Source organism: Natrix helvetica (genome assembly GCF_964273705.1).
Source record: "Natrix helvetica genome assembly, chromosome: 5".
Classification (NCBI taxonomy): Eukaryota; Metazoa; Chordata; class Lepidosauria; order Squamata; family Natricidae; genus Natrix; species Natrix helvetica.
The window spans coordinates 69057654-69129742 of record NC_138551.1 but is presented as its reverse complement, the minus strand read 5'-3'; the positions used below and the strand labels follow the sequence as shown (position 1 = coordinate 69129742).

General features: G+C 38.6%; 1 long non-coding RNA gene across 1 annotated transcript; it reads left to right on the top strand.

The window, feature by feature from the left end:
* The first annotated feature begins 20064 nt into the window (after window positions 1-20064).
* Window positions 20065-27541, top strand: LOC309393472. The gene is made up of 3 exons (XR_014175593.1): window positions 20065-20112; window positions 25532-25653; window positions 27266-27541. It is a non-coding gene; the product is annotated as an uncharacterized lncRNA (long non-coding RNA).
* The last annotated feature ends 44548 nt before the right edge of the window (window positions 27542-72089 follow it).

Sequence of the window (72089 nt, the reverse complement as noted above, 5' to 3'; positions counted from 1 at the left end):
TGCCTTTGTAGGTGTGGCCTGTGCATGACACATCCAGCCCGCAGGCCACCAGTTTGACAGGCCTGATGTAAAACAAAATAATAAAAATGGTTATTTTTCAATATTGAAAATACAAATATATTTATTTTTAAGTAAAAATTTCAACTTTAAACAAATCTTAGCAATATCATGCCCATTTATCACATACTTCACATTAGCTCCATAAGGCCTTAATACAGCCAGCCTGGCTATACAACAACCATAGATATGTTTGTCCCTGTCTCTTTTAAAGTTGTAATTTCGGTCTTGAACTCCTGTCTGCCATCCCAAGGCGTATTTCTTCTTCCACCACTTTGCCTCACTACGACTGATCAATCCACTTTACAAGGTGGATGAATTCTAAAATTCCCTCACTCAGAAGTCTATTGAATGATTTGCTGTAGGCTGCAATACAAACCCAAAGGTCCAGAGCTCCTTGTGGGTAGCCTTCAGCCATCAAAACCTGTCAAAGTCTTTTCTGTCAAAGACCATACATTCTGTTTTGGGATACAGTCATTGTGAAAACAAATATTACAAGCATTGGCTTAGAAACAGGAACTAAAAGCAGATTATCCCAGAGAAACAAGGACTGAAAGTACTAGGAAGGTTTGATTCAACCTGAGAAATTATATTAACATAAGTATATGAAAAATGAAATCTGTTCCCAATTAAGAATTAGCTTCATTCCTTTTGTCATGACAATCAATCTATCATATGCTAGCAAGATTTTTTTTTAAAAAATAGAAGAAGGTCATAAATTTAAGACATTCTAACTAGGTTCAATCAGATGTAAGTGTGTGGTGTCCTTGGTACTAGCTGATGATGTTACCTAGTCAGGTAATGAAATGTCTGCAAGAAGACAATCAAACTCAGAGAGCAGCAAGGATCCCAGAGTTCAACTTTGATTTAAATATTCTCCTCTATTGAGTTCAGCTTCTGGGTATGAGGTTATTATTGTAATTTATTATTATTTGTCTTTAAAATGATAAGCCTGCTCTCAATGTAGCACTTAAAAGTCACACAGATTTATTAGCTAAGTGTATTCAAATGTACATACAAATAAAGCAAAATTTTCCTTCATTTTTGTATAGTTGTGTGTGTAATTTTTAAACTTTATATGAGATCCATTCAAAGAAAAACATTTTAAAGATCATTTAGTTGAATCATTTTACATTAATAAATCAAATCCTACAAGCCAAATTACCTAAAAATAGCCACCACATGAGCTAAGGTTATGAATGTATGCAAATGAGATCGGTAAGAAGGAAACTTGGCTCCAGAAGGGCAACAACAGTCTTTTTTTGGGGCAGCAAAAGTCTGTATTAATCTTGGTTTTTATTCCCAAGTTACAGACTAACACACTGGTATAATAAAGGGCACTTATAATTGCTCAGTAATAATTGGCAATATAATTCTGACTTAAGAATGATGTTCAGTTCTGTGTACAAAATGAAAATCACGTTTGTTACTACTGTAGTTCAAAATGACAAAAGCAAGACAAACAAACAAAATACATTAGGAATTTCAAGATAATTAGCATGCATTTATCCAGATTCAAATGAACATCGAAGTCTGGATTAGTAGACCTGATAAATTTTAGGGGAGGCGTCAGTAAGGCTTGAACCTATAATCTTAAAAAATATGATAAAAAGCCTTTAGAACTGTCTGACAATTGTACTCTCAAGATAAAGAAAGTCTTATATTGAAGCTACTTGGATCCAGAAAGTGAATATTTTGTCATCAGAAGAAAGGGTTAGTAAGGAATTTGTTTTTCAACATTTGGCCTTCATTTAATGAATTTTAAGTCCTACTGTATTTCATCTTGTACCTGGTATACTACAAAGGATTGGTTGAATGAAATGGTAATGAGACAATCAAAATGGATGTGGGTAAACAGGTATTGGGAATTTGCACGGGGAAAATTAGTTGTACCTTTCTTTTTTGCCACAAAATTAAATCAATTGCCTGAGATAAATGTGATGACCATAAACATTTTAAAATTTTATTTCTATTACTGGCTTCATGGTATAGTTCATGTACACAGTATATGTGTTTTTCCCTCAAGAAAATATTATTGTCATTATAATTAAAGCCACTGATAAAATTCTGGAACTGGTTGGTGCATAATGCAAGTCTGCCAAATAATTTGGCACCATTTTCTTTCATTGGCAGCCTTGTCTAAAGAAACGCCCACTGGTTGATATAGGGCTGCTGAGAGCAGCTTCTGACTGCTCTGGAATTTGGCAGAATCCGAAGCTTTATAATGTCAATAGGCAGTATATTTGCATATACTCTACCGGACTGCTTTTTAGGCAATTATAGTGCTATTTCTATTTCCCATACGAAAATATAACACATAGAATTCAACAGAGTCTGGTGTTCAGCCTTAACTTTGAATTTTCTCACCATTGTACCTGTCACAACCTTAAACGTGTGTGTGTGTGTGTGTGTGTGGGAAGGATAGTTGTACTTCGTTGTAAATCTAATGACTGCTGATGAAGCAAGAATAAAAATTATAGTGCAATCAATGAGTATGTGAAAGAAAATGGATTTTACAAGTGCACACTTTTAAGCAAAGGAGCCAGTCTGATACATAAATAAAAGGAGCCCAAGAGATGACACCTCTGATATTAAACAATCTTGTCATGAAGCACATTATGGAGCACATTTAGAAACAGCTAAAGAGCATTTAGGTGACATTGTAAAGTTCTCGCGCAGTTCCCCATTCACACTGGTGGAATTAGTTCAGGCAAACTTCCTGCAGAATTGTGACCATTATCTGGGCCATCTTGAGGGTTGTCCCAATAGCTTCCTCTCTCATAGTTTCTTCAAAGGTGAGGGAGACGGAATTTAAATTCTAAGACACTGTTAGATCTTTCAAAAGTGATGACTTCATTGGCATCATTGAAACTGTTGACTCGAGGCTTAATCATTAGAGGCCGAGGAGGAAAAAAAAACAACCCTCTTCTTGCAGCATTATAAAACAAGTTGTTTGAGATGAAGGAACAGCATTTAAGTTAGAAAGCCAGGCACTGCTGTCAATGAAAATCTTTGGGGTCCTACTTCAACTGAAATAGAACAGCAGAAAGGTTTACCTTGCCGGATATCAATCCAAAACATGTGATATGCATAAAATGGAGATTTAAAAACAACATTTATCCCACCACAGAGCAAATCGCGAAACGTGTTTGCAAAATTACTTCCCCCCCCCCCTTTCTCTGCCTGGTTTTGTAGGATAGGCAATTTCTTAATCACTTTACATTAGCTTATTAGGTATTTGTGTGTTTATGCATGTATAAATGAACTCTGAAAACAGATCCCCATGTTGAGAAGCTTATATTTAAATTAATGCAAATAGGAAGAATTTAACATGAATAAAACTACTTATCAGAAGCAGAATTAATCCCCCCCACACACACACACACCATCAACGGGGAAACTATTTTGCCATTAGATCTAAATTCTCTAATTTCATAATTGTGGTACTTTCTTCCAAGGTTTATACGCTGAACGAAGGGGGAAATGCTAATCTGTCTCATGAATACGAATAGCGGAACATTTTGGAATAGGCTCTAATAATGATTATTAGTTGCTTTATGGGTTTTGTAGGGCAGGTATTAGCATGAGATTGGGATTAGTAAACCTTTAAATTAAAAAAAATATATGCAATTTTAAATAGCAGTCTCAAAATTAAACATAACACGAGTGGCAGTGAGGAGAGGGGGGAAAAGAGATCTTCTCCACCCCACCTCAATCCCAAATCCTTTGGGCTGGGATAAGCACAATGCTAAGACTGGCTAAAAGACGGTTCCACATGATCTAAGCCATTGTTAAAATGTACTATTATACTTAGCAAAGCAGTGTTAGCTGGCTTGCATTGACAAGGAACCCCCAGCCTCTTTGCTCCTTTCTACTTGAACAGCTCCTCTAAATCCAAGGTGGATGTATTCCATCCAGCGATTTCTTTCTTACTTACAAAAGAAACATTTAAGCAGAAACACATACATCATGCCCCAGCCATGCTGAATTCCTCTTTTTTTTCCCCTCTTCCCCTTTCTTTTTTCCAAGCCCAAGAAAAACCTATATTGTAAAAGAATGCGAGCATCTATGAAGTTCCCCTCCTGCTAACAGCTATCTGCCTGGCACAGGCCTGCTGGAGCTCAGCTGGGATTTCGCAAAGGATCCTGCTTTCATGGGCAAACATAGCTTCACCTGCCCTCCAAATCCCTCTTCCCTCCTTCTTTTCCAGCCCTCCCAGCTGAGCTATGTTAATCAGGTGGGGGACACAAGGTAACATTGAAGTAATTCAGCCAATTAGGCCCTGAATTGTTTGCATCCAACAGCATTTTGTATTTCTGCAAATGTGTGAAATGCAAAATGTGCCCTGCAGCAAGAAACGACAGCAGCCATGTATTGGCGGCATGTCAACAGATCCTCAGAATGGCTGACGGCTGATACTGATGCATACATATGTTTGGGAGAGTGTGGACTTTTTAATGTGTGCGCTTTTCTACTGAGAGAAGTCAGAGCTGGGGGTCTTGGTGGCAGATGGGCAAGGGTAACAGGGATTGGCTAATCCCAAATCTGCATTCTCTTCTTCACGTAGCAACTGGGGAAAGATGGAGCCAGCTGTCAAATGGAAGACTTTCATGGTCCCCTGCACACAACAGCTGCACAGGCCCTGCCTGCTTGGTTCTAAATTATTAAACATCTTTTTAGTTTGTTCCAGCTGCAGGCATCAGTGTGTTTATGCAGCCTTTGTGCATTTTACATATGATTCCTTCTCCCCTCCTCTCATCAAAATGCTGTTTGTAAAAGTCATTATCCCATCTGTGCCCCAGTTTGGCCAAACAGCCGAAGACAAATCCGATGCTATTCTCCTTCTAGGACAATTTGGGAACTGAAGATGATTGCAGTGACTTGAGACTTCAGGGGTTTGGTACTTTTTTCTTGCATTTTGCTTCTACCTGTAAGCAGTGGTGTTGTCTTGGCAGCTTAAGGGGAGAAATAAGCATCTTCAAAAGTAAGGCTTTATTCTCAGGAAAGGAAAGGAAAGGAAAGGAAAGGAAAGGAAAGGAAAGGAAAGGAAAGGAAAGGAAAGGAAAGGAAAGGAAAGGAAAGGAAAGGAAAGGGAAAAGATTTTTGTCTAAAATATTATTTTTCCTCATCCGTGGCAGGAGGTAGTAGAAAGACCTTTTAAATAATCTCTCACTCTCAACCAACTTCCCTTTGTATTTCAACAGCAGTAATATTCCTACTGTTTTCCATCTACACAAATATTCACAGAGCTAGATTTAAATCCTAGCCTGCTTAAGAAGTATAGTTCTGGGAGAAGGCAGGTGACTTTTAACTGCTGGAATATAGCTAAAATATAGTAGTGAGATGATAAAATGATAAAGACACCACTGGCAGTACACAGCATGACCAATGTATTAATGACATTGCAGAACAGAAGCCGCAACAATGACAATCCTGTAAAATTTATAATAACGATTTCCTGCAGGAAATAATTCTGGTTCCAGCTGGATTCCATTGGAAACAGGTCCTATTCTCTCTTGCAGACAAACCAAGTTTTCTGGGCTAAATGCTTTCTATAAGCATAATTTGCCTTCTCCCCCTTTCTTTTTTTAAAGAGCCCCCCCCCCCCAAGCAATGAATGGATCAATGCCTGTTATATTTGTCTTTTTTTCCCCCCTGCCACCTATGAATTGCCACTTCTCTGTTGGCTCTTCTTCAGGATTTTTCTTTGGCTGGAAAGGAAATGTAAGTTCTATGAGAAAGCGCTTGCCAGCACTTGGCTGGGTGGTTTGGCTTAACTAGATTGGACTTCTAATGCCCAGGAATTAAAATGAGTCCCTACTGTAAATAAGGCACATGGATGGTGAATTGGGGACCATGATTATGTAAAAACACCCTACAGATTATCTGGAACACTTCAGAAAAAAAATCTCAGTTTCTTAAGATGTCTGAGTCAAGGACCTGTGATATATACTATGTGTAGGTAAAAATACATTATAACTTTCATATGGCTGCCAAAATCCATATAAATCAATCTGACATTTGATTCAGCCACCAAAACCCACAGGGTTAATTATTGTTGATGAAGAAAATGCATGTAAGCCAACCTTTCTTGATATATTTATTAGCCCTAAATTTGTCCAGAGTGCTTAGAATCTGACCAGTTTATATCCAAATAAATGAGGTGATTATAATAATGAATAGAAAATATGAACATTTTAGCATGGTTCAATGAATATTTACTGGCATATCCAACAGCTTATATCCAAAATATTTTGAAGTGCTCCTAAAAGTCCGACTGACCCAAGCACGTTTTAAATGCCATTAATTAAATTATAGAACTGAGAGGAGGAAGTACTCACATATATCATTACCATCATTATGTTGTCACCAAATTTAAGGCATCCCTCCTGTTTTGGAGGTGTACTGGGAAGAAAAATTAGTTTTCTATTTTGGAAATGGGATGCTGTGGCTCAGTGGCTAAGACGCTGAGCTTGTCGATCAGAAGGTCAGCAGTTCGGCAGTTTGAATCCCTAACACCGCGTAATGCAGTGACCTCCCTTTACTTGTCCCAGCTTCTGCCAACCTAGCATGTAAAAATGCAAGTAGAAAAATAGGAACAGGGAAGGTAACAGCGTTCCATGCGCCTTTGGCACTTAGCCAGCCACAAGACCATGGAGACGTCTTTGGACAGCGCTGGATCTTCAGCTTTGAAATGGAGATGAGCACCACCTCTTAGAGTCGGGAATGACTACCACATATGTGTGAGGGAAACCTTTACCTTATTCTGGACATGGTCGTGTCTGTCTAGATTTGAAAAAGCAAACAAAAGATGCATCTTTTGGGTTTCTTTGGAAAATAACCATTTCCAATTTGCTATTTTAAACTTCCTGAATTATCCAAAATAATTCAATTTCAAATTCCAATTCTAAAACAGTTTAGAGAAATTTATTTATTTTTTAAAAAATAATCTCAGTATATTGAAATGGTGATAGTTCAAATTTTCAGTACTAGTATCCTAAATTCATACCCAGCTCCATGAATGCTTTAGGAAAGCTTCTTCAAGGCCAGAAGACAATTCAGTTCAGGGACCTGGTTGTGACATTCAGCCCAGTAGCTGCTAAAGAAGGCCAGATCCCTAAGATAAGAATTTCCTTTAAATGTTAACAATTTGACTGACAGGTACATCAGTAACAGAGGTTAAATGCTACCAGTTCAGACCGGTTTGCCCAAACTGGTTTTTAAAAAATGCTACTGGTTAGGGTGAACCAGTATTTCCTACGATCAGCTGTGACACACAATTTTTATTAGCTAGAATCATCGGATTTCCTGCTTTCCAGCTAATCTAAATCGTGTGGCAGAGCGGATTCCCCCCCTCCTCCTGTCTGTTCTACTTACCTTTGCAGGCACACTTGGTAGCAGGATCCATCCACCCAGCTGGACATCATCACGTCCCATTTTTTATGCTCTGCACATGCCAGATCCAGCCTAGGGGTGCTTAGATCTGGTGCTGCCCTGAAAACAGCAATGGCTGTTTCCCATGGTGCCTCTGCCAGCAAAAACGGAGCTCGGGAGCCTGTTTTCACTGGCACAGCTCTCGTGCCACCACAACACAGACATGAATGATGTTGAACTGGTCATGCCCATCCTTTCCACACCCACCCTGGCCTCCCAAGGTCAAACACAATCCCAATGTGACTCTCAATGAAATCGAGTTTGACATCCCTGCTGTAGAATATTACAGAGAGAACCAAACCTATTTATTTATGGTATATGATTAATTATGCTAAAAGAAGTCATGTGCTCCCATTATTGGCTTAAAGGATGGGAATTTCAGAACTGTTGATGTAAGCAGTTATCAAATTTACAAAAGTATTATTTCTAAAACTTTATTATCCTTCAAGATCTCTCTTCCCACTCTTGATAGTCCATGTGTAGTTAGACACTACTGAAGAACAGAATTTATCTTGTAAATATTAGTATGAATAACCTCTTTCCTCAACTGCCTGAGTTACATTATAACTATATACACTGGATACTGCTATTTTAAAACATTTCACTTTCAAATTCAAAGTTCTTACCGGTCTTGAAAATGAAGCTAGGTTTTTAAGAACAGCTAAAAAATTCTTAATCAGGTACAAAGTTCAAACATGCTAGAGAAATTTACACCACTATAACTCACAATAACTGGAAAGGCAGTGTACAGAGCAATTCTGTACATCACATCATAGCTAACACAAGCAGGGAAAAATGTGATTATCTGCTCCACCTATTTCTTCTGGAATAGTTCAACTTTAATTTTTTTAAAGATAAAAATGCAATAAAATAGTTGCTGAAGCAGATCAACCTTATACAGGATGCTCTACATACAGTTCACAAATAAAAGGAAAGCAATGTCCTTTTTTAAGGTGGTATTTGATGGAAAGGTGATTTTGGTTAGGATCCTCCATCAGGGATAACATGAGGAATCCCAAATCAACATTAAACTATCAGCATTAGCATAGGCAAATAAATGCAACACATCATTGTTACAATATATTTTCCAAGTTTGTTTGCTTATCAGATCAAATGAAGCTGGTGATTCATCTGTTGCCTATGGACATATGCAACATCTCAAGTACCCCCAAAATTCTTGCCTAAAATGCAGTGGCAAAATGGCCCTATTTTAGTGGCACAATTAGAAACTATTTGGGAGATTGGACAGTCCTGTATCCAAAATGATGCGAAAATTCCTGCCCTGAATCTATTATTCTACGTTGTCATGGGATTTTGTCTGTCTGTCTGTCTATCTGTCATCTATTACCTATTTCGGGAGTGTCAAACTCATGTCATCACGGCGTCATCATGTGATGTATCACGGGGTTTTTCCTTTCACTAAATTTGGTGTTGACATAGTCAGCGCATGACACATCCAGCCCGCGGGCCACGAGTTTGACAGCCCTGATATATTTCATTTCTAAAACTACCCAATCACTTAAGTGGGGATGTGAGGCATTTGCTTTCCAAAGACTTTTGATTGAAATCATTGCTCTAAATGAATGTTAAAATACTCTAAATATTTCAATATCAAGATTGTCCCTGCCTCATGCTAGTGACTAGTGACATTCTGGCATTTGATAAACATCTCCCCGTGGCCTGGTGAAAATCCCAAACCATATCAACTTCGAAATAAAGTGGTGTATGTGTGGGTGGGTGGGTGCATTTCCTTTTTTTTTTCTTGAAGAGCTTTTTGGCAGGAAAAAAAAAAACCAAGAGTTGGCGCACTAGATTTGAAGATTTTGAGTAATCTGAATTATATGGGTTCAACTAGATGCCCTTCAGTAAACTTGCATAATATGTTATGAACATTTTGTTGCTTTCAAGATTGGAATTTCTAAAAAATATATAAATTTTAATAATAAAAACAAAAGCACCATTCTTTACATTTAGAGAAAGCTTACTAGAAATGAGTTTACTATAAACTTTCTATAATTAAATTGTTCTCAAAATGTCTGGGATTAAAATACATTTTATTTCTTCTCCGTAGAAGGAATAGAATTGGTTTTCAGTAAAGAACTATTCAAAACATTTTATTTAATCAGGAATATGTCATGTGCTTAGCATCTCACAGACTGAAATTCCAGCTCAATTTTAAATGCTCTAATGGTGTAGTAGCATTTCTTACACCTCTCTGAGGTTAACTGATGATAATAAAAGGGTTCTTTGATTGCCCCAGCCCTAGAGGTTGATGGGAAAGTAAGAATTTCATTAGCTAATCTCAACTAATTTTGATAAAAGAACTACTCTTTTTTTATGAGGTGCATAATGAGAGAGAAATACATCTCACCAAAAGACACCACAAGCTTTAAGTCTGCCCTAGCAGCCTCTGATGCTCTTGGTTTAAAAGCAGACTGCTGCTAGTCAAAGAAATGAAGAACCATACTCCGAATAGACAAATAACTCTTTGGTTTAATTTCTCCCCCCTTAATTATCCCCCTTTTAATGACCTGAGTTAATATGTGTGAAAAGGTACAAAAACAGCATGAGTTCAGTTTTAAAAAGGAGAGCTTCTTTAATCTCCTAAATAGAAGCAAGTCCCCTCTTTAGCTATCAGTAGCAGCAATTACCCTGTGCTTTATTCATTGTGGATTCCTTGCAGCCTGATGAGGTAGCCAAAGGACAAGAATCTGCATGTATTTCTGGAAGTTTGCAACTGTCCTATTATTTGGGAAAAAAATATTGTTACTTTATAGACTGATGAAAGAAGAGATTCAAGCATTATTAATTTGGAAATGATTCCTTCCAAATTTAGTGTTTGGGAATATCAAGGTATTTCTATCTTTATCTCTACTGAATGCTTCCTTAAAAATAGTGCAAAATGGGAAAAGAACAACTACTAAAATGACTACTATTATCTGTTTCATAATATGGTAAGAAAAACCTATAGGATCTAAAATTCTATGTTTCAGTCAATAATTATGTGAGGAATTCTGTTGGGGGAAATGCTTTGAAAGTTGCACTATAACTGAGACAAAATTATTTTATATAAAGGATCAAGATTTTTTATAGGATTTATCATATATATATATATATATATATATATATATATATATATATATATATATATATATATATATATATATATATATATATATATATATATATATATATATATATATATATATATTTCATGAGCACCTGCTAGGCAGGGTGTTAAACAGGTTATCTCATTTCCTTATGTGACTAAACTCCTGAATTCTTCTAGGCTGCCCTTGAAACACCTGCCAAGCTCTTGTAAAGCTCATATACTTTTACAATAAGCCATATTTCAGCAACATTATCATTCCTTTTCTGAGAGCAACACCATCAAGATCTATTATGTGATATACATAGCATAGATATAAAGAGTGGAGCTGGGGGATGTTCTACATTCCAGAAAAGTTCCTGTATTAAACAATACAACTAAGCATCATATATATATATATATATATATATATATATATATGTGTGTGTGTGTGTGTGTGTGTGTGTGTGTGTGTGTGTGTGTGTGTGTGTGTGTGTGTGTATTTGTGTTACATTTGTGTTACAACCCCTGGTATAACCCCTTAGTGGCTAAGACTCCTGCCTAAGATATATATATTGTGATAGTGGAGAGTTTCCGTAGAGGCACTGTAAATTTACTTATTCCCATGATTGCTCACAGAATAGGAACTTTGAATGCTAAACCTAAAACGTCCCATTTCTGGGCTTTTCTTTGGAAGATGCTGCCAATTTAACTGAGTTCTGCCAAATTGTTGATTTTGTAAAACAAACTAATTTCCACCAGACAAAGCTCTCAAAATACTTTTTCACTTCTGACTTCAGTCTGCTGGGAACGAAAACTCAGCAGTCAAGCATCTCTCTCTCTCTCCCTCCCTTCCTACCCTCTCCATCTCTCCCTCTGCCTCAGAGAGAAAGGGGGGAGAGGGAGAGAGAGGGAGGGAGGGACAGAGAGAGACAGACTCTTACTGTTTCTAATCACAGAAGACTTTTCAATCTGGATTAAGAAACACATTCTTATTGCACATTTTCTATCTCACCTTGTAGCTAAAGGCATGATTTAAATCCAGACGTGAAAAGCCAGCAAACTATTTCCTTGAGTCCACCTGGCCTCTTTAAAATATTGGTTGGTTCCTGCAGTTAACCAGCAGAAAATTGTCTACTACTGGATTCATCTTTACAGGAGATTCATCTTATTATGGCTTGTACACTACACTAATTATCACAATATCAAAGAGCTGAACATGAGTGCAATCTCTCAGTCACACATGCATACATACTCTCATACATAAATGTAAATAAATATGCCTATGAAAATAACAATGCAGTCTTACCTCTAAATCTTCTGCCATCTTGGGAGAGAGCAATATGAAGTAATCCGACAAACAAAAGATGACCTTATAGAAATCACTCTATGAAGCAGAAATGTGATATAAAAAATAAGTTATTTTCAAAACATTTATTCCCTATTTGAATTTTTTTTCCTTAGAGTGCCAGGGAGCATCGTTTTGAGGATATTGGAAAATTGCTCTGCTTTATTTAGAAAGCCAAATGGAAAAGAGCCATTATACCATGGGAACCTACAAGATGCAAGTATAGGGAAGGTATGAGTGTTGAGTATATCAGATGAGCTATTTTCTGTATATCACTAGCACCTGACATTATTCTTCCCAGACTTTTCAAAATTAGGGTGACACTGTTAACATAAGTCACTACTCCCCTTAGTAGGATTTGTAGCTAGAGATGGATCAAATGACTTTCTCATAATTCACATTTTTCTCAAGAAGATACAAATCCAAGTTGTTAACATTGGAAAAAATATATTGAAATAACAATGAATTAAGCTTACAGTAACCTGATGTGGCATGAAGGCTTTTAAACCATTTTGTTTTTATGGGCTTAAACTTCTTTTAAGGTAAAAGCCTTCCTGGGGGAGTAAGGAAAAATAGATATTCTTTTCAAAATGGGGCTGGAATTGTCTCTGGAAATGGTTCCAGAGGATGGCCACATGGCTAGGACAGCAAGGAAAATATATGAAGGAATTTCATATTCTTTTCTTGCAAGTACATTAGAAAGTGCATTAAATTCTACCTATCATGGTGCTAAATATAATTTTGATCCAGCATCAAAATAATCTGCTTGTGAAAAGGTTCAGAGAATTGATTTGATCTGAGAAATATAGTACCTCATTATGTTTTTCTTCACAGTCTAAATATTTCATCTTCATCAAGGCCCAAAATGTAGCAGTTTCAGGCTACTTTGAGGTGGTGAAAGAAGAAGAGTGGAAATGGGAATTATTTATATCCCAAAGTCCCATTCACATTTCCACTTTAAAATATCCACAGAGTGAATATGGTCGATGATCCAGACCTTCCTGTCACATTACCTGAGGGCCCCTAAAGCACTCCAGAAAGTTGGAAGACTGATCCACCATCAGCCATGCAAACATAGCCCATACTTTGATCTAAAAAGTCGAATCTTTTCTATTCATCCAATTCTGCAAGCAAATGCCAGTATTTTTAATGTATTCTACATTACATATTATGTTTCGATATATTGTCAAAAGCAGCCTGAATTCTAACAGCTTGAACAGCATGTTGTTATTTTTGTATCTTGAATTCTAATTGATTTTGGTGATTTACATCCATTCTCCACTCTCCTTTTTCCCATAAAATGCCACCTCTAGCAGTTTTAGGAGAAGAACTTTAACTTTAAAGGCGTTAAAGTAACAAAGAGTGAAATGGTAAGCCTTCGGACCATCCCATATTATTGTAACTTTGCTAAGAACTCTTTTCTCCATGATATGCAAAATATCTGGCATCTGCGTTAGAGCTCATTATACTTCCAAGAATTTGAGCCAAATTCAATTTACGTATCAGCTACTTTTGAGTTGGGGGGGGAGGGCATCACTATTCACTGTTGTAGCTCCACTGACAAGCACACCCATTGCATTCATAAGAACAGTCAGATTCAAAAAGTTCCAATTAAAAAAGTCCTGAGCCTGATGGCTTGGAATTCTGGAAGATGTAACTCAACAAATTTGGAAGGCACCAGGTTGGAAAAGACTGAACTAGAAAATTTCTCAGGTTGCAGAACCTAAAAGAAAGTCATATGCGAGACTGTACAGAAGTGCTGTCAGGGAATGGCAGAAAACATACTGGGTTAGACAAGCTATTACTCTGATTTGGATATATCTGATGTCTATCACACACACACATACACACACATTTAGAGCAGGAATTGAAATATAAAACCTCTTCTTTGTTACACTTTTGGAAGTTCATTTTTTATACTTCAGCTTTAGATATCTATCAGGTCTTCACAATATTAAATTTCAAAGTGTAAAATTAAAAATAAAATACAGGATGTATATTTGCTGTGAATGTTTGTTTTTTAAAATCCATTTCTCTCTGTGTCCATTCAAAAATCCTGAACTTAAGTGTCCTGGAATCATTAAGTAGAGAAGTATATTACAATAACACAATTATCAACAAAGCCTTTAACAAGCAGGCATGTGATTGTAAATAAAATTTATTTAGGTGCCACTCAAAATGTAAATAACAGATAAAGAATGCATTACAAGATGGTTTCTATTCAGTATCTATTTCCTTTGGAAAACAATGTGATTAGCACTAACTTGAAACTGAACATGAAAACATTGGAAGTATCTGATCCTGCTCTCAAGAGTTCTAAATAAGTTATCTTTCTTTCAAATTATAGCCAAAGTTTGAATAACTATGTTTGATGTTTATATGTGTTAATTTGTACACTGCTTATATTCATTCAGCAGTCTTCAGAAATATATCCCTTCTCTCAATACATACACAGATGCGTAAATGCATGGTTGCAGATATAAATGGGATAAATGTATGTCACAGATGTTTCCTTTTTTTAAGGAAGGAACTTAACTTTTTTAACAATAAAAAGTTAAATTCCAATACTATCGTATCATTTGTCTGATCCTATTGGATCCTTTCCCTAATAAGATTTTGGAAACCCTGGAACTGAAGCTGAAACTGGACAAGGATCTGTCTCTTGAAAGGTAGAATGTGATGCATTGTGTAATCCAGGTGTCACAGAATTACAGCATTTAGGATAAGGAAAGGTACACGTTTGTTCACACTTCTACTTGCTGCTGCAAGGAACTTTGCTGGTAGAATTGTGACATCACCGGAGTGAATGAGACCATCTGCCTCCCAATTTGGGATGGATTTTTAAGGTTTTAATGATTAAATTGATGCCTTAAGGCCTTTAAAAATCTCTAAACTGAAAAGCAGGCCTCTGTTTTGGTAGTGGATAGGGTTAAACCACACATTTTGTACCATAAAGCTTCCTTAACGTCCATTAAAATTGCACTAAGATGTAAATTTAGTAATAGAATAGATGCTGTATTGTCTACTTGGGATATATATTGACCAGTGAGCAATTATAAAAAAGAATGGCCATTTTTTCATCTGATTTAAAATTACCATTTCTGGGTTGGATATGTCTGGCAGGCAGTTCTTATGCTCCTTAATCTTCCAGTGGCTTTGGATAGCATTGATCGTTGTATTTTTGTGGATCAGCTCCAAGCATTGAGATGGGGGAGGGCACCATTTTATGGAGGTTCTCTTACTTTTTTCAGGGCCACTTCCAGTCAGTATTGCTTGAGAAGGTCATTCCCTAGAGCCCCTTATCTGACTAATGCCCCAGGAATCAATTTTCATTCCTCTTTCATTCAAAATCTATATAAAACTCCTAGGTAAAATTACCACTTTTGGATTTGGTATCATCAGTTCTCAGATAATAATGATGAATAAATAAATTGCAATTCTGTAGTCATTCCTGATCTTTGTTGCTCTGAAGCATGGACAAAGAACACTTTTGAGGAGTTGGAAAGAAAGAACACATATACCAGAGAATCAAATAAGGCAGTTAACTTCGCTAAAATCACAAGGAGCATATTAAAAATGCTCTACCAAGAATGGTATTCTACAGGGGAGAAGTAAGATGGTTGAGTAGACCAGGTATAGGTTGAAAGAAAAGCTGGTTGAGTAAACCAGTAAAAGAAAAGCATTATGGCTCTCTCCAATACATTAATGACAGTAGGGTATGACTTAGCCAGGAAGAACCTCAGACAATGAATACTGCTATGGACCATCAAATGAGCACATCCTAATTTACCTGATGCCTTTTCAATGCAGTCACTAGCCTTCTATATATTTTGACTGATCACCATACCAAAATTCCAAAGCGTTTGAATGTACTTACTTTGTAATATCCTGCAAACTACAATCACGGATGGAGATTCTGGAAAACTCCATGTTATCAAAGCCATTGCTTTCAAAGTCAGGAGCCATTGAAACTACAGCACACATGCTGCTTTACTGTCAACCCTACCCAAATCCACAACACAATGTATCACATTTTTATTATCTCAATACCCATGCTATACTGATTCTTTTTATTCTTCACTAGCTGATAACCCAGTGTTGTCTGGGTATTTATTTATAGGGGGGAAATGTCCGCACCAAATGTAATTTCTAATGTTGGATTTTCCCCCTTACTAGGGGGAGCCTCCTTGTGGAGTACTGTGAAGCCGTTACCACTGTGTTGTACAGTAGAATCCATAGTTTTGTTTTAGTAAGCATCAAGATTTGGTAGGACCTCACTAGGAACACAATCTGATTTGATTCAACTTATTCTAAGTTCACTAATAACAATAATGGCTTACCAATCCATAACTAAAGTTGTGATTGTCTTTTACTTAAGTCTTTATGTTAACAGTGTTCCAAGCAGTTATATGAATTAAGTTTTGCCTATGCTGACTATTTCTCTTTTCTTAAAAAATACCTTATTGCATTTTATGTGACCTAAGATTAGTCAGTGATAGGAATAAAGTATTCTGATGTTCACTTTGAGTAGATAAGATTTTTAATTTTTAACTTTTTAATTTTTTAATTAAGGTGACAAATTGGGGGAGGTTAATATCTAGAGAGAATATTTCAAGGATGTTCAAAATCATCGCTACTGTTTGTCATTACATTGGTTCCTCTATCAACAATACTGAACAAGTGAGGCCATGGCTATCAAACACAATGTTGAGCTTCCTGTGTTCACACTTCTTACATTCTATGTTCCCACTGCAATTCTATCTTTGCAGGTTCTCATTTCCTTTCAGTGTATGGCAACATCAGAAACAAGCTATCTATGAATACTTCAAAAGAATCTCAGTTCTTCTTTGGGTGTCATCCAACCTAGAGCTTCCATCATCGAACATCACTCTTTTTATTTTTTCCATCATTGGAGTTTTTTGTAAAACATAGGATGATTTATCAATGTCCATGAACTACAAATGGCCTTTGCCATTGTAACTGAAGCAATTACCTTAACCTCATTCTATATCATTGATGTTAAATATATGCTTACTTCCATAGAGGTGACTTTCACACTTTGAGTTACCCTGCTGGTAGTATACTCTGCCAGTTTGGTCTAATGATTAAGGCACCAGGAGACCCTGACTTCTAGCCCTGCCTTGCCCATGAAAAGCTCTCTTTGATCCAATCACTCTCTCTCAATCCAACTCACCCCACAGAGTTGTTGTTGGAGAAAATAGGAGGAAGAAAGAGTAGAGTATGTGTTTGTCAAAGGATGGAAGGAAGGAAGAAAGGAAGGCCTTCTTCACTCATCTATCCCAGGAATAGAGTGAACAGTGGTAGAGCAGAGAAGGAGGTGGGTGGGAGGGAGGGAAAGAATTTTACAAAATAAGTCCAGAAAAAATAGCAACACATAAAAACACAAATTATAGAAATTTAGGAAGAAGGACATTTTATGGGATACAGTACTTGTTATAACTCTGGGGAATCCATTTTCTATGCACCATCCAAATTTGTAATTTAACAAAATATATTAAATTTAATAAAATGAATAAAAGGTTCATCTTTGTTAGGAATGTAAGCTAACAGTTGGGTTAGCAATATATAAACCAGAATGGTAGTACTGTTGCTTTAAGTACTGCTGTAATGTGATTGGTTGCTGTTACCTTAAGCAGCCATAAGAGGGAGCCAGAATGACTATTAGCTCTCTGTTAAACGCTGATCGGTGTATTGTGAGGTACTGTGTTTTTGCTACTGTTAGCTGCTTTCTGTGCTAAAACTGCTTATTTGATACTGGACTATGTTCGAAGAATCATTCCTTAACTGAGAACATTGATAACTGATTGACTGAACTGTGTATGACTTGGACTGTAAATTGATCTCTGAATACCTCTATATTTCCACATAGTAAACTACTATATTTTATATTATTCGGTGTCCCTGTATGCTGTGTGTGTTCTTCCATACCATTCTCATTACGCTTCTCTGCACACTCCCTCTCCTAACGGGGAGCTTACTTACTTAACAATCCTCTTTGTAGTAATCTTAATATCTCAGAAAATAATTTGGTTTAGAGCCATTATGTCACTATGTACCTTGTTTTCCCGAAAATAAGACCTCCCCAGATAATAAGCCCAATCGGGCTTTTGAGCTCTTGCACTAAAATAAGCATCCCCTGAAAATAAGTCTTCCCAAAAATATTGCAACACAGCAGCAGCCATGAGGTGACCACTCTCACCATCTCCTGCACCTCAAAATAATAAGACCTCCCCAAAAATAATACCAAGCACTTATTTGGGGAGTCAAAAGAAAATAAGACCCTGTCTTATTTTGGGGAAAACACAGTAGGTTTTTGTAATTGTTTATATTTTCAGGGTTTTTTAATGTACTCAACAATATGCTGACTTTATTATAACATTTTGTCCATATTAAGGTCACAAAGAAACTTACAATAGTTGAACTGCATTTCTTACCTATTTTCTTCAAGATAAGATTTTGGAAGTGATAACTCATACCTTGAATTTATAAGAGGATGAATTTGCTTCACACATTATAAGTAATATTTAGTTGACATTGTGCTGTTCATGAATTAGATACCTAAATGTTGGAATTTGACATATATATATATGACCACAAACCAGAAACCCGACCACAAACCAGAAGCCAGACCACAGCTGCATTATTAGCCACTTTAAACCCCTCCAATCCATACATGAAGCAAACTGATGCCCACCAGGGAGATGTGGCACGACCACAAACGCGAAGCCAAACAACAGTAATGCAGCTCACCAGCTCAAATCCCTCTGCAACTCAGACTAACACAAGCACAACCAGGCCCCCACCCAAACAGAACACGCCCCCATCCAATCAGAGCACAGCCAAACTCCCATCCAATCAGAGCACAGCCAAGCCCCCTACCAATCAGAATACACCTCCACCCAATCAGAATGCAGCCAAGCTCCCACCCAATCAGCACAAACCCCTACTGGCAGTTAAAAAGAGGAACCGGCTGAGATCTCACATTGCTCCTGGAAGCACCAAGCTGGAAGCACCAAGCCAGAAGCACCAGCCTGAAGATGATGAATGAGACTTCATCGAAACATCGTGAAGATACTTCCAATTCTACGCGAGAGAAAACCCGAACAACCAAATATATATATATATATATATATATATATATATATATATATGTATGTATGTATGTATGTATGTATGTATGTATGTATGTATGTATATATGTATATATGTATATATGTATATATGTATATATGTATATATGTATATATGTATATATGTATATATGTATATATGTATATATGTATATATGTATATATGTATATATGTATATATGTATATATGATATATATGATATATATGATATATATATGTATGTATGTATGTATGTATGTATGTATGTATATATATATATATATATATATATATATATATATGTGAGTGTGTGTGTGTGTGTGTGTATGTATATGTGTATATATATATATATATATATATATATATATATATATATATATATATATATATATATATATATATATATATATATATATATGTATGTTGTATTTGTGCTGATAAATAAAAAAAGGCAACATTAAAAATAAAAATATGGTTTTCTGCCTGGATGGTCCTCTGTAATGAGCCGCAGGACAGAAATGGGCATACCAGGGGTTGTAATACACATACATACATACATACATACATACATCATATACATTTATGAAATATAAAAAAGCAGAGGGTAGTAGCACCTTTAGTAAACCTTTTATATAGAAAAGAAGTTATCTAATTTCAGAACTCTGGTGGCCATAGAGGATAAAATAGGATTATTAATAAAACACATTTATTACAGAAAGAAATAAAATGAATATCATCACTGAATAGCTTAATCCCCAACTGATTAAATGAAGACATTCAATATTTACCACATATTTTAGAGGCTGCTGTTTTTCCTTCCTCCTTCCCCATTTTTTTCCTGAAGTATTCATTACATGAAACTGCATTTTTTTACAAGCTTATTATTTTGTTCAGTGGAAATATAACATTTGTTTTCCATTAAGAGCAGAATATTTTTTCTAACCCCCCCCTCCCAAGAAAACCCAACAAGCTTTATTAGTGTTAGAAATTGAAACAGCTGTTCTTTCTCTAAGTAGGTTTACAGGTGACTTCATATTTTAGCTGGTAAGCACAGGTAAGATAAATGTATTGTTGAAAAAAATTCCTTCTGTTTTCTATGATTTAATTCTTAATAATTGGTTTAAAAGGGCAGAAATGTTGAGGATTTTTGAAGTATATTAAAAATAGACTTTTATTTTATGCAAGAATGTAAAATATAAAAAGTAAAAAAGCAATAAGAAGCAATAAATCAAGATGTTTTTAAAATATAGGTTTAGTTAATTTAACCTCCCTTTAACTGTGTATGTTTCAGTTTTGCAAGTTACTGTTCTTTATACCAGTTCCAAGTTGTTTCATTGTTTTAGATGTAACCCAGAATTCTAGGCTATAGTTCATTTAAAATTTTAATTTAACCAGCATATCGTAATGAATGTTGGTTTAATCATGTTTTATATTGAAAGTTTTTCTTTAAATAAATATTATTTAAGCTGAAAATAAGAACATGTGCTTTTTGAAGGAGTTTCGGAAAATGATTTGAGTTTATATGACAAACATTATTTCCTTCTGGTATTTGAGCTACTTGGACTGCATGCCCATATGACTATAGAAAGACTGCCATTTTAAATTTTTTTTTCTGGCAAGTCATCTAACTTTAGAAATTTGAGGAAAAAGTCAGAATTGTATAGACAAAGTTTTGCCCATTGTCTTTTTTCTTCCTTAGAGTTTTAGAAACTTCTGGGGTTTTCCACAGTTGGTGGTATCTGTATAGATGAAGATATAATTCCATTAGCAATGCCAGCTGTGTATTTTTAAAAATATTATACTTGTGAGCTGCCCTGTCAGTTCCAAAATCAAGAATAACATGGTGTTTTTTCCAAGATTTAGTTCTTTTTTGTTTCACCCCTTAAGGTTTTGTTTAACAAAACCTTGCCAGACTGAGGACTCTGCTATCTGTGTCTACAATATGTCCTGTGAACTGTTAGGGAGGGGCTGTCTTCACCTTCTTTCTTTCACAAGTAATATCTGGGCTGGGTTGTCTCTTACTCTTCCGGAATGCACTCTCTCCCTCCTGGAATCCTGGGAACCTCTTGCTACAGTCTATCACATGTCCAGAATCATTGGAAGAATTAAGAGACAAATAAATAGCATCATACAAATTTGAAATTAGTATTAGATTTAGTAGCAGATTAGAGAGTTGGAAGAGACTGAGCATGAAATTGCACAAGAAATGTGTGTTTATGCAAGAGTCATAAATAGATTATTTCCATAAGATATTATCACATGCTAAATGCAAAGTTATCAATTTTATTCTAATTTATTCTAAAGACTCTCTTATCTACTCTTTACTTTTCCATTACCCTACTCGTTGCCATTTTGAAAATGTCTCTCTTCATCTGTATTCCATGCAATTATTAAAAAGCTTTGTTCTTGTGGTATGGAATAGTGGTTGTTGTTGTTGGTGGTGGTGGTGCTGGTGAAGTAGCCTTGTCCCAAGTAGGATCCTTTAAAGCAGGGGTCTCCAACCTTGTCAGCTTTAAATTCTGAGAATTGAAGTCCACAAGTCTTAAAGTTGCCAAGGCTGGAGACCCAAGGCTTTAAACCATGGAAATTTTGAGGTTTTCGTAAACCTTAAACTATTTTTTTTTGTAACGATTAAATAAATAAGTAACTAACTAACTTACAACTGTAGGTCTTCTTTCTGGTTTCTTGAGTTGAAATAAATTGCTGTTTCATATTGTTGAAAACAATAAGGCATCACATTGTAAGAGTGCAGATGGAAGTTAGGTTGATTTCCTAGTACACCAATGGTAACTTTCAACTTCTCATTTATGTGAAGATTTTACTATATTCATTCATCCATTCTATTTCATTGTAGTTTTCTTCCAGGAGCACAAGCCTGGAATGCAAGTCTGTTTTTCATTATAGTTTCAAAACTTCCTCAAGAAAACTATTGTTGAGAAGCAATGATTACTCACCAAAAGGTGAATTGAATCTTACTCTCCCCAACCTTACTTACAATGCTTATGAACAGTTTGAGCTACAAAAATATATCTTCCCTGACAATGCAGTAGAAATGAAAATCATATTCTAGAAATGAAAATTGCCATAAAAAGTTACCATAATGGTCATCAAGCAACCTGGCCATTCTTCAATTAACTTCATTTAATTGAACCATCCAGATTGTGAGCTGTGGGAAAGGAAAAGTTAAGGTAGAATTCTAGACACTTGAGAGTAATTCATACTGAACCCAACAGAACATTTAGAGAATATAATATTTTCATGATGAATTCAGAAGAAATAAGAGTGAAAAAGAAAAAAAGTGAAAGGAATAAATTGTCTGTAGTTTTAATTATTTCAGCCAATGAATTAGGTCAGTCAGAAATATATTTTATTATGGTCTCCATATGATTCACTTTGCACAGTTGTGTACATTTTTCTGAAAATTCACCCTTTTCAGTTTTTTTTTCCTGCCAACCAAGGACATTTCAATTAGCTGCTCTCATTCCATCAAACTAAATTTAGCCCCAGCACATCAGTCTCTGACTTTGAAAGTTCTTTCTCTTTACATAATTCTCAACATCATTTAGTAAGACTTCTTAAAATGTGAAGGGGAAAAAGAAGTTTGCGTAAAAATGTTATAGCAACACAAGGTTGTAACTGTTTACATTTTGTTTGCCAGCATTGCTGCATTTAGCATTTCAAAACCTGAGTTGTTGGAGAAATAATTAAGTTGTTTGCATTATTCTCTTTATTTCAGAGCTCAGTGAACCCATTCTGATACAAGAGTCTTTATAATTAATTTAAATAAAGTGAATAGGAAGAGAGTGACTAACGCCTGCCAAATGGGAAGGCTGAAATCGTGGAATAATGTCAGGGCATGAAAACTACTCCTTGAGTAGCACAAAACTTTCCCACTGCCTCAAATGATCTGCTCCCTATGCTGAATAATCTTTCCCTATGACACATTTTAATGGCAATAATTTTGTAAATTGTCAATATATAATCATATCAACTCATGCCTGCTTTTCAATCAGCACCTCCTGAGTGAAGTAATTAAACAGCCTGGCTGACACTGAATCATCTCAGCAAATAAATGAAGTGAAAATCTCTTTTTCTCTCTCTTTCTTCTTGCCAAAAAAGCACTGGGTGAATCCTCTCTCTCTCTCTCTCTCCCTCCACCTTCTGGAGATCAGTTTAAGCTGCAACTTTCTGTTCCATATGCCTGCCCGTTTCCTTTAAAGAGGCTTCAGCCATTGAGAACACAATAATGAACGAGGTCATGGAGCACCAGTTGTGCATGAAAGATGCGAGAATTTACTGCAAATGAGACAAGAGCAGTAAATTCATTTTTATTCAAATTACTGTCATCATACATTACCACTTCTCCTGTAAACATTGTGCTTCAGACAGGGTGACAGCATATTATTATTTGTGAGATTATACTATTATTAAGCTATTAACATGTCACCTCCTGCTTGAAACAATGACTCAGCTTACTCCTGCATTAATAGGACAAGTTAGGGAGACAAGCTGAGGTGACTGAAAGGTTAGCTGTTAGAAGGCAGAGAGTGACAGCTGGCACTTAAAGGCTAACATTTATTCACAAGTACTTGCCTTCCTCGTTTGCTGCTATTACAGTTTATCAGGGTTTTAATTATTTTCACTTCCCTCCCTGGTTTTTCAGTTCTCTGCTTACACTCCCTGGTCACTAATTCTCTTGAGCATTTCCCAGACAAAAACCTTTCGAGAAATGCAGAGCCTACCAGGAAATCAATGGAGGAATGCCTCAGCAAAATGCTTCAAACCATCATCAATGGTTTCTGATAAAGGTTGCTTTATCACACACACAGAAGTTCCCTAATTGTGTATTGGTGTCTTAATAAAAGGAAGCATTGTTTCGACCATTCAGCTGTGGGAAATCAGAAGTCCAGGGGCCACATGGCTTTCTATTCAGAAGTCATCTTTGGATAGAAAGGCTTAAGTTGTCCTATAGGTATTATCACTAGATTCCCCAGAAGGTTGCTAATGGTTAACGTTTTATGGTTTATAAGCTTCAAAAGCATTACTCTCCAAAGATACTATAGAAAGCAAATCACTATGCATCATATGCTCTAATTTTACCTTGTTTAAGTGCTTGTGACAGTTCCTCCCACGATAACCCTGCTACTTAGGTTTGTTGTTTTTTTAAAGCAATTCAAGGAAGGAATTGATTGTTTTAAGTAACCAACTGCAGACAGTGTCAGTAAGGATAAACACAAGATCATTGCAGGATCCAAGCTTTAGGAATGCCCCATCAAAAATCACTGGGACACACACACACACCCCTCCCTTTCTTAAGAAACTATGTTTGGTGTCCATTGATAGTCAGATGTTTTTTTGCAAAATGGACACTGACTGATAGGAAGAATGATATAAAATCTGAACCTTTGACACAAGACAGTTAGATAACTTTAAATTGAGCTTAGAAATTAATGGAAAAGACTATGAATGGGTGTAAGTCAACATATTTAAACGATTTCATATTTAAAGTTCATCTATCTTCTAAGAATCTCAAAGCAGAATACAGAACGTATATCCCGTTTTTCTAATACATACACTTCATTGTTTCCCAATTTTTAATCTCACAACCTATCTGAGGTAGATGAATTATTGCAGAGAAATCGTAAACAGCTCCAAATCATCCATTGGGCTTTTTACCTGAAAAGAAAAATTGAAGTTTGCTTTTCTTCTTCCTTCCAGGATTTGGCAAAATGAAAGCAATATCTGTATTTTCTTTTTTTACATTTCTTAGACACATGGTACCTTTGAAAAGAGAATACTGTATTTTACTGTATTCCTCAGTTTGGATGTATAGAATCCTCTTGATGTCATTAAGAACCAGAAGGAAATCCTTTTCATTATAGCCTCATAAACTTTACCCAGTAACACCAAACTTGTTTCTCTAGGATGGTGAACTTCAACTCCTATATCTGTAGCAATTTGTCAAAACTAGGAGGAACTAATAAGTTTTAGAACCAGTAGCATCAGAAATGTTGTGATGAATAACACTTCAGGATTAATCCTGGAAGCATTGTATCTCTATAGTATCAATTAGCAGCAAATTAAATCTAATAATGGATTTATATTGGTTTGTTTTTTTAAAATCTGATTAGATTTTCCATTCACAAAGCTGGGATGGGCATGGACTGCACATCACACATCCAGCACATGGGCCGCCAGTTTGACACCCCTGAACTACAGGGACCAGTTTTGCTTGTGGCCCTGATTTTTTTTTAAAAAAATGGTTATGGATTCCCATTGGGTCTACAAAAACTTTGGTATCACTTTTGTTTATATTAATAGCCTATTAAATGTAGCCCAGGCAACTTTTTAAAATTCACAGATAAACTTCTTGCGAAATGTCTAATATTTGTAAGTCTGGTTGTATTTTTTTTTAAAAAAACTATATCCTAACTACTGCCTGAATAGTTACTTTTATTAAACTCTTTCTCCAGGATTAGTATGAATACAATTGCATTGCATTCTCTGAGGCAATGAAACTGGCGATGGGTCCTTTCTACTGATCTTCACTCAGGATAAAAAGGAGGTGAGTAGATTTGCTGCTAATTACTTCATGGTAAAAAAAATTACTAAATTTATCTATTCATTTTTCAATGGTTCTTTGTATTTTGATTGCTTGGCCTTTTGTGTCTTTTGTTTTGTTTTTAAACAGCTTTCTTTAAACTTAAGCATGTTTATAAAAAAACTTTTTATGTTTGTTTAGCAGTTGTCCTATAGAGAAAAAAATAATTGCATAAAATCAAGCAAATGCTAAGGCTTTTAATAGCTCTTCTCAAGATTAGTTAGGAAATGCCTTGAGAGGTAAAACAAATAGAGAGATATCAATGTGTCATTAATGATACCCTTTTTAAGTTTGCAAAGGACTTTAAAAAAAAAAGACTTCCTATTTTTAAGCGTAGAGCAGAATGAAAGCTACAATCTTACCTCGGCTCTTAGAAGTGTTATCTTAGTAATATTCTGGTCTTGAAGACTAACTCTTTGATGTCTTGAAAACTTGGATAATATGTGCTGTTCTTTGTCCTTAAACAGCTAAATACCTTAGAAATATGCAAATGTGAATAGCTAACAGGTCTCTATGTAAATCTTTGCAAAATTATAAATACAATTCTGAAGATGCTGGTACTACGGACATAATAAAAAGATGTCTGAGCCCTGATAGGAAGATTCCCCTTTTCTTTCTTTTTTCATTATTTCTTTCATCTGTCTTTATTTAGGAGCGAATAATAGGCACCCATTACCGAAGGGTTACATTACTTCTGGGAACTGACTCCTCTTGTAATCAACTAGAGATACTTCAAAATAGAGCCTAGTGATATATTTGTCCTTTCCTATGATTCCACAACTCATCTTGCCTCCAAAAAAGCACTGTTTAGTGATATATTCCAGCTGCTGGAAGCCCTATGGCTCCCTGCCATTGTCAGACAACTCCCTTTAATCTTCTCTTTGTCATTTATTTCCCTTATTTATAGATGACTTAAAAATAACATGTTGGTTGGGAGGGGTTCAAAATATAAGTTATGTCTGTCATTGGCGGCTGATAACCTGAGCGTATGAAACTGCCACCATTAGAAATCATAAGATCTGTCATTGTGAATAATTCTTATCACATGAAATGCAGAATATACTCAGCCATTGTAGGGTTGCAGCAATTGTAGGAGTGCAAAAATCGAGACGACTGCCAGTTAGCAGCAAACAGATACAGATTCTGCCATCTCTTTGCCACCAACTAGTGGTTGAATGGATTTCTGCAGTCCAAGTATGATACTTCTGGCAAACATAGTCCCAAGTATAGAGAGAAGAAAGCACAAAGAAAAAAGAGGGGAAATGTTGTTCTCTGGTTAGGAATTTAATTATATGTTAAGTGTTAATTAAATTTAAATCTGGCTGAAATTAAATCCAACCTGACACACACAAACACCCCATTACTTTTTGATGTGAGACTCTGGCATGCCATTCAAAAATTAAATAGGCAGCCCTTAACTCCCCTTGAAGTATCCTTCCCCTATTACACAACTTTTACTATATAACTATAGGCTATATTGTGATGCATTTCTTCTAATTATTTATAAAATGGATTATTTTCCTGATTATAAGTGATAAGAAGCAGTGTTTGTTTGTTTCTTTTTTTCTTTTTCTGGAACCACCAAAATACCAATGTTGTTTTTCAGAAATTTGGGGAGCCAGGGAGAGATGCTGAACAGAAGTCACCAAATGCACTTCATTGTGTTATGAATGCTGGCTCTCATGTGTTCACTGCTGATTAGACTACATTATTTCTATGATCCTATTGGGCTTCACACAAGGCATCAAGGCACTTGCCCTTATTTGAAACTAGCAGACACCAGGAGAATTTGCTGATTGCTAATGAGAAAGTGAAGGTTTTGTTGATATCATCTGGGACATTCTTGCTGTGGTCTGCTATTAAGATCTGGAGCTCTACATAATACACCATATTAAACAGGCAATGATTTTATTATATCACCAGTCTAATTCCTCATGTTTGTTTTATTTATTTAACAAGAATATGAACCCAAATATTTTGGTTTGAGTTGCATTATCAGTTTGTGATATTACATTTATTGCACAGTCCTTAAGCTATCTGAATGATACAAATATTATTTTAGGGTTGCCCTCAGTTATTACATGCTTATTGCCTATTAAAAGGGGCATAGAAAGTTGGTAAATATATCAGCTACAGCAATTTGGCTCTTGAGGAATGGGAGTTTTAAAAAACCCTATCTTGAGAGAAACAGATTTGGAGAACTTTTTTTTAAAGTTGTGCCTTATATACATTTTACATTGTTGATATACGTATTCGTCCCAGTACAGACTTGCAAATGGTTGAAAAATAGAGGAAGCAATTATCTTTCCAAAATCACATTCTTAGCTTGTTTATCTTGAACGCTTCTTGGGAAAATACCACTGCAGCCATGACATTTGAGATGTATCTTATGTATGTGAGTATGTATGGTCCTTCTTCCCTTTTCTTTTTTCATTTGCCAAAAAAAAAAGATCTCATTCAAACAACCACATCCATGGAGCTAGTCACCATAACTGAATAATCTTTAACGTTATTTAAGAATCAACCAAATCCACATTGTCTGGATGTAATGGCTTAGAATAGAATATTCTCATATATATTTCTAGTCCTTGGGTTTCAAATGACATTCTCAAACAATGTAGTTTACATTCCTTTCTTCCTCCCCTTCTTCTTTCTTTGCCACAGAGACATGTATGTATACATCTGACAAAGGCAACAACATATTAACATAGGTAATTTAACTTCAAAATTTCAAGGGCTGAACTTCCAGACCAAGAGGTTACTGCTGTCAAAATAGGACCTTTTTCTTCCTGTCACTCCTTTCAGAGATGAAGGGAGAGATTTCCCTTAGCCTACAGCATTTAGCGTGGAAACGTTCCACCACAACATTTTGAAACTATAGAAATCGTGAAGCCAGCCTGTGACCTTCCATTTCAGTGACAGTATAGGAGTCCCTGGAGCAGCAGAAGCATCCTCTGATATTTGGAAAAGTGTCATGTTTTCTTTACAGAGAAAACTGTCATATTGTTGTTGGCATAAAATACAACACTTCCTGGAGTTGTGATTTCCATGTTTGCTACAAAATGTCACCTGGGCAACTGACATGGGGGTGGGGAGGGGGACACGGGGTTGTTTTGTTCTATCTTTAAATCAACTCACTCTGGATACTTAAATAAAGTAGCCCTTGTTACCCTACAGTCACACTGGGGTGGGAAAGAGCAATTATAGTGGTTTGAAATTTCTCCCAGGGGTACATACATATTTGCAAAAGACTTTCTGGAACTTCACTGATATGAGTTAAGTACATCTCTTCTATCAGTTACAATCTATTGATGATTTGCCAATTATTCAGTAGTCAAATAAAATCCAGAACAGGTCTGTAACTGGTTACTCAGAAATGTCCCTAAAATACAAAATATTGTATAATGTATTTTACAACTTAATTGAGAGGACTCGGAAGAAAAGGAAGCTTTCAGTTTAAAATGTTAATTGAATTTAGCCTCTTTTGCTTAAGTCTTGTGACCTGCAATGTAAGGATTCATAAATGTCAGACTTGTGACTTTTCTAAGTTTCAGTCTTTCTAAATATGTCAGCAGCATTTAGGGTTAATATATTATAATGACACTCTCTCTTTATAAAGTGGAACTTCATTAAGTTCATGGCTGAATATTTTACAAGGATGGAAAAATGCATCCCTTTCGTTTTTGCTGACTTACAATTCCCAGCGGTCCCACTGAGTATGATCAATGGGAGATGCGTGGAATCATCTGGAAGGCTAGATGCTTCCCACAACGGTTTATAGTTTTCTATCATTTAACTCTAAGGTCAGATCATGCAGCAAAGGAGGAACCCCACATTATTTGACAGTCCCAGCATTAATACATAAGCGTCCTGGTTCCCATTACTACTAGATCCTACACCTTAACCTGATACAACTGGCCCTAAATATTACTTCCCATGGATCTTAAGCAATTGTCTACATTCTGCCCTTCCATTCTTACTATAATTTATTTCAAGAGCCATAGGACTCAGTGAGAGCACTAGCTAGAAACTATACTATGGATAACTTTTATTTTGGTTAGATACGATCAAAGAGGGCTGAGCTTAGCAATCAAAGAATGCAGTAAAGTGAGACGTAAGCACCTTAATGTAGATACAGATTGGTTATAACCATATGATTGTCTCTAATTTAGGAAATAATTTTCTTGTCATTGATGTGTATCAGACGAAACAGACAAAGTGCTCCTTCTACATTAGCTTGCAAATCCTAAATGAAATTATCAGGCAATGGTGCATATGTGAAGCTTTTTAAAACAAAAATAAAATGTAGAAAATGAGCATCAGTGGTTTTTCAAGAATGTATTTATATGCTAATTGCAATCTGTATCTCTACATAACTTAAGAATCGTGGCGTTTAAAAATACTAATATACGTATAATGCACTAAAGGATCTCCTTTTAAAAAAATAATCATAACACGCTAAAATGATGCTTAAAAGATATAAAAAAGAATTAGAAAGCAGTTTGAGTTTTCACTAGGATACCTTTTGAATGTTTTCACTTATAGATATCATATATAGCTAGTTAAGCCCATCGAATATGAATGACAAATTAGTTGTATGATTCGGATTTCAAAATTAAGTATATTCAAATATTCAAAACATTATAAGCAAGATTAGCTTTTTCAAGGAAATAGCTGCAAATGCTAACTTAAAATTTACGAGCAATACAAATTCATAACGTGAGTCAGTGAAGAAATTTCTTGTCAGTATTTTCCACTGAGGGCCTTCCCCCCCATATTTTGGCTATAACTGCACTTTTGGGGAAATGCAAATTTTAAAGGTTACAGAGGAGAAAAAAAGCACAGAAAAAATAACATTTTCTGCTGCTGCTATTACGGGTAAAGAGCAGTGCAACAACAAGAAACAAACCTTTATTAATAATGATAACCGTCCTTTCCAGCCAAAGCTCCCCTCAAATTTGCTCATTTCAAGCAGGAAAATTTCAGAACAGTTGACCTTTCCCATGTATAGATCTAGTTTTTATATACATTAGTAGCTTTTGGTCTTCAGCAAAATTCCATATTTCATTGTTTTATATTCTTCAGTTTTTATACAGACAAAATAGCTATCAGGCTAAAGGGACTGGGTGTCTGCTTTTGTCATCTAAAACTGCAGGAAGAACTCACATTTTTATTCATGTTTATGTACCTAGAGTATATTTATTTGCATGGTACAGAAAATACATTCAATTTTCTAAAATACCTATTGAGTGGCAATCAGCTGATCCAGTCATGGTTTTCTTATTTTTTTATTTTACGTTCTAATTTTAGCAACTCTCAGACTGCCTGTTTTTAAAAGTTACAAGTTAAATTATTGGAATTTTAATTGTGAGCACAATTTGGGCAGTCTATTTTTTTTCCTTGAAATCTACATTTCAAAGAATGAGTTGTTCTTTTGGTAAAATTTACTTAAATGATTTTTTTTCAGTTTTCTGACATCATTATGATAAATGGGGGGGGGGGGACAGTTTGTGTACCTAGACAGAAAAATAGTATATTTCCATATGTAAATCTATTCTTATATCTATAGTCAATAATGACAAGATCACATTGGAGAAAATTGGAATCTTATAAAAAGTCCAAATAAGATTAGAAAAAAAAATGTTATAGTGACGATCAAACTACGAGCATTTGGGAGAATTTATGAATATATTTATATATAGTCAAAAACCTGTCATACATACAAAATATATTTTAAAATCAATTTAAAAGGAAAAAGGAGCTAGTAGGTTTAGTTGTTATTTTTTATTTAAGTTTATATTTATTTTTAAATGCAATTATTTGCTTTCCATTTTTAAGGCTGCACGTTTTTTAACATACGGTTCTAAAATTCCAAAGGTTTCTGGTGCTTTTCAGCTGTCACCTTGATTTAAAATCATGAAACTGAGTGTATAAAATATAATAAACTTAACTTGGCCTAAGTGAAGGTTTTTATAATAGCTTCCAAAACAATGTTCAATGATTTTTTCCCCTCTGTATAAGGGTCTAGGAGATAACTGCTTTTTATAGTGAAACAGGAAAGAAACATATCTTTCTCCCCCCCCTCTCTTTCACTCTCACTCACTTTTTTAAAAATAAGACTATACCAGTTGCTCCATCACCTGAATTTCTTATCTGTATACTCAAGTTATGCTTTCAGTATGAGTTGGAAGAAGAAAATCTTTGTTTGGCTAACATGAATATGCAATCATTGTGTGCATAATGTAACCTTTAGCCCAAATTACAGTTGACCTGCTATTTAGTGCTGGCAGGGTTTTGTGTTTTTTGTTACACCAAAGTAAACTTTCCTCCAAGAGTTCACATTTAATCAATTTTTGTTTTCCAGCCTTTTGTAGATTGAGTCTTTTGTTAAGAAAGAACATCTTGTTTCCCCAAAAAATATCGCACCGGAGGAGATCACTGGCATCAGAGTGCCACCAAAAGGCAGAAGATGAAATTAGCAACTATGTTGTGACCTTTACAAAGACAGCTAAGGTTATGCACATAGCGTTTGCTTGTTTACTTTGTAAAATCAACAACGAGTTGTAAACTCAATGCTTGGTAAGCATCTTGATGCAACTGGAATAAAGAGAGAGAGAGAGAGAGAGAGAGAGAGAGAGAGAGAGAGAAAGAGAGAGAGAGAGAGAGAGAGAAGAAACATTTGCAATAACCAAAACAAAAAATTATTAAGCAGTGCTTTTGGCTTTTCATATTGTCCTTTACAAAGCCCGTTTCCTGCTTTGCTTTATATCTGTCATGATGCAACTTTAATAACGTTAGCCAAGACTGCTCAGAAAATCACAGCTGTAGCTAGAGGCAAGCCTCCTCTCCCCCACCCAAATGGGGTGCTTCTCGGAAGCCTCACCTAGTGAGCTGAGTATTGGCTTATGCGTGAGAATAAGCAAACGAATCGATCGCGGCAGTAGGTTGATGGGTCCTGGTCGTTTTGATGGATATGACTGTAAAAAAAAGTCCAGATTGGTTCACAGTGGACCTCATACCATGTCAGCTAAAACCAAAGAGACACAAAAGTGACAGCTGTGGAGAGTACACTGCAGGCAGTCAATGGTTCCTGTGATTTATTGTTCCATCTGCCTTGCCGCTGTGAGGACAAGTTCCCCCTGATTTGGTTAAAATGAAAAGGACCTTAGAGAGCACAATGTGTTTTTTTGAAAATGTGCAGTAACTATTTTTTTTTATTTTTTTGATTTATGGGCCTTTTCCCCACCATAATATTTGTGCCAATTGTTATCCAATAATGATAGTTGGAGGTGGGGGGGGGGGGTAGCTGCGATAGAAGGCTTCCTGACCATTAAATTCTTCCCCACCCTTTTAAAAAGGAGGAAAGGGTCAGATTTTCAGGAACTTGTGTTGAAATGTCACAAGGCAGAAATTAGGAGTTTTTGAATTATTTTTTTTAAACCAAACTTTTCTGTTGTTTTTGCAACAGTGTTCGGTTTCAGCTGAATGCCTGGGAGTTTGTTTGTTTGTTTTTCATGTGCAAATGAAATAAATGAAAGTGAAATAATATGACAAGGGCATGGCAACACTTGAAATGTGTTTTTTTTTTAAACATTGTGCTTCAGAACTGTCTGGTTCTTCTTACACCAAGTGTCCAAGCTTCCTGGCTGATGTTTTGGGTTCTTGTTCCTCTTTTAAATGTTAGTGCTTGGTCTGCAAGCAGAATGCATGTCTGAGGTTTACCTACAAGCCCTTTTACCACCGCTGACTTGAAAAGGAACATTTCCTTCTTGTGGCTGATGCATCTTATTATCCCATTAAAGAGAAACACTCCATGGCACTTCTGTCACCATAACATGAAAGCCTAATCAACACTTAAAGGTGTAACACAACACAAATATGTTCCCTCCTTGGGGAAACTAAAGTAGCAGTTGGAGAAACATTTGGACTCCCCCCCACACACCTTCTCCTGTGAGAATTGAAGTATGCCATTGCAAAGAAATATGGTTAATGTTTTAATACATTTATGGGGCATAAATAATAAATAAAGCATTATCCAGTGCTCTCGCTCTCTCTCAGAATAAAGTTTTAACAAATCTGAGCAAATTGAATGAATCTTGTGGAGTGATGTATTGATAATTTGCCGCATGAATCACATGTTAGGAGAAAAATGGGTTTAAAGGCCTTGGAGACTTTTCAAATTCCTGCATATGTTATAATTCACCACTTAAAAACGGCATGAACTAGTAATCCACACTAAGTTAAGGAAAGGCTCTTTACTCCTAAGTCTCATACATGTTTAATGCAGATCAGCAAAAATTCAGCAAATTTCCCATGAAAAGGCCTGTTGGGTTTGATGGGGCACAGAAAGTTGTGCTTGCTTTTTGCCGTCATGCAAGGTCCCTCAAGTCCTGACCTCTGTGGTGAGAGCTTCCTGGCTAAAGGTTTCTCTAGGCCTCCCAGGTCTAGCCTTGGTGTCAAAAGCTGGCCTGTCTCCTGTCTCAGGATGTTGGTTTTACCTCTCAAGTGTTTCCTGAATTTGTGAAAATTCTTTTTCTGGCCGGTTGTCTATAGTGTTTAAACGCTCAAAAAATATTTATCTTTTTGAGCGAGGGAGAAAGGGCAATCAGAGAGAGAGAGAGAGAGAGAGAGAGAGAGAGAGAGAGAGAGAGAGAGAGAGAGGAAGGGGGGGAGGAAATCACAGGGGCTACTGTTGAGCAAGCGATGGTCTCAAGAGGCCAGTTCTCCTTTTGGAACATGTTATTGTCAGGCAGGGGTCAACATCTTTTACCTCTTTTTTCCATTATTCAGAATAAGTATTGATGTTATGTTTTAGCTATTTAAAAGCCAGCTGCCTTGCTCATTTTGGAGGTTTTCCTCTGGTGCTATTGTATGTGGTAATAGCTGGCCTGCGTATCGTCTTTCACAAAATCTACCCTTTCAGGGTTTCAGTCTTCAAATGATATCAATCAAAATTTATGCAATTCAAAATCCATATGTATAAAGTCCCAGTTCACCTCATTTAATGATAATAGTAAACCACATGTTGTGTACATGTCTAAAACACTTTTCTGGCTCTTGACTGTATTAACCCTAGGGGCAAAATGTTTTCATACAGCTTGCCCAACTGAGCAGCATAATATATTGATTAATACTTGGCAACAACTGAATTCTTAAATAATAAAACTGTGAACATAGCAAATAAAATAAGAACAGCATCAATACTATTTGGGCCCATATATTAATATTAACTATGTTAAAAGAAAAGGGAACAACTGACATTTTGAAAGGACAAAAAAAAGGAGAAATCTAATACTAATATATTTTCATTTCATAATGAGATGACTTTATTAAACAATCAGCATCATTTAGTGACATGAATATTTTGAGCTTGCCCATGCTGAATAATCAAACAAGTATTAAAAGTTAGCTACCATCTTAAGTTAAAAATTAGGATTGGACAGCATCAATTAATTTGAATAAAATTGTTCATGCACATTAATAATAGAAATCAAAGTCAAGAGAGGATCAGAGGCCTGAAAGAATATTTGCCCTTGCAAAAGTATTTGATAGAATTCTGCATTTCCTGGTGGCGTCTACCAGTCACAAATAAGATTTGTTTTGTGGACAAGTCATTATGACATTTGGCAAGAGGAAGAGCTCTGGCAAGTCTAAAAACTGATCCCCTTATGCATTTTTTCTGCATTCCAGAAAGAGAACAATGAATTGTAATTGTTGCTTGTGGGGAGCAGGTTACAGTGAGAAATAATGCGGTGTCATCTGGAAGACAGCAGTAAGAGAACAGATTTATTGTAAAATTGTTGGTTTTCATTTAGAAAATGGTTTACTTAGGGCAGACTCTCTGTGACCATTTTAAAACATCAGATTAACATACATAACATTACTGCACGTCAGTTAGGCATTGGGCTGTTATGTTTATTTCTAAAAGGAGGACACACTGTTTTCTGGTTTCAGGAGCAACGTTCATTCTTTGCAAAAGATTCAAGCCTTTTGCATCAAATCATATGCTGGAGTATCTTTAATTGCTGGAACTGCCTCTGTGAAAGTACAAGGTAGATCCGGAAGGGCTGAATTTGCGTCTACCTTGAATGCCATTTGGATGAGTCACAGCAAAGCAGGCAAACTGTTGACAAATTAATACCTTTAGAAAATAAACGATGGTCATGTTGAACAGAGAGCAACTTTATCCTGATTAATTTGTCTTGGAGAAGTTCCAGCCCTTCTTGACGAAGTCCTGCAGTTTGTACAAATGTAATTTTCTAATATTTACACGAGGAAAGCTCAGCCGTTAAGCTTTGCCTCCAGTGTGAGTTTTGTGGTTAGGAGGGGAAAAAAAGACAATAAAAATACAGAGAGCTAATTGTAAGCACATTGGGGAAGGGGAGAACTGAGTCTCTTCCCCCCTCCCCAAGCCCTATAAAAATGTGTTATTATGTGGTACTCAAATGCAGTATGGTGCCAGCTTCCACCTGGCAAAGTTTTAAATAACACAACATCGAATGCTGCTTACTAAAAACTGTACCACTGCACTTTGAATCCAATATGCAGAATCAAGGTTTGTAGCATGCAATGCCGTACTCAAACAATATTTTTTTCCAAAAAATAAATAAATCCTGGCATCAATTTACATCCGTCTGTCGAATTGTGGAGTCTTCTTATTTTATGCCTTGCTTAAAAAAGAATATTAGATATTTGAACAGTTATGCAATTTAATAAAGTCTGAGTGGGAGAAAAAATTGCAATTATAGTCTATTGCTTTATTTTAAGAATATTAAAAAAACTTTACTTTTAATGAGATTCCCCCTTCCCCCTCCCCAGATATCAGTTTATACAATTTTCCAGATGCAAAATGAGCTTTTGGCTGTAAAATATTTTATCACATTGTCTTATACAATAAAGATTAGATGTTTTTGTGCTCTCTCAACTGCGCTGCAATTATATTTTAGTGTTTGCAAATCATAATATAATTTAAAAACCATATTTTATACCTCATCTAAAGTACTTTTATCGTTCTGGCTGAAAGCAACAACGACCCAACAACAACATCCAGTGAACTCTTCTTGGCCATCCTTAAAAATAAAAAGACATAGCTAAAAAAAAAAAGTGGAGCTTTTTTGACAATAATTCTCTGGGGCAACATCTTTGCAAAAATCGGTAGAATTTAATTCCCTCAACTTAGAAGCCCAGAGAGCTTGAATATAAAAATAGTAGCCTTGTCATTTCACATTCATTAAGTGAAACTCAAAAATTAATAATGTAAAATATGCTTTTTAATTAGTTGTACATTCTGCCCAATGTACTTAAATGGGATCAGTAGCTCCCCAATGGTTTTTTTCTTAATAAAGTATTAGCCTGTGATGCACAGGGGTTGACAGGTATGATAAACTGGGAAGTACTTTTCAAGGCAAATGAATGATGCCAAACTAGGACTCTCCTATTTAAATGTAATGAACACCAGGGAACAATATTACATGAAGAGAACTAAACAAGAATTTATTTGAGAATTGAGATTCCCCTCTGCCCATTTGTCTGTGTGTGTGTGTGTGTGTGTGTGTGTGTGTGTGGGCGGTGTTTTATGATGATTGCAGGCGTGATTTTATATTACCTTTTTGAAAGCTAAGCATCTGCTAATCAAAGTTTTTGAGAGTATTGAAAACTCGTTTGACAACTTTATCTATTTCTAAGAAGTTTCCAGAGTACCTGCTTCTATTTTTAAAAAATAAATATCCTGTGTTGAAAATCTCTCCCAAGTTGATTTCCTCTTAGCTGCCTCTGTTATGAGGTTGTTGCTATTATTTTTTTAAATTTCTAAATGTTACTCTAAAACCCAGCTGTAAAAGCAGAGTGTAATGGAATACATTTTTTAAAAAAAATGGAGAGTGAAGTAATAAAATAAGAATAACAGTGTGCGCATATCCTAAAACAAAAGGACAATTATAATCAACCTCCTCCTAACTTTCTTTCAGAGTGATGCTGCTGCTGTGAATTTTTATGCAAATTACAACAAGTCATTGTTTGTCGCTTCAACAGGATCCCTTAACTAGCTAAATGTCAGCAGTATTTACTTAAGAATGTCTCCAGTCTCTAAGTAACTGCAGTCCCAAGTGAAGCTCTTTAAAAAACATAATAGTAAACATGCATAGTTCAGTACAATCACTACACACTCCCACACATTCATACACCCTACAGTTCTGTAATGCCTCTGTTATTACTGCTGCAGGAATCTGCAAAGCTGACCCATCCTTAGATTGAAAGGAATTTCCGAAAATTCATGGAGAATCAACCCGAAAGGTACGGATGCATAAGATTCCTATCATGTTCTTTTTGTCTCGTCATCAGTATTAAGTGTGGAGCGTGACTTCATTCCAACTGCATCTTTGTTCTTTTGCTTCACGTATCTTTTTTTTTTCTCTCCCCAAGACATAACACCTTTATACACAAGCACTGTTACTACTATATGTTTTCACCCTGTTCATCTGGATAGCTTCTGTGGCTAGCCTGTTCCAAACCATAAAGTGTTTGTGACACTAATGTACTATGCTGCTTGCTAAATGTTTCCTCAAATGTATGTCTTTCAAGAGGCACTCTGGCTGATCAAACATTGGTACATGTGACAGAATCTCTTTCTGAATAGTGAGGGGTGAGTGGGGGCATCTTGAATTTCTGCACCCTTCTTAATCAGCTTCTAAATGGCTGCGAGTTTCAAATGCAGAAAAAAAAAGTGGAACATATCTGCCTCGGGTTTTCCTGTGTGCATTTTGACTGCTAAATAATAAAAAAGAGCCAAATTAAATACACACATACACATATAATTTTAAATCTAGGGGTAGCACAAGGAACCCCAAATTCCTTGTGAAAAGGGGAGTGAGGAAAGAAAAACATTGCACTGATTTTGGATTTCTTTAAAAAAAATCAGAGTTCTAATAAGGGGTGATAAAACCCTGCATCTTCCAAGCATTTGCTATTGAAAACAGCCATTCTGTTCTCCCTGTGATGATCTAAGGCTGTTTGTAGAACAACAAGTGTATAACGGGAGAAAGACAGATCCACAGAATTTGCACCCCTCCCCTTCTTTTTTCTGCTTTCATAATTTTGTAATATCTTTTGCAACTGAAGCCATTATTTCTTTGCTTTCAAATGAAATGCATATCTTTGATAGACACTCACCTAATTTAAGACCTTTGATAATATTTTTCCAATCACAACGAATGTGGCAATACTCCCTTGAGGAGTAGTTGATATGTCTATTTATGTGTTCATGAATCAAGGAACCGATATAATTGATGCCTCAAAATATAAGCTGTGCCATTTGTAAGGTTCCACTGAACTTATACTTCACCTGGGAATTCCCAAAAGTGCCAAGTTACCTGTACAAAACCAGCAGAAATTTAGTGTTATGGCTGAAATATTCATAGATAAGCTGTATATAAAGATCATGGATTAATATAGAGGTATAAGTCTGCAACTTTAAAACAACTTTTTTACAATGCAAATTATACCTCAAAAAACTTAGTGGCATATGGTTTTGATCAGAAACAACTAGCTTTTCTTTTGGAAAATTAATGGTAGTTCTGTTAATAACGTGCACTTATAATCAAGCTTTTGATAAATGGCTTCGATTTATATGATTGTTTATTCTAATATTATTTCCTGAAGAAATAATTAGTGTCATTGTATTTTCATTTCTTCCTATCTAATTACTAAGTCATGAAAATGAGGCATTAGCTTTTATGTTTGATACCCAGAAGTTCAGTTACCCAATTTTGATTTACATTTTCTAAACCAAACCAAACTTTTTTTTTACAAACCTGCTCTCAGGCAGGCATGGGTGCTTGGACCAATAAACTAAAAAAGGTAAAAATAATATCTTTTTAACCCTAAGTCTCATGGGTATATTCTCAGTGTTATAATTATTAAGACTCTGGAATCCTTGGTACTTCTAAGTTGTTTCAATACCATTTTTTTCTGGTGTTCTGCAGTGTGTTTATACTTGTCTGAACATCTAAAAAGCATCTCAAATATATTTTGATAATATCTTAATCAAGGAAATTTCAAGGAGAAAGCCATACCACCGTCACTGGCAGGGGAAACTATTATATATAAATAGGGAACATACCCTACATTCACTCACATTGATGATGTTACCTAGTCGGGTACTAAAACGCACAATCAAACCCAGAGAGCACTATGAACTGCAGCGTTCAATCCTGAGCTACAGATATTCTTTTCTATGCTTGTTAAGACTTTGCTACTGTTAAGTAGCAAAACTCATTTTGCTCCATACATTTTATAAGGATTCTACAATATTTGCAATTCCAGAACCATGTCCTCTTTGTAATTTAAATAGCTTTATCACTTCTAACCCATATAATATGATGGACAACCATAATAAATTGGCTCGCTTTGATTACTATCCATTACTATTCTTGTTAGTCTCCATGAATTGGAACCCAAACCTGTAATGTAGAAACTTTTCTATTTGTGGACTCTGTAAAAAAAAAAGATGCTGTGCATATGTGTCTTTTAGTTATGGGAGGGTAATACTAGGTCAGAGCTAGAGAGTTACGTTAAATAAGTTGTTTCCAAATTTATAAAGAAAAAGCTTCTTTCAATATATTTAACACAAAGGTTTCCTTATATAATAAATCAGATATTCTCATATTCTGATAGTAAACGTATTTATTAGAAATAAATACATTGTCGAGGGGACTTTCTTTACAACTAATTTATTTAGAATTAGAGAGTATAGTTTGCACTCAGATTAAGAACGAGATTTATAAAAAAATAAAATTACTTGTACTTAGTGGGAGAAAACCTTCTGATTTTTTTTTAAAAATACAAGAAATTTGGCATATGTAATTCTACTTGAATTGGTTGATCACATACTTCAGCAATGTTAAACTACATATATAATTAAGGTATAGAGTGGCTGTCGTTTATATCATTGCTTAAATGCCATTTGAAATCCTCATTTAATGCAAAATACGATCGCAGGCTCACACCCTAGAATAAGCAAAACAGCACACTTCACACTGAGAATGTGCTTATTGTTTTGGAAGGATCTGCTACATTTCCCTTGTACTTCGCCCCTTAATGGACAATCCACAAAATGGCATTTGTACCAGTGCCAGAGGGACTGCTTGCTTGCCAATTGGATGAAGTTAACATGCTGCAGTGGCCAGAGACAAAGAAATGAAGAAACCTGGGACAAATTCATAGGATTCAGAGTGGAGATAGGAGGGAGGGGGAATATGACCCATTCTAAACATGTTGCCATGTTAACACTAGCCAATCAATCACTCTTAAGTGCTATTCATCATTCAATCAAAAGAAGACAGAACATGTGTATTATTTAGAGAAGTCTGAAATCATTTGAGGTTACAGAAGGTCAGAGCAGCCATCTCTAAAATCATCATGAAGGGATAGGAAAATGTTCAGGAACTATACAACAAGATTTAATTTGTGAACCTAGCTTATTATAGGTATGCTGTAAATATTTGTGCAATGCTTTCGCTCAGGGCTAAAATAAATAAAGCAGTGCCTTTGTATAACAGCTCCTACATAAATAACAAGTGTCTGAATAAGTCAATAAGGTTGTAGGATATTGTGGTTAACAGAGTTATCTAAACTGATTGAGTTCTCTCAATGATATCTGAGAGGCTTTGTGACTTTTGCTGGACCATAGTTCCACCTTCTTTCCCTTTTGCTTTCTAATATTGAAGTTTTCTTAAAGAATGCATACAAATGAAGAATGCAAAACTATCGTATTATGTTCATATTGTCTTACTATATGGGATACACTTAATAGGATTTATAGCTGGGAAAAATAACTTGGCTCCTTTAAATCACCAATCATTTTTCCTCATGCTTAGGAGAGTTCCAAAATGTGTGGGAACAGCTTTCCTCTGAACTACTATGTCTTCCAATAGATGTTCTCCAAAATGGTTTGAAAATATAGCTTTGACTAAATCTGCCTTGGAATTGCAGGTATGTTTTCTGAAATGTTAGAAGAATGAACAGATAGAACTCTAACAATACAAAATAACTGTTTACAATGCAATACAATAGTAGAGTTGGAAGGGACCTTGGAGGTCTTCTAGTCCAACCCCCTGCCTAGTCAGGAAACCCTATACCGTTTCAGACAGATGGCTATCCAACATCCTCTTAAAGACTTCCAGTGTTGGGGCATTCACAACTTCTGGAGGCAAGCTGTTCCACTGATTAATTGTTTCTCTTACTTTTACTTCATTTTCAATTTGTTTGCTTCCGTTTGCAATAAAGAGAGTAGCTTCAAGGTTAAATTTCATTCTCTGTTTCCCTTATCTCAAATTTGCTTGTTATTTTTTTCAGTTGTCTGAATTTTGCATTGTTCTAACATTGTACTCATTTTTCTGTAGAAATAACAATCTCCCTCTTTACATGAGATTTTGACTGCATGCGCATTTAATTTTTCTTAAGATATTTATAACCTTCCATCCCATCAATGGATATCAGAGAAAACACAATCATTAAAGCATAGAAACAACAATAAAATACTTAAAAGCATAGCTGTATAGGAAGACCAAACTTGAATTAAAGTTGAGTTATAGGTAATATTATTCCAAGGTATTTTAAATTAGGTTGAACGTGAATTTTGGACACAACATAGGAACAAAATTGTAGTTATTAAAGGAATGACAGTAGAGGTATATGGATCTGATCAAATGAATTTCTCCTGTCTTCAGACATTTTGAAGCAGAAACAGCTACAATGCATGGCCTATATTGGAAATTAGATGTTGAATGGATTTTATTCTCCTTGTGTCAGTCATGTTCAGTATAATATTTATCTGGACAATAGGGGGCTACTGTTTTGCAATGGTTCTCATTATGATTTGAAGCTAAATAATGTAGCTGAATCTGGGCCTCTGAATTTGTGGGAATCATTGTTCCACCTGCAGCAGACAGAGCAACATGCTATAAAAACTATGCCACATCTTTAAAAAACATAAAGCTACATGGTTATTCACAATTTATCATGGAGGCCAAAGGCCCAGTGAAACAAAGCACTTGTCAGTGCTTTTTGAAATGTCAAAACCAAAGAGAACTGGAACAGCTCCTGGGGTCAATGTATTTATTACATGGGGACCTGACTTCTGGTTCACACCTGTCTTCCTTCAGGATGGAACCTTAAACAGACCTTCTGTATATGTCAAAACAAAATAAGCAGAATCATATTTAGTAAGGAAGTCTCACAGGTCTTTCTAACTCAGAACTTGCAAGTGAGATGGGTAGTTACATAAATTCAATGAACAAACGAAGTTTGAATTGGATTCAGAAACCTAGTGGCAGCTACCAGACTGAGTAAGAGTTTCTCGGTAGTAGATTTACTTTATCCATATTTGTGGGTTCTCAGCTAGAAATCTGGCTATTGCACTTTTGAACTATGCAGAGTGCAGTTGTTATGATAATCACAATGTCAGCTAAGATTATCAAGTCTTTCTGGGCGATATATAGCATACTAGCTGAAGCTGCGGAAATGAGTACTGTCCACAATCTTCAAATGCAGAGGAAAACTGAGCCCAGGAGAACATGGAATCACAGAACTGCTCCTTCAAATTTGACCCCATCTAGAATAACCACTAGAATCAATGTTTCCAGAGAGTCAAAAATGTCTGGATGACTAGAATCTCCATCTTACTGAGGTTTAGTCTGATTTGTTTTCCCCGTTTCAGTTCCTAAAGACTTCCCCAGCATTTGTGGCCTGGCCTGGCCTGGCAATGTATATCATCAGCATAATAATACCTGATCCAAACCAAATGGATCTCTCTCTCTCTCTCTCTCTCTCTCTCTCTCTCTCTCTCTCTCTCTCTCTCTCTCTCTCTCTCTCTCTCTCCCTCCCTCCCTCCCTCCCTCCCTCCCTCCCTCCCTCTCTCTCTCTCTCTCTCTCTCTCACACACACACACACAATTACACTAATTAGTATGGGTTCTAGTTATAAACTTACATAAAAGCAAAATTAAAAAATGCCATCGATTTTTACCTTTTCTTGCAAGCAGTGTGACAAGATAATATTCTTCCCCCATAGTTTTAATATCTGTACAAACATAAAATAAATTGGACTCATAAAGGGGAAAATTACAATCTGCCCAACCCAGACTAAGTAAAAGTGAGAAAAACTTACATTCTTATCATAGATGTTTCAATTATCAGTGCAACTATTTTTCTGCTAAGTAACCATAAGAAATAATTATCACTATAGATTTCCACATTACAAGCAAAATTGATACATATTCGAATAGCAGAATACTATGATGTTACAAGAATCCTTTGCACCAGAAACCGATGTAAGGTTTTATTTGTATAAAAGATTTTATTTCCTGCACATTATCAGCAAGATGTATATATAGATATAGATGTATCCTAAAACAGATATTTCCAAAACTGGACAGCAGATGGGGCTACGAAAATCATCAAATAAAAGGTAATGGGAAACAGCCTATTTCCATTTGAAAAAGCAATTTGTTTAAAAAAATAAATAGGATTCTTCTTTTCTGTTTTAAGACATCAATGAATCTGCTCATAATGGGCTTTTGTAAACTGATTATCCCTGATAATCTCATTAGTTGAAATTATCTTGCTTTTCTAACATGGTAGATTTTTAAATACCTTTTATTTCAGATCCCTCTGGGCATGTTGCCGTGCAATTTACTATTAAGCAACGTAATTATCTATCTCAAATCTAAGTGCTTAGGAGTTAAAAGAATCAAGATACAGCTATTGAAAGTATGGAACAAATGACCTTATAGTCTAGATCCCAAAATAGCTAAGAGAAAGCAAGGAGAACAAAACCTCCTATTTTTAACAGAGAAATAATTAAAAGAAAACCTATGTTTTGAAGAAAATGGTATAATATCTAACAGACAAACACAGCCTATTTGAGATGTGTAGAATCCAGAAGAAATGTTTTAAGACTCGGGCATACAGCTGATAGTACATCAAAGCATGCGTTAACGTAGGATCGGGTTCAACGGAAGTTTCCTTGCTGTATGTACAAATGATAGTTGCCCCCCAAAGCATTTATTAATAGCTGTAGCAAATTTATGACTGCCACAATAAATTAAATTAGGTATCATATACTATATGTGCAAGTAAAAAAACAAACAAACCAGCAACCAATAAAATAAGAAAACCCAACCCAACTATGCTATAAGTTTGTTGTGCAATGCTGGCAGCAGAGTCAGACAGTGAGGAAGTTGGGAGGAGCATGAACCAGTCCTGAAGGCTTGGGAAGGCTCAGACGAGGGCTCTGCGTCAGAGGCAGAGACGGGGCCTAGGCTGTCTGGCAGTGATCAGATACCTACGGAGCTAGACAGCAGTGAGCAGAGGAACAGCTAGAGCCTGTTCCCAGTGTGCGCATGCGCAGAGCTGCCAGAATAAAAGAACAACTCAGAAATTAGGGTAGACTTGGGAGTGAAGTCACAGGTGTAGGGTGATTGGCCCCTCTCATAGGAACTGAAAGAGAAGCGAAAGGGGAGTGGGCTTTTGCAGGGAACAATTCGGTTGGTCAGTCATTAGATTTGTTTCAGGAGTGTGAAGATCTGTCCGTGACTCTCAGACACTGTGCCCAGCCTTTCCTTGCTGAGCACCTCATTTGGAAAATATTTACATAGCAGCTTTCCAAGATAGATAAGGTCTGTAGTCATAAATATTCCTTTGAAAGACTGTTTGCCAGGCCTTGCTGAATATGAATGAGAGGAATTCACATTCATTTAATAAAAGGGGTTTTGTCGGGACCAGGACTCTTCTCGTGTTTTTTGGGGAAGCCTAAGTCAGAACAAAGTTCTCCTCTGCTTTGCTTTAATAAATAGGATTTGGTGCTGCTACAAATGCATCCTATCTTTCAAACATGTACCTATTCAAGGGTTCTTAATGGTTTTCTTCTGGTGCTCTTTAGGACTCCACTCCACGCAGAATTCTGCTTCCCTACAGAGCCTGCTCTGTCTCAGGAGACAGCCTCCTAAAAGAAGGTAGACAGCAGAAGCTGCTACTGTTTCTTTCTCCTGGGATGTCCCCTGAATCAAATCATGTTGTGCTTCACGATATGTTCTGCATTTCTCAAGAGTGTGCTGGAAGAAGTGACAAAACACATACAGGTAGTCCACAACTTACAACAGTTCATTTAGTGACAGCCCGAAGTTACAACAGCACTCAAAAAAAGTGACATGACCATTTCTCACACTTGTAGCATTTCCATGGTCATCGGATCAAAATGCGGATGCTTGACAACTGACTCACATTTACAACGGTTGCAGCGTCCCGGAGTCATGCGATTCCTCTTTTTGCGACCTTCTGATAGGCAAAGTCAATGGAGAAACCATTAACAACCCTGTTACTAATTCAACAACTGCAGTGATTCACTTAACACATATGCCAAGAAAAGTTGTAATATGGGGCAAATTTCACTTAACAAATCTCTAACTTAACGGCATTAATTGTGGGTTCAATTGTGAGAGAGGGGAAGGGAGGGGCTTTGGCGGTGGGCCCAGTGTTGTTAGCGGCAGCCGGTCTGGCATTGGCGACAGACATGCTCCCCCCTGAATGGCAGCCCGAGGCTGACACGTAGGTTGAGGATTACCGGCATTCAGAATATGCTCAATAGGAGTTTTTCTAAGGGGCCGATAGAATAAGTTAAGTTTCAGGTGTTAAATGTTTGAAACAAAAGTGGATTTCACACTAGCATCAAGAAGTTCGCAGGAACTTGTATAGTCACCATAGACTGGAAAATGACAGCCTATCCATCACTGTCTATACCCAGAGAGGTGACTTATCCTTTTCCTTCAGCTACAGAATGTCTTGGGGTGGTCCTGCCTCTCTCATTAGCCAAATCTGAATACCCCTCCCCATCTCCCTTCCAATCTTTTCTGAACATGGGCTGGGGAACAATCAGCGTTTCACAGCCAAATGTTTGGCCCCTCTGGGCTCAAGGAGGTATCTTGACTCCCTCACTATAAAACAGATAACCATAGATTTATGCATAGATCATGGCAGTTGGTAGGCTCATAAAATATTTCCCAGCAAAGGGTACAGGGAGAAGGTGGAGGAAGGAATCAACAGACCCAGCTGCCACGTCTGGAAAACTCAGCCTGTAAGTTGGGCATCTGAATCCCAGGTAGCCAGTTATGGACTTACATTTGGGTCTAGTAATAAAGCCAGCAGCCAAGGAGCACGCTTCGAAGTTCAACCCGCAAGAAGACGAGCTGCCAAGTGAGAACGGATTTTATGTCTCTGATAGCAGTTCAAGCAATTAAGAAGTAGAAGTTGTTTTTGAAACAGAGAGAAGGAGGGAGGGAAGGAGAAAAGCTTAAATCTGCATTTTATGTATGTAAGTTTGCAGCCGTAATGGGATTATGATGTCAGCAAAGGGAGAGAAGTTTGCAGCTGCACTGGGCTATGGAGGTAGCAAGCAGCTGTTAAAATAGCGAACTAATGGTGATTAATTCTTATTATGTGTTTGAAGATCTCACAATGAGTTCAGGACCCAAACCATCCCAAAGGAAATAAAATTAAAGAAGGAGATCTTTTTATATAAAAACACACACACAAAAACCAAAGTGAAATTGAAGGAAGGCTTTTTTAAAGCACATATATACATATATATGCCCTATTCTGTCTCTTCTTCAACCACTTTATTAATATTTAAATACGCCATAAATTAGTGCTTAAATTATAATATCCAGTGCAATTATTAGTTACCAAGAAAGAAGGAAAAAAAGGACTAGGCTTGTGTTTTTATAATTTCAATTAAGTATTGTACAGACTGGGAAATTACCTGGGTCCCCTAACACAAGCGCATGCTTGCACCACATTGAGTAAACCAGAAACCATATATTTAAAATATTTACTACATACATAGAGAGGAATATGCTTGCACACTTTGATAGAACAGAACTTCCTATAAAGATCCATCACGGATTCCCAGTTACTTAGCCCCACTGACAGTCAGGCTGGCATACTGTGCAGTGTGGGGATGAAATCATCCCTCTGTTGAGCTGGGCAGGCAGATCATGGGAAATATTGTTCAAATGTCTCAGAGAATTAAAAGCCACATTTTGATTCTCCAAACCTTCCTTTATGGAACTCCTTCTTTTGTTCGCTTGTTTCTCTCCCTTACAGTAGTCCGAGGTGATCTGTTGCAAATTGAGGTGGGAGGAAAAAATGCATTTATTACAGCAACAAGTAAACAAGTGGCATGCGAAGAAGAGACTTCTTGTCCTATAAATTGGGTTTGTTTTTTTGGATATGTATTTAATTTCTTTTTAACTTTTGGGATGTGTGTTTTTTAATGTTGTACGCCGCCCTGAGTCCTTTGGGAGAAGGGCGGCATATAAATCCAATAAAACAAACAAACAAACAATAAAAGTTCTTTGTAGAACTACGTGCTGTGAAACAAGATATTGTCTTTGATCCTTAAAGATGAAGCCGTACCTAGTGTCTGTTTCCAAAATCCCAAGAATGGCATTAATCAAAGGAGAATTGTCTTTTGATAGATGACATTTTGCGTTACCCTGAGTGCATTTGGAATTTCACGGCTACATTGAAAGCACTCACACAAAATGGTTTGCTTCCATGGGGAGGACTATCCAGAACCAGATCCTGCAGGATCGGTCCCAAAATGTTTATTCAACAGCCAAATGATTGAGGTTACTTTCTGTCATTCGTCTTAGATACCTAAGGTGTTGTTTACCACCCTGGATTATTGGGGGTAGAAGACACATCTCCAAATAAAGCTCTGATCTGCGGTTATCATCATTTTTATTTTCTAAGAAGGTTTATTGGGTATATATGGGGTCCAGAATTCTTCCTGAGGATGCAGGGCATCTTACTGTGCACTATGTTAGTGTCTAATTATTACTTCTATATCAAAATGACCTTTAATAAAGTATAGTCAAGGGGGGTAAGCTGTTGTCCAGGCCACATGTTGCCTCATTAAGCTACGCAAGCTTCAGAAATGATTCAGCTCTCATAGGAGCACCACACCTCTCTGTGATTCATTCAATCAACCAGAGTTAACACACACACACACACACACACACACACAGAGAGAGAGAGAGAGAGAGAGAGAGAGAGAGAGAGAGATCAAATTTGTGGCTTTTTGAGTGAATCAGCTCCTAAGAGGTAACTGTCTTGAAGCCATCACACACCTTTTTATAGGTCCATGCAGGACCCTGAGAAAGGACAACCTGTTTCTCCAAGGCACCTGAGGGTAGAACAAGAAGCAATGGGTGGAAACTAATCAAGGAGAGAAGCAAGTTAGAACGGAGGAGAAATTTCCTGACAGTTAGAACAATTAATCAGTGGAACAACCTGCCTCCAGAAGTTGTGAATGCCCCAACACTGGAAGTCTTTAAGAAGATGTTGGATAGCCATTTGTCTGAAATGGTATAGGGTTTCCTGCCTAGGCAGGGGCTTGGGCTAGAAGACCTCCAAGGTCCCTTCCAACTCTGCTATTGTATGGTATGGTATGGTATGGTATGGTATGGTATGGTATGGTATGGTATGGTATGGTATGGTATGGTATTGTATTGTATTGCATTAATGCCGAGCAGAGAGTGCTGCATTTGCACAACGTCTGGAGCACTTCTTTGCAATTGTTTCTGACACATGCACAGCGATATTGTCCGCTCCCTGGGTGTAGGTTCATTTAATGCAATATTTACATTCTAATGGTGAATATATTTATCTTTACTCCCTAGCTAGCCACTCAGCCAGTTACAGTATCCCTTCAGGCAAGGCTGGACTGGGACCTGCATTCAGAATCATTCAGACCTCAAGTGAGAACTATATCCCTCGAGCAAGAAGCCAGACAACCAGCAGATCTCTTAAGTTATTTTGACACAAATGTCAGGCAGAGAGTCCTGCAGAATGCAAGCAGAACCAACTTGAGCTGTTACGGCAACGTTGGAAGGAAACTACAACTTCTTCATTGGTGGAGCAGAGACCCCTATCTCATTTCTTACATATATTTCGTGCCATACAAGAGGCTTCCATCCACCTGGAAAGGAAAAAGGAACATTTATCATGTTTTCATATCAGGAAACAAAAGTAATGTTCTTTTCAAGACTACAGTAGTTAGAACAATAGCACATTGTCTGATTGGGAAACATTCAGTGCACCAAGTTGATCTCAATATCAAGTATGCTGAATATCTTGTTTTGGAAAGGAATTCTGACATGGACCATGGTCCCTTTGAGCCACTGCCAATCATTTGGTAACAGCCATAAAAAAGTAACTGGATTTTTTAAAAGGGGTTAAGCTTTGGTCCTAAAGCTCCATGAAAACCCAAATCCTCCCCCTCCTAGTTTTAAAGGACCTGCCCAACTGTGGTAGCAACCTTGTCAGAAAGAAAGAAAAAAAGAAAGAAAGAAAGAAAGAAAGAAAGAAAGAAAGAAAGAAAGAAAGAAAGAAAGAAAGAAAGGGGACAGGGAGAGAAAGCGAGGAAGGGAGGGGTAGAGAGAAAAGGAGGGAGAGAGAGGGAGAGAGAGAAAGGAAATGAAGTGAGGGAGAAGAGAGAGAGAAGAGAAAGAAAGTGAAAGGAAGAGGAAGAAAGGAAAGAAAGAGAGAAGAGAGGAAGGGGACAAGGAAGAAAGAATAATTGCCTTTCTCATAATTATAACAAGGGAATCTAAATCTGTAAGGTGAGCCCTAAAATAGAACTAGCCCAATTTATAAAAGCAAAGAGTGCTCCATACACACATCAAGGTGCTGTTCATGTATTTCCATAACCATTCCCACCCAACGTCCTCCACATACAGATACACTTTACTCATCGGGGGGGCCACATCCACCTGGAACCAGCTGAACTATCATCTACCCTTTTACCATCTTTTACCACCTTTGCTTTCCTCCACTATCTGGGATATTCAAACACTTCCCGCCCTCCCCCCCCTTCCTCCAAGTACCAAGTACCATCTGGACACTAACCCCCCCCCCCGCCCTCCATTGAGACTCTAGCCCTACCGGCTATTAACTATTAACTTTGTATTATCTGCACCCTTACTCTACTGGGACTGTTAACAACTCATCAATCTATTCGAGGTTAGACCTGCTCCGCCTGCGGGAGGCCCCTCTCTCGCAGGCATGGCCCTTGCCTCTCTCAAGGGCCAGCCTTGATGACGGGTTTGTGAACCCCGAGAGGTGGAAGAAGAGGAAGCTGAGGGGCTTTTTATCCAAATGTTTTATATTGTTTTTAGGGGGTTCTGGGAAGGGGGGGGGGGATAACCAGGCCGGGAGGGAAGCCAGTGCCAGACGAACAGGTGAGTCCAGGAGGGAAGTGAGCGGGGCGGGGGGGGAGAGGGAACAAGTTATTTCAGTAGAGGGTTGTTTTATTACAACGGTCGCGGGGAGGGGGGGATGCGAGGACAAGAGAAGATCACAAGGTCGGTTAGGAGACCGTGGCTGCTGGCTACGCCCGGTCGTTTGTACCAACCCCCGCAACCTAGGTGGTCGGGAACTACAGAGACAGGGCCTGCGGCTGATGCTTTGCAATGCAAGATCCGTGACCAACAAGGCCCCCCTCATTAATGAGTTGATCTCTGAGGGGGAGCTGGACTTTGCAGGAATAACGGAGACCTGGTTGGGTCACGAGGGTGGTTTACCCCTCGTGGAAATGTGCCCACTGGGTTTCCATGCATTCCATCAGCCTCGGGCCCTGGGTAAGGGTGGAGGGGTGGCGGTAGTTATATGGGACTGTCTAGAGCCGAGGGAGTTCACTGTTCCTCAGATACCCGGGTGTGAGTCACTAGGTGTGAAATGGGGCCCAGGGAGGCAGTGGGGTCTGCTGATTGTATACTTGGCTCCTCGCTATATGTCAGCAGCCCTGCCCGAGCTCCTCGAGCTGATCTCGGAGACGGCGGTGGAGAGCCCCAAACTTTTGGTTATGGGGGATTTCAACCTGCCGTCGACGGGAGCAGCATCCGAGGTGACTCGGGAGTTCATGGCTTCCATGACAGCCATGGGCCTGACCCAACTAATTCAGGGCCCCACACACGAAGGTGGCCACACACTGGACCTTGTTTTCGTATCTGAGCAGTGGACGAGTGATCTGGGAATAGGGGATTTAGATATTATTCCCCTGTCATGGTCAGATCACTCATGTCTCCGGCTAGACTTCCCTGGCGCTACCCCCCACCGCGAGGAGGCGGAGCCAGTTTGTCCAAGCTGGTACCGCCCCAAGCACCTGATGGAACCGGATAGGTTCCAGACGGAGCTTGGGCCACTACCTGTAGCCCTGACCCGCGCTCGGTCGGAGGACCTAGTGGCCGCCTGGAATAGGGCGACGGCTGGAGCCTTGGACCGGGTTGCGCCTTTGCGACCTCTCCTACGGCAGCGACCTGCACTGGCTGCCTGTGGTTTTTCAGGTGCGTTTCAAGGTTCTGATTACCATCTTTAAAGCGCTCCATGGCACAGGACCTAGTTACTTGTGGGATCGCATCCTCCCACATACATCCCTGCGGCCAATTCGCTCTCACAGGGAAGGCCTTCTCCAGGTGCCGTCCACTAGGCAATGCCAGCGGGCGACGCCAAGGAGCAGGGCCTTCTCTGTGATGGGCCCAACCCTCTGGAATGACCTCCCCCCCGATATCAGAACCACCACTCCTTCCGACAAAAATTGAAGACTCACCTGTTCCGATTAGCTGGCCTGGCATAATTATAATTGTTATAACTGTTACCTCCTGGAAATATACTTTAACTGGTTTTCTAAGGGTATTGTTTTAAATTTAATTGATTTTAGGGGTTTTAAAGCCATATTTATATTCTCGCTGTACAGTTCTTTTAATCCTTTTAACCTCCTCCATATTTATTTATATTTATATTTATATCTATTCACTTATGTATTTGCTGTGTGGACTGTACACCGCCCCGAGTCCCTTTTGGGAGAGGGGGCAGTCTAGAAGTGCGAAGAAATAAATAAATATAAATAATAAATGGGCCTCATGCAGTAAAGGTAATAACAGAGAAGAAATATTGCAGTCAGACTAAGAAACACTGGATCATTTTCACTCCAGTTTTGCCCGTTCTTTTTTCTCTCTATTACCTCTCCCTCCTGCACATGATCATATGAGCTGTAGTATATTTTTGGTTGGAATCTAGAAAGAGGAAAGACTGCAAAGGTTATGAGGAACTTTCAGAGCCATGAGAAACAACACTTGGTCCGATACAAGCTGTTCCATGGCTGGTTTCCAAAAGCCGGATGGGAATTCAGTGCATTAATCAGGGAATAGTTGATATATGATCATAGGTTGGAGAGAAAGAAGTTAATAAGAGAAACTGCTACAATGAAATTGAAGATCAGTTTTGGACTTTTTTGTTTTTACTTTCATAGTAAATGTTCCATGAATTCAGATCCTACTGAGCTGCAGAGAGAAAAGTATTTGCCCAAATGCTGACATTTCATAGGCTTCTATCCAGAAACAATCTCCCAGATGAGAGACAAAAACCACCACAGTCCCTGTAAACAGATTCTCACCTTCACCCCTTACTATATGTCTGCTGGGCCATTGTGCAGGCAGCTGCCACTGCCCCACATACTTCCTTCTGGAAGGCACTTCAAAACTGGTCTAGGATGGGGCATGATAGCCATGTGGTGGGCGTGATAGCTCTCTGTTGAGGCAGACGGCCCAGTTGTTTCACAAGCCATTACTTTGAAGAGTCATCAGAATAATACAAATGGGGAAATGTGGCCAACCATGTAAACATGGTATCTTAAAGTCAATGAAATTGCTTTGGGAAATGGTTCAAGGCAGAGCATGAAGGAACCTGGCCCCAATTCTACATTCAATACCAGGTCTGGGGAATGAAAGTAGAAATTTATTCCCACAATGGCACATGGAAGATAAATTGACAGATAGAATTTTCCAGGGTCAAAATTATTTTTCTTTCTTTCTTTCTTTCTTTCTTTCTTTCTTTCTTTCTTTCTTTCCTTCCTTCCTTCCTTCCTTCCTTCCTTCCTATCTATTTATCTATTTATTTGTCTTAATTAAACATGAATGAGTGACGTGGTGGCCTAATGGTGAAGATACTGACCTTCCATTTGGAAGGTTGAGAATTCAATCCTAGGCAGTGGCAGATGTTTCTCTCCTAGAGCACAAAGAAAAAAAAACCTGCTGTGAACTCCAATTAGGCATCAGGAAGGGCATCTGGCCAGTAAATGCTCAGTTCCACCCAGTCGCCCCGACTCTATCACAAATTAAGGTTGTTGTTTTTTTATTTATACAGGGTTGTAAAAAAAATATTTGCATGCTGCCCATCTCAATACTGATATAAATAAATATCTAAATAAGCAACTCTCATTTAACACTAAATATGAGGAATCCAGTCCAGCCCTGGAAAGGGTAGATAAGAATGGACTGGGTCTTCATCTATGTGATGAAGGGAAAGCACCACTTCCTTGTGAATAAACCACAGCATCAGACTATGACAGCCTGCAGAGTCAAGTGACCGCTAAGCATAGTCATTTTCTGAAGAAAGAACAGGGATGGGAGGATTGAGAAAAAGTCCGGGGAGTTGCCAAAAGATGCAAAATTAGCCTCAATAAACTTGTATAAATAAACTTCCTCAATTTTTTTTTATTACCTGGCTGGGTCTCAACAATCGTCCAGGCAGATGATTGGCTCCGTCTGCAGGAAAGCCTTAACTCAGAGGAAAGAAAGGTCCAGCAACCATTTCAGTAAGACGTTTCCTATACAGTAGGCTCACAGCTGAGGCTGGAAGGCCTGTTGACACTGTTTGTGGGAGAGCACAACATAGTTTGAAAGTAGATTTAAAATTGCTGCTATGGATCTCTTGGGATTTTTTTTTTTAAAATTAATGGTTATAATTAAATTTATATGCCAGGTGACTCACATCAATTCAGATTGGTTTACAGAGTTGGTAGAGAAAAGAAAAATCTGGATGAGAACAAGAGAAATTGTCAACTACTTCAGGGCCTTTTGAAAAACCAATAGGATCAGTGCTGTAGGATAGCAGGAGTGACCCTCATTCCAAAACTTATGCAAAAGTGTCATAGGTTAAATTAAATCTTATTTTTTAAATATTTACTTCACGTGCAGCTTAGAATATACCGTGTTTTTCAGAATATAAAATGCACCTTTTTTTCCTCAAAAAAGAGGCTGAAAATCTGGGTGCGTCTTATACATCGAATGCAGCATATTTTTGCCTCCCGAAGCCCTGCCCCCTTCACCAAAATGGCCGTGCATACCCTTTGGAGGCTTTCAGAGAGCTTCCGGGGCCTGGGGAGGGCAGAAATGAGCGAAAAATGGGCTGTTTCCCCCCCCCCAGCCCCCAGCAGCACTCTATAAACCTCCATAAAGCTATTCATGCCTTTTATTTGAAAAAAAAATGGGCCCATTTTCGAGAAAAACGGGCCATTTTGGGGAGGTTTGCAAAATCTTTTTTTTCCTTTCGGAAAGCTCTTTACTTAGAATGATTGATGAGAATTACATTGATCAAGTGCTGTGCCAGCAGAAACAAGTCTTAGGTGCTGCAGTTTGTCAGTGATTTCCTTCTCCAACACATGGATCAATACACTTGGAAACATCTACCTACCTACCTACCTACCTACTCTCTCTCTCTCCCTACATACCTACTGTATTTCTCTCTCTCTATCCCTCTATCTACCTACCTACTCTCACTGTCTCTTCCTACCTACCTACTTTATTTCTCTCTCTCTCTCTCTATCCCTCTATCCACCTACCTACCTACTCTCTCTCTCCCTACCTACCTACTGTATTTCTCGCTCTGTCTCTCTCTATCCCTCTACCTACCTACCTACTCTCTCTCTCTCTCTCTCTCTCTCCCCCTACCTACCTACTGTATTTCTCGCTCTGTCTCTCTCTATCCATCTACCTACCTACCTACTCTCTCTCTCTCTCTCTCTCTCTCTCTCTCTCTCTCTCTCCCTACCTACCTACTGTATTTCTCTCTCTCTACCTCTCTATCCCTCTATCTACCTACCTACTTTTTTTAAATTTGCCTCTTCAAAACCTTGGTGCATCTTATGCTCCGGTGCGTCTTATACCCCGAAAAATATGGTAGTTAGTGGGAAAATGTAAGATACTATCATGTCAAAGGCCATTGTTCTGCTGTAAGTAATCTCAAGGTCATTCCCATTAAAAGAAAAGTGCTGAAGAAATTTTTTTTGCTTTTTTGCTTTTCCCCCCCCAAAAAAGCAAATGAACTTTCTTTGTTTTTCTTTGAAAATGTTTCATTTCTCATCCAAGAAGCTTCTTTAGTTCTGACTGAATGATGGAGAATGGAAGGATTTATATTCCTTGCGGTCATCTGGTCATTAGCACTCTTTCTGAGAGTCATTGAGGGCACTTGGAGGTTTATCTATGCCAATGGTGGGTTTCTGCCGGTTCACACCGGTTCGGGAGAACCAGTTGGTGAAATTTACTGATCCGGTGACGAGTTTCGACCGGTGGACCCAGAAGTAACTTCCGGAACGCCTGCCCCGGCCCTGTCGCTTGCTCGCCATGGCTGTTCTGTCGCAGCTCACTCGCTTCCCCGCCCATCCGCACTAAACTAGCCCAGCCGACCTCTCACTGATTGGCTGGAGTCCAGCTAATCAGTGAGCGGGCTGGAGGCGACCCGTTTAAAAGCATGGCGCCAGAGTTTTTCTCATTCCCGAGCAACTGTTGCATTGTGCTTGCTGATCAGTCCTCCCTTTGCTTCGATTCACCTTCCAGCAGCTTGCTGCTTCCCTCATGTAAGCAACTAAGCACAAGGGGAGGGGGCAGGAAGCTAGCTTACGCCAGCTCGCAGCTTTCGCGAGGGAAGGCCTTCCAGGACTTGCCTTGCAAAAGCCGTGAGCTGGCGTATGCCACTTGTCCAAAAGGCGCTGGTAGGCGGTGGCGGCAGCAGTGGCTTTCGCACGTGGCCAAAAGCGGGTGGGCGGCGATGGCGGTGGCATGCTAGCTTTCACGAGGGAAGGCCTTCTGTATTGCTCTGGGAATCTACCTATGACATTCATTCTTGAACTAACGTCTTGGATGAAAGACTATATCTTTCCTGTTTCTCATCCTTCCTAAAAAGACTGTACATTGTCGGTTGAAAGCAGAGGTCCCTTCTGTTACCTGTAGTCCTCAGCTTATAACCACAATTGAGTCCAATATTGTTTTATTTCTTTTGCAGTTAGTATTATTTATTTTTATACTTATTTTAATCTTATTGTAGTTCATCCATTGGGGCAAAGAATTCAGTGACATCGTCTTGGCCATTCCCACCCAGTCACATGACTGCCAAGCCATTCCCACCCAGTCACATGGCCGGCAAGCCACTTTCACCTGGTCACATGGCTGGCAAGCCACTCCCACAAAGCAGGCCACATCCACAGAGTGGGTTTCAAAAACATTTGAAACCCGCCACTGATCTATGCCCTCTGAATCATTTAAATAGTTCAAATGGGTGTGGAACCATCTTGGAACTGAAAGAAGTTTCCATACCCATTTGTACTATTCAGGTGCAATTGAGGACACAAATAAACCTTGGATAAACTTCCAAGCAGCGTTAAGGACTCTCAGAGAGACTGCTAATGACCAGATGATGCAATAAATACAAATCCTTCCATTCTCCACCAATCAGTCAGAACTAAAGAAGCTTCTTAGATCACCAGCGAAATTTCTTTAAGGGAAAAACAAAGAAAGTCCAGTTGCTTTTTGAAAGAAGCACCTTTGAGGCAAGGGTGGGTTCCAGCCACTATTACTACTGGTTCGGTAGTAAAATAATTGTGCGCTTGCACTTGCTTCGCTCGCGCTCACACCAGACATTTTCATTTCAAATGATCTGAGCATGCACCCAACACTAAAAAATGAATAAAAATTACATTTTTTAAATGAAGATTGTTCTGTGCATGTGCAGAACAGAAAATAAAGATGGCACATAAAAACGATACGGTCTGCCAGAGGTACTACCTATTTAGTCAAACCAGACCAAATAGGTAAGAATCCACCTCCGCTTTGAGGCAACCATGACCTACCTGAATGACTGAGAATCTCCATAGACACGTAGAACTGCTAATATAAAAGTCCCAGCAGGGGGGATTTAATGGAAACATGGGGAGTCAAGGAGATGCTCTTCATTGGAAAGACCATTGTACAGTGAAAGTTGGTGCATTTACCCATTCCTCTGGGCCACCACTTAATTAAATAAGGGCAAAAGGATCCCTGTACTCATGAGAAGTTTGCAAAAAAACAAACAAACTACCTTTGGGGGGGGGGGGAAATTCACGAGGAAAACCCTAAAATACAAGTCTTTTCTTCCAACAGAATAAAAGCTGGTAAAAATTTTACAAGGTAATTTCTTTCCCGGATGCTTTTTTTCCCCTTGCTTGCTTTTAGGCAAAAAAATGTTCACAGGCACTGTGGGGAAAAAATCAGGTACTGGTTTTTGAAATTGCTACATGTTGAATAAGCAACTGCAAGGGAAACAGCCCAGGCTACCTAACAGAATGGCTAGGTGACAAGTAAAAGAGTCAAAAGGAGTTGGCCTTTAGACCCAGGCAAAGGAGGCGATGGGCTTCTCTTCTTTTGCTCTGCTCTACAGCCTAACGGTATGGCTGCCACAGTGTGACCATCATTATGCGGGTCTAACTTTTCTTTATTCATGAGAAACAGAGCTTGGAGGGGAAAGAAAACAGAGAGGGACAAGAAAGAATGAAAGCAGAGGAGCTCCTATTTCAGTGGGAAATTATAGAAGGTCTGAGCAAAAAAAAAAATTCTGATAATAAAAAGCAGCATTGAAGAAAAAATCATCATACTATTGTATTCCATAACCCATACCCTATTGTTTAAAGCAGAGATGTCCAACCTTGGCAATTTTAAGACTTGTGGTGAACTTCAACTCCCATGGCTGACTGGGAATTCTGGGAGTTGATGTCCACAAGTCTTAAAGTTGCCAAGTTTGGACACCTCTACTTTAAAGCAAAACTATTGAAGCACAGATAAATAATTCTGTTGCAACCAAACTTAATACATTTTGCCATTTTTTTATTTTAACAACAAGTTGAATATGTAAAACAAGGAATAAATACTGTAAATAATAGCATATGCTAGATGAGGAAACAAAACAGAGAGGTAAAAATGTGAAATCATCTGCATTGGATCAGATCATATGTTATTCATTCAAGCATTCTGTTTCCTTCAGAAGTTAATCCAAATTCTTTCTGGAAGCTCACAAACAGGATCTGTGGCTTATGTCCAAAGGAACAAAATAAAACTATTAAAACTATTAAAGCAATTCTTGAAACGTAAATTGATTGGGGAGTACTGTATATGTAAATAGCAAATGGTTACTAAGGAATGAAAAAGTAAAAGAGTATTTTTACTCTATGGAAAAATATTCAGGCCTCCAGTTAATACCAATAAATCAGTAGCCCATATAGTTGGCATTATCTGAGGACAGAAAGTTGGGTGAATACTGTCTTGACTTGGAATGTTATTGATGTTAATTTACCACCAGCTTACCAAGTACTTAGAAGTCAAGGATGCAACAGCACAAGAAAACAACAACTAACAACTTAATCCAGCCTTCAATACTCCAATTAACAACTCAAAGTCACACACAACCAGGTATCACATAAATACTATTCACAGAACAGCCTAATGAATACATGGAGAAGTTCCCTGAAGTTGGGTTACAACATAGGTCCAAAAGTTTGGAAGACTAACTCTCTGGTCCCCGTGACCAACTCACAGTGGTGGGTTCCAGATCCCGTTGCAACCTGTACGCTCCATGCACGTGCGCAAATGGCCTGGTTGGGTTAAAAACAGGTAAGGAGAGCAGGCGGGAGGGTGGGCCTTCCGGAGCACCATACCGGAACAGTACCTGGTGCTTCCAGCAGGTGTATCAGTCATAACCCACCACTGACAACTCAGATTGGATCATGAAACATTATCCTGGGACATGTATGTTTGCCTTCATTCATTATGAAGCTAAGTTAAATGGACTAATGGTTTGATTTTGCATAAGACAAACTGAAATATGGCAGTCCATAATTTAATATTTAGATAAAGGATTGTTTCATTAAAACATTAGAACCTTGAGTCTGTTGTGATGTTCTCTTTTATATTTAAAGTTCTTCTCTCTTAAGAAGGCTTCTTCCTTCATCAGATTCTGACTCTGAATCCAATTTACAGGAAAATTAAGAAGCTGGAACTGTTTCATTGTTTCTTCTCTTGGACCTTCATGGTGGTCCAAGCTCAGAATAGCTTTAAGCGAAGCAGAACTTTTCTTGGGACACTTATGTGAACAATTCTCTGATTGTCTTCAGAGTCTGTCCCCAGTTTCAGCACATCTTGAATCTCACTTTCTGAAAAACCACAGAAAGATCCTTCATCTCAATACTCATAAAATATTTTAGCAATTTCTTCTGCAATTTCTGGCTATTGTGTTTGCAAAATTATTAGAGCCAAAATGGTCACAGCTATCATCAGATGATGAAGATCTTTCCACAGGGATCAGTTTTGGAACACTGTGGATTTTCTCTTTCCTGAAAGTTTGCCCTGTTAGCAAAGGGGTCCACACTACCAGAAGATTTGCCATGCACCCAAAGTGTCTCCTGGATCAGCGGAGAATGACATCATTTGATATCACAATTATTAGTTTTCCATCTTAATTCAAGATTGTAGACATTGAACTTTATAATTTCTGCAAGTAAAAAGTGTTCTGAACCGTGGAAATATGATAATTATCCACAGTAACCTTCTTTTTCTAGATACTGTAGGACAGAAGAATATTCAACTGATGGTCTTCCAGATATTATTGATTTTAACTCTAATCATCTTTCCAGCTTTGCTGAAGCTAATGATAGAAAAGTACAATGTTTTTGTACATCAGTCCTTGATAGGTAGGAAAAAAACAATAGGAATGAAGGACATTACCCCAGGATGAATCTTTGGCCCTGCAACAATAGGACAAAATTATATAAAACCTATTCTTCCTACATCTGTCACTTCTACATCATTAGAGAATGACTGGCAACAATTTTACTAACAGTTGTCTACTACTAACCTTCTCTCTTTTTCATGTTGACCAATATTGTCTCATAAAGGAATGTGAAAAGTTTACTTAGATATCCAGAAGCAATTTAGTGCCCATTTCTTCTTGTACTCATTTGTGAATACAACACTTCTTTTTGCATATATCATTTGTCCAAGCTCTTTTTAAGTTGCACATATTTATTTATGTATTTGGGCTTGTAGATTGTGTCTAAAAATATTGGTGTGTCAATAGGTTGAGAGTCCCCATCTATATCTGTGAGCATATATGCTCAGTTTTATATGTTATTTAATCATGAGAACCTAAGTACATTTCTTCGTCTATAAGTTCTGTAGTTGCAGGTTGTTCAGATGTTTTTAATTCTCAGATAAAGAGAAAGAAATATCTTGCTTAGGTCCAGCTGTTCCTTTTACTGTTAACATTGGATATAATTTTATGTTGGAGCATAAAGTGGTATCATTGTAAGACTGCTTGTAATAAGCTCAGACGTATTAAGTAACCTTTTACAGATTGTAAAATAATGAAAAACAAACTAGCAAAACATTCAGGCTGTCAGTGCTACACTTATAAAGTATCTTCCTTCCTTATTTATTCCGCCTTTTAGAATAGTGTAATTATTAGGGATAGTCAATTGGTTTTTTTATGTGGACCAGTACTATGTGCATCAGAGTGTTGCATTTTTAATTATTATAACGCTCAATGGCTTTAATTGCTGCCACTCTGTTATTTCCAGGGCACTTCCATAACATTTATTGGGGGGGGGGGACAAAGGCCAAAGTTTATTTATTTTTACAACCTGTAATAAATCAGGACTCTAAAACAACAGCAACTGGCTTGATGTTTTGAGCAGCAATTGTGCAATACACAAACTGCATATTATTCCTGCTCGATAAGTGATGTGAAGAGCGAAATTGAAGTCCTGCACAAAATGGGATTGTCTTACTTAATAACAACAGATGCTCAGAGCAATGGCATTTGAAAAGAGCTCTGTAGGCTACTAGTTATTAAATGGCAGGACATTTGGCATCCTCTAGCTGGATAGCATTTGAAAAACCATAGAGTCATATCGATGACAAGGAGATAGCAAGAGAGAAATTGAGCTCATCTGTGTTGTTCAGAGAGAGGGAAGCGGTGGGGAAATAAGGGATAAAATGCCAAAGGGAAATTTGGAAAATATATTAAAAGAACTAAATATTCTGGTCCAAAACAAACAAGCAAAAATCAAACCAACTTAAACTCAGGCAGCAAACTTCAATCCTTTTCATTAGAAAAACGAATTCATCTGTTGACAGCTATAGAACCATTTTAACTGGCCAGTATTAACTGTGAGACGTACTTAAGGAGCACCTCAGTGGATTTGGGGGGATTATGCTACTGTTACCAAATGAAAATAGCAAACACAATAATCTCTTCTGCCAATTTATTCATTAAGATTTTCCAACTCCAACATTGCTCTGAGTGGCTCACAAGATCAAACACAAACGAGTCAAAATACAGATATCATCTTGTATAGATATCATTTCATATTTATAAAGCTTCGTAGTAGATTTTCTAGTGCTGGTGGCATAAATATTTTCCAGAGATTCTCAAATTAGCCCTAGATGATAGATTTTGGGGGAAACTATTTTGATTTGGAAGTACTCCAGGATGCCCAACTCTCTCTCTCTCTTTCTCTCTCTCTCTTTCTCTCTCTCTCTTTCTCCCCTCCCTTCCTTTCCCCTCCCTTCCCTCCCCATAGAAAGATTCATTCTGCCTATAATTTTATTTTATTTTATTTTATTATTCACATTTATAGACCGCCCCCTCTCCCGGAAAGGACTCGGGGCGGTGTACAGTCACTAAAATGCATTATAAAATACATACACAAAACAGTTAAATAATTAAATATGTAGGTGAAGGAGGTTATAAGACTGTAATAGAATAATAAATATAGTACATTAAAAGCTTATTAAAACCCCAAACCCGATTAAAATGAATAAATCCCCGGGAGGTGAAACTAAGAAAGTGCCAGGCCAGCTGATTGAAACAGGTGAGTCTTTAACTTTTGCCGGAAGGAACGGAGGTCGGTGGTAGTTCGAATGTCTGGGGGGAGGTCATTCCAGAGGGTTGGGCCCATCACAGAGAAGGATCTACTCCTAGGTGTCGCCCGCTGGCATTGCCTAGCAGACGGCACCAGGAGGAGCCCCTCCCTGTGTGAGCGGATAGGTCGCAGGGACGTGTGTGGTAGGATGCGATCCTGCAGATAACTAGGTCCTCTGCCATGGAGCGCTTTAAAGATGGTGATCAATACTTTGAAACGCACCCGGAAGGCCACAGGTAGCCAGTGCAGCTCGCGCAGGAGAGGTGTTACGTGGGAGTAACGTGTACTTCCCATAATAACCCGCGCGGCTGCGTTCTGAACTAGCTGCAGTCTCCGGATGCGTCCCAAGGGAAGCCCCATGTAGAGGGCATTGCAGTAGTCCAGGCGAGACGTCACCAGCGCATGAGTGACCGTGCGCAGGGCACTCCGGTCCAGTAGGGGGCGCAATTGGCGCACCAGGCGAACCTGGTGGAATGCCCCCCTTGCCACGGCTGCCACATGGTCCTCCATTGACAGCCGGGCATCAAGGAGGACACCCAAATTGCGCGCCTGCTCCACAGGGGACAATTGTTCGCCCCCTATGGCCAGCGATGGAGTCAGCTGGCTGAACCGAGGTGCCGGTAACCACAGCCACTCGGTCTTGGAGGGGTTGAGTTTGAGTCTGTTGTCCCCCATCCAGACCCCGACGGCTTCCAAACACCGGGACATCACTTCGACAGCCTCGTTGGGGTGGTTTGGGGTTGAAATATACAGCTGAGTATCATCAGCGTAGAGATGGTACTCAACCCCAAAACCACGGATGATCTCACCCAGCGGCTTCACATATGCGTTGAACAGGAGAGGCGAGAGGACCGACCCCTGTGGCACCCCACAAGTGAGTGGCCTCAGGGACGACCTCTGTCCCCCTGTCAACACACATTGCTTCCGGTCGGAGAGGTAGGAGCCGAACCACCGCAAAACGGTGCCTCCGACTCCCATCCCCTCCAACCGGCGCAATAGGATACCATGGTCGATGGTATCAAAAGCCGCCGAGAGGTCTAATAGGACCAGGATAGAGGAGCAACCCCTATCTCTGGCCCTCCAGAGATCATCAACCAACGCGACCAAGGCTGTCTCAGTGCTGTGCCCGGGTCGGAAGCCGGACTGGCGTGGGTCTAGATAGTCGGATTCGTCTAGGTGTCGCGGGAACTGCTGCGCCACCACATTCTCGACAACCTTCGCCAAGAAGGGGAGGTTGGAGACTGGACGATAGTTAGCTAGCTCCATTGGGTCGAGCGAAGGCCCCTTGAGCAAGGGTCTCACCACCGCCTCTTTCAAGGCGGTTGGTAAGTATCCCTCACCCAGTGAGGCGCTCACCAGGCCCAGGAGCCAGCCTCGTGTCACCTCCCAGGCTGCCAGTACCAGCCAGGAGGGGCACGGGTCCGTTAAACAAGTGGTGGGTCGCAGCCGTCCACGCAACCTGTCTAAATCCTCGGGGGCAACAGAGTCAAACTCCTCCCAGAATGGTCTCTCAAGACTCGCTGTTGGCGGCTCGTCTGGTCCACTGACGGAGGTCCACCCGCTCCGGATCTGATCGATTTTGTCCTGAAGATATTCCCCAAACTCCTCTGCTCTACCCTGTAAGGGTGTCTCCCGCGCCCTCTGCGATAAAAGGGAGCGAGTCACCCTAAACAGGGCGGCAGGGCGGTTATCCGCGGACGCAATAAGAGCAGCACAATGTCTACGTTTGGCCGCTCTTATTGCCACCAGGTAAGTCCGCAAATAGGCTCTTACCTGTGTTCGGTCAGATTCGGAGCGTGAGGACCTCCACCTGCTCTCTAGACGTCTCCTGTGGCGCTTCATCACCCTAAGCTCCTCAGTAAACCAAGGAGCCCGGGTGGGTCGATGCCGCAGGAGAGGTCGCAAAGGCGCAACCCGGTCCAAGGCCCCAGTCGTCGCCCTATTCCAGGCAGTCACTAGGTCCTCGGAGCGGGAGCGGGACAAGGCTACAGGAATTGGCCCAAGCTCCGTCTGGAATCTATCAGATTCCATCAGGTGCCTGGGGCGGTACCAGTTTATAGAGTCTGGTTCCGCCTCCTCGCGGTGGGGGATAGCGCCAGGGAAGTCCAGCCGGAGGGATGAGTGGTCTGACCATGACAGGGGCGTGATGACTAAATCCCCTATTCCCAGATCACTCGTCCACTGTTCAGATACAAAAATGAGGTCCAGTGTGTGGCCCCCTTCGTGAGTGGGGCCCTGCACTAATTGGGTCAGGTCCATGGCCGTCATGGAAGCCATGAACTCCCGAGCCACCTCGGAAGCCGCTCCCATTGACGGCAAGTTGAAGTCCCCCATGACCAAAAGTCTGGGAGTCTCAACTGCCGTCACTGAGATTAGCTCGAGGAGCTCGGGCAGGGCTGCTGATGCATAGCGAGGAGCCAAGTATACAATCAGCAAGCCCCACTGCCTCCCTGGGCCCCAGTTCACACCAAGGGACTCACACCCGGGTATCTGAGGGACAGTGAACTCCCTCGGCTCTAAACATTCCCGCATAACCACCGCCACCCCTCCGCCCTTACCCAGGGCCCGAGGCTGATGGAATGCACGGAAACCCGGTGGGCACATTTCCACGAGGGGTAAACCACCCTCGTGGCCCAACCAGGTCTCCGTTATCCCTGCAAGGTCTAGCTCCCCCTCTGAGATCAACTCATTAATGAGGGGGGCCTTGTTGGTGACAGACCTTGCGTTGCAAAGCATCAGCCGCAGGCCCTGGCTCTGTAGGACCTGTCCACCTAGACTGCAGGGGTTGGTACAAGCGACCGGGCGTAACCAACAGCCACGGTCTCCCAACCGACCTTGGGATCTTATCCTGTCCTCGCATCCCCTCCTCCCCGCGACCGTTGCAATAGGACAACCCTCTGCTTTAGTGACCTTTATATTCCCCCCCTCCACCGCATCCCCGTCCTTCCTGGACTCACCTGTCTGTCCGGCTCTGGCCCTCCTCCCGGTCTGATTAACCCTCCCCCCCACCCTGGGACCCCCTAAAAAAGATAAAAAACATTTTACTAAAAATCCCCTTAGCTTCCGGTTCCTGCACCTCTCGGGGTCCACGAACCCGTCATCAAGGCGGGCCCTTGAAAGAGCCAAGGGCCATGCCTGCGAGAGAGGGGCCTCCCGCAGGCGGAGCAGGTCTAACCTTGAGTAGATTGTTAAAAACCCAGTGGGGTAAGGGTGCTGGTAATAAAAAGTTGGTAAACGGGGGTAGAGTCTCAATAGGAAGTAGGAGGCTTCAATGTCCAGATTAGTACTTGGATGAGGGGGGGGGGGGCGGGAAATGATCAAATATCCTCAAGTGGTGAGAGATGGCAGAGATGACAGAAAGGTGGGAGACAATCCAAGGTGGTTCCAGATGGGGGGGCGTTCTTGGCCCAGTTGTTCTTGGCCTAGGTAACTGTTCAGGCCTATCCATGGCCTTGAAACAAGGCCTCCAGTGGCCTCCGGTGTTCCAGGCCACCCCCAACCGTTGTTTATACCTTCGCCCTCACTCCTGGTTTCCATCCAAAACGCCCAGGTGGGCACACTCCACCTTGGCCCCCCACTCGGCGCTCCAAAGTTCTCCACTGATTAGGATAATGTTCTCCAAAATTCTCTAAGATCGTAAACCATTTGGCGTCCTCTGCTGGCGCCGGCAAGGCCCGGGGGGGGGGCATGGGAGCAGCCAGGATACGGCAGAATACCAGAAAGGAGTCCCTGGCAGCGGCGCCACTCTTTCCACTCGTCCCGCTGCCGCAGCCGTCTCCAACTGCCTCTCCCAATTGCCTCCCAGCCTTATTCTCCTCCCCGGTGCCTCGTTCTTCTCCCCGGTGCCTTTTTTCGCCGCCAGCGCAATCCTCACGCCGCGCTGCGCTGCGCGCGCCACCGCCATTGCTTCCCAGCTGTTTCCCCGGCCGTTTACAGCCTTCCGTTCCTCCTTCTCCTCCAATCTCCCCCGACCACCCTGGCGGGCCAAAACGAGCCCAAAACAAGCCAGGGTGGTCGAGCTGTCCAACTCTCGGCCCTCCGATGACATGAGGGCCGGCAGCAGTCCCTTACCCGGTCGGGAGCTCCATGGCGTTCTTAGGAGCTCAGGAGGCAACCGCCATCGCCGGAAGCCCCTCCTTCCTCCTAACATAAGTTTTATGTTAGTAAAATATTAACATAATTTTAAGTTAATAAAATGTTAATGATCAAGAATTATAATAGATGCTTGGTATTCTCTGAGTTGGGTTGTTTGCTTGCAGACGCTTCATTACCCAATTAGGTAACACCATCAGTACTAGTGGGCATAATGGTTGCTTCCTGTTTGTATACAGTAGCTTCCCTTACCAGTGTTTGTGCGGATGTGGCTTTCTCATTAGTAGTTCCTTGTTTATAGATTTACATTAATTGTAGAATTGTAGATTTACAATTCTGCTTGATTGTTTGTCTGGTGTTAATCTTTGCTTATCTGACTGTAGGCTACTGGAAACAATACATTCTGGTCTTTTTGGAACTATCAAGGGAACAAACACACGCACACACAATACTGGCAGGACAAGCTACTGTATATAAACAGAAAGCAAATTTCACACTCACTAGCACTAATGATGTTACCTAATTGGGTAATGAAACATCTGCAAACAAACAAACAAGCCGAGAGAGCACCAGGGATTCCACAGTTCAACTCTGAGCTGTATATTCTTTCTATTGGAGGTACTTATATCATACATCCTTAACAATGATATCACAAATAACAGCACTGCAATTAAGAGAGCACTATTGTTCGTTCCAATGTGACAGACTGGAACCTGGATAGGGGGTCACTTTCAGCTGTATATTAGCCCATATGGTACAAGCTGACTTGGATCTAAGCTAAAGCCTAATTATGTATGAATTAATAAAGCCAACCCATGTCAGTCTGGTCTTTTCTTCTGGTATTCTGCCAACCCCCTGAGTGATATTCTTTCTTGCTCACCTAAAATGATTTTCAGTTCATTCCTGAGAATTCCTGCATAGCTTTAGCCTCAAGAGCCTTTAATCATTTTCTTGTTCTTGTTCTATGTTAAATTTTAGATCTGAACTCTTAACATGCCATTTGTGATTCTCCCAGTAAAAGCTTCTTATTGCTATTCTATGGATCTCCTGAGTAACTTCATACATGAACATCTATACCAAGCATGAAAAACTGCCAATCATTAAATTCTTGGAGGAAGGTATAGTCAAACTCTACTCTCATTCAAAAGCAGCTCAAGATTTACTTGACTGTTTGAAACAAATCATTATCTGGGAATTCTGGCCCAATTGCAAATATTCCCAATATTTACAAAGCAATAAGGCAAAATGTGTGAGCCTAATCACAATGCTTTCTGAGAATTCTAATAGCCCATGGGGACTTCAATATCCCTTAGTCCAAAAGGAAACAAAAATAATAATAAATCAATGAATGAAAACATAGGCATGCATATATATATATATATATATATATATATATATATATATATATATATATATATATATATATATATATATGTGTGTGTGTGTGTGTGTGTGTGTGTGTGTGTGTGTGTGTGTGTGTGTGTGCATATATATATATATATATATGTGTGTGTGTGTGTGTGTGTGTATATATATATATATGTGTGTGTGTGTGTGTGTGTGTGTGTGTTTGTGTTACATTTTGATTTTATCAGCACAAATACAACATATGTATTTATAGTCAACATATGTATTTATATATAGTCAAAGATCAAAAACCATATACAAGCAAAAGCAAGAGAGGAGAAAACATTGAACATTTCAAATTTTAAGCAATAGACAACCAGAGATCAGGTGCAAATTTACCAAATCATTTAATTTTAGTCAGTACTTTAATCACAATATTCTTATGCAAGCTTCAACAGAAGAAAGACCAGATTGCAGGTGCCAAAGGGCATTAAGCATATACTGGAGAACATGCAGCATAACGGTTATTTATTTAATTTGTGTTCTTTCTAAAGCTGTTAAATCCTTATCCACACAAAGCTGTTCACCATGGAGTAAAAGGCTTAGCACCTTGGCCTTAAATAATTTAGCTGAAGCAGGGACAAAGTGATTGTTTCTGCAGCTAGCAAATCAGTTTAGAAGCGGTGTTTTTTTTCGACCTCAGCAACTTTAAGATGTATGGGCATTAAGATGGCATGCTTGGGGAATCCTGGGAGTTGAAGTCCACAGACTTAATGTTGACGAGGTTGAGAAACACTGGATTATAGTGTAAAAGGTCTTTTGAGTTTGAACAACTTCTTTCAGGCTAGAAAGAACTGAAAGTTGATTCCAAGAGACTGGAAATCCTTCACTTCTTCATTATGGATGTCACTAATCTTCCAATTATGATTGTAGCTAGTATACTTTTCAGTAAACAGAATTGCATTGGTTCAGGAATTAATAATACTCAATTTTTCACTACTGTAATTAACTGCTAGTTAAAGGAGTTAGTAAATAATAAATAACTATTATTAGGATACAAAAATGGACATAGCTTTGTTAGCCAATGAAGGACGCAACTTTGTGTTTTAAAAAGGCTTGAGTAACTGTTTTTATATATATTATATTATATTATATTTTATATATATTATATATATATATTTGCAGAAGGGAAGCAAGTATGCATCCTCCTTTGACTACCATTTCAGTGAAGATTAGATTAGGAAGATATTTTTATGTAATCATATAATTAATCAAAATCATAAGCAATCCATATTAACAATTATTCCCATAATCTCTCTGCAACATTGTCATTCAAATGACATATTCAGATCAATGAGATCAGCATAAAAATATCTGGAATACTTCTTGGCAACATGATGCAAAATGGATCACTTCAATGATCTGCTTCTAAAGCCAATTTGCTGCACTGTCAGGATATTGTCTAGAATCAATCAGTATTTTCCATAGAAGTGTCTATGTAACTTGCTCAAATGGCTGAAGGGGTACAAATTAGCTGGATCGTCCTTCTCTTCTTAAAAATTGGGAAAGTTATTCATTGCAACCTTACACCATTAAAATGGTGTGGTTCACATAGAGGGAAAAAAGCATAGAAATTGCACAATTCCGTGCATCTAGTTCCGTGTGCCTTCAGCACTAAGTCATGCTGAGAAGAGGAGCTGAAGTCATGACGGAACGACGTTTCAAAAAGTTTGCACAGATTCAATTCATGTAAATAACATTTTAAAAATATGATAACCACTGTCCAAGACCATTCCAAAGATCAAATTCAATGCTCTGAGATTGCAGTCAATACTTTTGCCACTGGGGGGTCTGAATTTGGACCTAAACCATCCCAAAGTGATGGTGAATAGGAAGATTATGTCTTGCTGATCTTGGGGATATCGCAAAATCTCTGAAGGAAGCAAGAGAAGATCTTCAAGCCAGTGACAAAAAATCCAGCCAAGGCTGACAAAGTCAGGGCAGCTCCAAACGGAACGATGTGGAAAGAGAAAGTGTTTCCAGCTGGTGAGGAATTTTTATTGTTTAAAAAAAAAGATTGCCTATAAAAACTTAAAAACCAATTCAAATTAAAGAATAGAAGAACTTAGCGGCGAATTTGATCTTTGGAATGGTCTTGGACAGTGGTTATCATATTTTTAAAATGTTATTTACATGAATTGAATCTGTGCAAACTTTTTGAAACAGATGGATCAAGCTTTTCTTCTTCTAACTTCTCTTTGTGACTCTCTGTAAGCTAGGCATTTTGTCATGCTGGCCACATGACCACAGAGACATCTTCGGACAGCACTGGCTCCTCGGCTTTGAAATGGAGATGAGCACTGTTCCCTAGAGTCAGGAACAACTGGCGTATATGTGTGAGGGGAACCTTTACCTTTACCTTTAAACTGAGTTTTAGAAATGCACCTGTGATCAAATCCTTTCCTCAACCTGCAGCTTTGTTATTCCGTGCTAGAAGTTTAAATATCTCAGAAATTGACACAGTAGGTGAATCAGGTAAATAATCATTGCCTAATTCAAATATCCAGATATTGGCATTACAATACAGAGTCCAAAAATTCTGTACCTGTGCCTTTGATTAGATTAGCCATTCTTCCCACAGAAGGATCTGCTTGACTGCTTATGTATCTGTTATGGGAACCTGATAATACTGAATCGTTTATTGTAGAATGCATAGCGATTCCCACACATTCCTTGCCTCTTAAATGGATAGTTAAGAGATTATAGGGTAATTTTAAAAAACTGGGCAGAAGCACTCCGAAGCTGATCCTACTTGGGAATTCCTATCTGAAATAATTTCATCCATGAAATTTGATATGATCTGCAGATTGAAGAATTATAGTCCAATTTCACTCTGAGTGAACTGGATCACTATCAGGATGAAAAATCAATCTTAAATTTAATAATCCTGTTAAATAGGCTTTGGGATAGTAATAATCAATGATGCTAGCACCTCTACTACTCCAGAAATTTAGTTGCCCTTTACAGTCTCCTTAAATAAGTCATTTTAAAATAATGAATGTCTTAGCAAGAAATCTAAGAAATGGTCTTAAAACATGTTCCAGCTATCATTGGACTTTGTTTCCTGATCTATTATGCATTAACAAAGGATTTATTAATAGTAAATGTTGACATACTACATCCAACATAATCAGGGTAACATGCCTAAGAGACAGAAAAATATTTTGGCATAATTTGACTGAACATAAGATACTAAAGCCGCATCTCCAGACCATGCACAGCCTATACTGAAAGGAAGTATATAACATTACCTTTTAAGGTTTCACATTCCAAAATCTCTTGTAAAAGAAGTATATCAAAATAATTTAGCAAACTTATAAAGAAAATTAATTTATGTGAAATAATTGTGTGAATGGATGAACTCCAATATAATCTCATCATGTAAAGTACTATTTAATTGAATCACTTAATTCACAGCAATTTTAAACTCATTTTTTAATTCTTCTAAGTCAGTGTGGACTCCTAACAGCTACCTGGACAGTTTTGGCCATATTTTTGAGAATAATTTGCCATAGCCTCCTCCTTAGGGCTGAGAGAGAGTGATTGGCTCAAGGCCACCCATCTGTCTTTTTGCCCAAGACAGGACAAGAATTCACAGAGTCCCCCTTTTTTTAACCCTCTGCCTTAATCACTGTATCAGACCCAAGTTTCTTGATGATGATGAATGGTGATGCATCCATTGTAATTGAACTGAAAAGATAGAATTGCCTTTGGTGAGATTGGTAGCATACAAGTTTATATATGTATATATGTATACACACACATGTATGTATGTATTGGTATGGAGGCGGTCATGGTTGTCATGATAAGATAAT